Below are 72,089 nucleotides of genomic sequence, written 5' to 3'. Positions count from 1 at the left end.
ATATATGTGGCATGTGTTTGGCACAATGAAGAGACGGGCCTAGCTGGAACAGAGGACATGTAATAGGGCTTCATTGTTTGTTGTTGTTCATCCTTTATTCTGGAAGAGGACTGATGACATCAGGAGGGTGATGTCTTGACTTGCAAGTGAAATGGATTTAAGTGAGACCGTGTTGTGCAAAGCCATCAGCCTCACTCTCTCCTCCAGGGTCATCAGAGTCCAGTGACAAGGTGGATGACTAGAGATGGCTCTGGATGCAGTGGGAGACCATGGCCTTTTATTGTTTTGTTTTTTTTGTTTTTGTTTTTGTTTTTTTTTGAGGGGCAATGGAGGTTAAGTGACTTGCCCAGGGTCACACAGCTCGTAAGTGTCAAGTGTCTGAGGCTAGATTTGAACTCAGGTACTCCTGAATCCAGAGCCAGTGCTTTATCCACTGTGCTGCCTAGCTGCCCCCGACCATGGCCTTTTAAACTAAGGTTTTTCTCAGATCTCCATTTGTCTGAGACAACAACCATTTAGTGATTAAAGACTAAGCAAGAATTGAGGCAAAAGATGGCCTAGAGCCTCACAAAAAAATCAATCTGGGGGACAGCTAGGTGGCACAGTGGATAGAGCACTTGGCCCTGGAGTCAAGAGGACCTGAGTTCAAATCTAACCTCAGATACTTAACACTTACTGGCTGTGTGACCCTGGGCAAGTCACTTAACCCCAATTGCCTCACCAAAAAAAAAAAAAATCAATCTGGGAGAGGAAGACACTCAGAGTTTCTGACCAGAACAAAAGCAATTGCTATTTTCATTCATGAATCATAAAAAATAAGATTGGACAGACAGAATGGGTCCAAATTATGAAGGACTTTGAATGCTAGGCAGAGGAGTTTGGATTTGGTAAGGGGACAGTAGAGAACCATTGTAGCTTCTTGAGTAGGGGAGTGATGCAATGAAAAGGAACATGATGGGAATGATGTTAAGGGCTGGAAGAACTGGGGCAAAGACCCAAATAGGAGCATGACAAGATAGGATAGTTGCTAATAAAAACAACATCCTTTTCCAATAATTTTTTCCTTTAAGAATTTGATTGTTGGGGGGCAGCTAGGTGGTGCAGTGGATAAAGCACCAGCCCTGGATTCAGGAGGACCTGAGTTCAAATCTGACCTCAAACACTTAACACTTACTAGCTGTGTGACTCTGGGCAAGTCACTTAACCCCCATTGCCCGGCAAAAAAAAAAAAAAAATTTGATTGTTATACCATTCTGTGTGTGTATTATATATATATATATGTATATATGCATTATATATGTGTTTTATATGTGTTATACATGTGTATATATGTATTCTATATGTACATATATACTGTATTTAGTATTGCCATTGTTTCCTTATCTCTGCTGCCTTTAAGCATAATGTTGGTTCCTTGCTTATTTCTTTTAACTATGTCTATTTTTATTGTTGCCTTGCCTGAGATCATGATTACCACCCCTGCTTCTGTTTTAGGAAAACTAGCCAGCAGCGGTATGCAAGATGGATTGGAGGATGGAGAGCCTGGACTCAGGAAGGCGTATTTCTGGGTTTGAGTGGGCGTGGTGTCACAGAAGATCTCATCTGATGCTAGAAAAGATCCCAGGGGTCCATCTAGTCCCACCCATTCATTTTACAGATGACGAAACTGAGGGCCAGAGAGAGAAAACAATTTGCCCCAAGTCACACAGGGGCAGAGCTGAGATTTGAACTCAGATCTTCCAGCACTCCTTGAGGGCACTCCTTTATGTTCACGGGTGTAATCCTCATGTCTGTGTCCTCTGCCTATGATATATGATAGATGCCAACTCCCAGAGGACTAGCTCTAGGGCAGGGACTCCTGGAATCCCTACAGTCAAGCCCCCCCTTACCCCTCCCTCCCTCATCCTGCCCCTCCTCCCATTTCCCTGACAGCTTGCTCAGGCTCTGCAGACCATGTGCGTAGTGAAGAATAGCAGGAGGGCTTCCCCAGGGCCTCCCACTCTATGCAGTCTGAGCCTCAGTGAGGCTGGCTTGGAGGGAGAATGGAAGCATCTCAGGGGTATTTTCTGAGAGTCCCTACCATCTTTCTTCTTTGCCTCCTCCCAGAGCCTTAAGAATTAGTAATCCTGGGGCCTGGGAGCCAGAACAGTAGCCCAGGACAGTAGCTGAATCCTTCATGCTGCATGATCCTTCATGACCTCCCACCTCCACATTCTCACCATGCCCTAGTCCTGGTCCAGTCCTGGATAACAGATCTGAGCCTGGCTTGTTGAGGGAGGAGACTGATCTGGAGTCTGATTTTTTTTTTTTTTTAAGGCTTGCCAAACACTCAACAAGCATTATTTCATTTAATCCTCACAATTTAGGGAGGCAGGCGATTTTGTCACTCAATCATTTCAGTTGTATCTGACTCTTTTTTTTGGGGGGGTAGGGTAATTGGGGTTAAGTGACTTGCCCAGGGCCACACAGCTAGTAAGTGCCAAGTATCTGAGACTGGATTTGAACTCAGGTCCTCCTGAATCCAGGGCCGGTGCTTTATCTACTGCACCACTTAGCTGCCCCTTGTATTTGACTCTGTGACCCTATTTGGGATTTTCTTGGCAAAGGTACTGGAGTGGTTTGCCATTTCCTTCTCCAACTCATTTTTTACAGATGAGGAAACTGAAGCAAACAGGGTGAAGTGACTTGCCCAGGGTCACACAGCTAGTAAGTGTTTGAGACTGGATTTGAATTCTGGTTTTTCTGACTCCTTGCCCTGCACTCTTTCCATTGCACCACCTAGTTGCCCTAAGGTAAATACAATGGATATTAATTATTATACCTATTTTATATGTGAGGAACATGAAGTTATCTCTCCCTCTCCCCCTCCCTCACTCTTTTTCTCTCTCTCCCTCCCTCTTTTCTGTGTGTGTGTTTATGCAATATTCCATGCCCATAGAGAGGTACACTTTTCTCAGCTCTTCTCTGGGGCCAAGCTTGGTCATTATAACTCTCCAGAGAGGGTCTCAAAAGCATTAGTGTAGTCTTTAATAGCAGAAAACTGGACTAAGACTTTTGTGACACCCGGCACAAGGTTCCATTTTGTTTTATACCCCTCCAATTATATTCCAATCATCTCCTTTGTATAGATGAATAGACTGAGCACCAGAGAGATGAAGTCATAGATTTAGAGATGCCAAGAATCTTAAAAAACATTTCCTCCAAACCCCAGGTAAGGAACTGAGGTCCAGAGAGGCCCAGCAACTTGCTGAAAGCCACACAACTAATTAGTGGCTGAACTAGGATGAGAACCAGAATCCAAGGCTCCTAACTTCCAATTCTTCTCCCTGGCTGTCCTCCTGGGCTTGAGTCCGATGACAGACTAGGGCTGTACAAGATGAATTCCTGAAAGAATAAAACAACTACACTTCGTGTTGTGACAGAATGAATGAATGTGGGCTCGAGGAAGGCTCTCTCTCCCAGGCCCTGCCCTTCCTAGCCACAGGCACCAGGCTCCAGCCAGCTGCAACTCTGTCCAGGGACTGATCAAGCCCAGCAAGGTGTCCCTGGGTGGGGACAACCTCAGCTTAGGAGTTAAGCTAGAACAACCCAGCTGGTCCAGGGGAGGGGCACTGTGAGAGGGAGAAAAAATGTCCCAGAGATCTCTGGGCACCTCCCTCAGCATCACCAAGAAGGGCCAAGTTCAGGTCAGCATAGCTCTTCCGCCTGCCCCCACCTGCCCCTCCCAAACTGAGGTCATAGTTCTCTTGACTTCCATGACAACTCACTCTCTCAGTCTCTTCTCCCCTCCTCCCTGCTGAGCCCATGGCCTCCTGGCTGCCTGGCTGGGTTGGGGCATTGTTGTTCTACCCCCTCCCTTCCCTCCCCTCGGCTCAATGAGCTATTTGTTGGCATGTCCGGCTCGGGGCAGGCGAGGGGCCGGGCATGGCGGGGCCGCCCGCACACAATGGGGATTCCGTCCATTCTGAGCTGGCTGCGGGAACAGGTCTCACTTTGTCCGGCGGGGCCCAAGCCGGAGCCCGATTCCCACCATTTAACAGGGGCCGGAACACTAGGAGGAAGGCCCTGTCCTAAGGACAACAATGTCGTCACCCCCAGCCAAGGGGTGGGGGAGGGTACTCTGTTCTCAGCCTCCTCCTGACCCAGGGTCTCCCCCAAACCAGGAGGACCGCCTCTGAAACAGAGGTGTCAGGACAGGGGTGTCAGGCCCCTGGGGGAATGGGAGGGGAGGATTAGCACTGGGGCATTTAGCTGATCTGCTGAGAAAATACAAGAGGAAGCGGACCCTTGAGGGCATATAGTGGCTAGCAGCTCATCATTGTGTGGGACCAACTAAGCTACCCATGGAAGATTAGGCCCACTGGTGCTGCATTTATTTGAGTGGCTCAGGCCTGAAGCAGCCACCCTTTCATTCCAAAGCATGTCCTCTGGTATACCTCTTTGGGAGGGTAAATTGCTTGGTTCCTCATTACAAAAAGGAGAAACTGAGGCAGGAGTCAGCTGGAAAGGCTGGAAAGGGACCATATTTGGCACACTCCCAGACATACAGCAGGATTGTGCAGTGAGGCCAAGAAGAGCAAGACTCAGGTCAGGTGTAAAGAAAGGGACCAGTTTTGCCTCCAGTTACAAGGATCAAGCCTGGGGGACCATCCTGGTGTCTGGGCATTGCTGAGGAAAAGGCTTCTCTTCACCACTACCTTTCCCCTTGCCCACCCTGCCCTGCCCTGCACCCCCATCTGAAGGGGTGCTAGGTCCACTCAGACAAGTGTTTATTTTCCGGGGGACGTCATGGCGTTTCCTCCTGCTTGGAGCTGTAGTTGTTCTCACAGTCCGGGCACTGATGACATCACCAGCCCTTCCTCCCCAGCCCCTAGACAACCCCCCCCACTTCCCCAGAGACACCCCCCCCCAGCTGCCCTGGCAATATTGCAACATTCTGCAACTTTGGCTTCCGGATCGGGCACTTCTGAGCATGAGGCATTGGGGGGTGGGTGGGGGGAGGGAGGGTGGTATGATGGGGAACACAAGAGCTGCAGGGGAGGGGGTTAGGAAACTACTGGACCAGTGCCTCACACTCTGTCCCCACCTCTAAGACTTGAAAAGCCACCCCACTACCCACCTCCTTTCCCCTGAACTGATTCTTAACCCAGCATGCAACCCCAGTCTTCTCCCACCCCCATCATAAGCCCAATGGACCCAACTTCCCGCCTAGGCCATGCTCCTAGTGTGGTGCTGGCCCTTTAAGGGTCTCTGGAAGCCTGAACAACAGGAAATCCAAACGGCCTCATTAGGCTGCTAGGGGCTCAGCACAGTAATTAGTGCCCTGAAAACAAAACAAGGAAAAGCAGGTGGTGGCGGTCCCCCCCCAACCCCCTCCCCCAACACACAGCCGCCCCTGGCGAGGCCCATTAGTACCCACATCCAGGCTGCTAGGACTGGTACGCCCCTCTTTGCTCTTCCCCCACCCCCAGCTCACATTCACACAGGGGCCCCAGGGCTTACAAGGCTTCGGGGCCATTGCCCAGGACAAGGGTCAGGATCTGAGCCAGTCCAGAAGCCTGCACCCCGGGCGGGCGACTGAGCTCCAATCCCTGGAGGAGGAGAAATAACAAATAGTAGCCAGGGGCCCCAAGGAGTGAGGAATTGGGGGTTTATATGCCCCCCACAGCTCCAGATCAAGGGGAAGCAGGCAGGTTTTCCAGCATGGACCCTGCTTTCTAGCTGCGTGAAGGCCTCCCATCCTCCAGAGGGGAAAACCAGTTATTGGGGAAGGAACAATGAACAGGAAGTCTAGATTGGAGTAGCCTGGGAAGAGTTTCCAGGTCAGTGGAATAGAGAACATAGACCCTGACACCTGAAGACCCCATTTTGTGGAAAGAGAAACTGAGTCTCAAAGAAGGGAAAAGACTGGTCTATGTGTGTTGGCTTTCCGCTCTGTACTCATCCATCCACAGCAACCATGAATGACCCATACTAGTCCTTCAGGTTACTAGGGGTGCCCAGCTGTCTCTGACCCAGGCCTTGATGCCTGGTTCCCTAGTAGATTCATGGCCTTGGTCCCAGTCCTGATACCTCACTGCAAACCAGGGCTTCTCCTGGTAGGATAGAGAGTGAAGATCCTGTGTGATTGTCCCTGACTCCTTTGACCTAGGCCTGGGAAAGTAACCATGAACTACTGGGGGGGGGGGGGCGGGAATCTAGCACGAGATTTAGGCTGGACTCTGATAGGTGCTATTCTATTTCTTTGTCCAGTCAGCTGGAGCCTGGACCATCCTCTCCCTTCCCTTCCTCTTCTCTACTGGATTCCCCACCTTACCCCACCTTCTCTTGGTTTCCCTATAGTCAGCCCCCCTGACATGCTTTTCTTTTCTGGGGCAATGAAGATTAAGTGACTTGCCCAGGGTCACACAGCTAGTCAAGTGTCTGAGGCTGGATTTGAACTCAGGTCCTCCTGAATCCAGGGCCAGTGCTTTATCCACTGTGCCACCAAGCTGCCCCACACCCTGACATTCTTAGCCATACTCAATCTTGTTATGGCTGCCTTTCTTGGAAGCATTGGAGGTATTGGCATCCAATACCTGACTTGATCAATCATCAATAGAAAATATTAAGTGCCAATTTTGTGCCAGGGCCTGTGGTGGGAATTTAAGAGATTAGTGTTCAAATTTAGTAACGTGGGGCAGCTAGGTGTCACAGTGGATAGAGCACTGGCCTTGGAGTCCGGATCACCTGAGTTCAAATCCAGCCTCAGACACTTAACACTTACTAGCTGTGTGACCCTGGGCAAGTCACTTAACCCCAATTGCCTCACTAAAAAAAAAAAAAAAGAAGAAGCTATCAAGAATATTGCTGATGATATGGATTATGGGGTCACAGAATCATTAGGATCATAAATTTAGAACTGGCAGGGACCTTAGAGATAATCTAGTCTAAACCCAGTATACAGATGAGAAAACTGAAAGCCAGAAAAGGGATTAAGTAACCTGCCCGGGGTCACACAGGTAGTAACTTGGTTTCCTTTAATCATGATGCTTTTGGTTTCTTTGGTTTGAGGGAGTCACAGATGAGTGCATACTCCTCTTATTATTCATTCTTCTTTTAAAAATGTTTATGGGGGGCAGCTAGGTGGCGCAGTGGATAGAGCACCAGCCCTGGAGTCAGGAGTACCTGAGTTCAAATCCGGCCTCAGACACTTAACACTTACTAGCTGTGTGACCCTGGGCAAGTCACTTAACCCCAATTGCCTCACTAAAAACAAAACAAAACAAAAAAAAATGTTTATGGGATAAAGCACCAGCCCTGGATTCAGGAGGACCTGAGTTCAAATGTGACCTCAGACACTTGACACTTACTAGCTGTGTGACCCTGGGCAAGTCACTTAACCCCCATTGCCCTACAAAAACAAAACAAAACAAAAAAATGTTTATGTACCTTTATAGCATCGAAGGGTAATAGTAAAAAAAACCCCAAAACCCAAAAAACAAATCCAAAGACAAAGACAAATTTATTCAACCTTTCTGGACTCAATTCAATTCAACATATATATATATATTTTTTTTTTTGAGGGACAATGGGGGTTAAGTGACTTGCCCAGGGTCACATAGCTAGTAAGTGTCAAGTGTATGAGGCTGGATTTGAACTCAGGTCCTCCTGAATCCAGGGCCAGTGCTTTATCCACTGTGCCACCTAGCCACCCCCCAACATATATTTTTTAAGCCCTTACTGTAAAGTTGGAGACACAGAGACAAAAAAAAACCCAACATGTGGGCATCGTCTGAAAGCAAGGTGTCTCAAAGATCCTGGAAGGTGAGGAAGAAGGGATTTTGGGTTGGGAAGAAAAGGTCTTAGAGATGTAACTGGGGAGGGGAAGAGAAGAAAGAGCCCAGGGCAAGCCAAGAGGTTGAGATTGTTGTCTTATTTGGGAGCATCACAGGACCCACTCTCATCCATACACCACCACCAGGAACAATTTTACAGATGAAGAAACTGAGCTGGATAGGGCATTTTGCTCGAAGAACAGGGGGAAAAGGGTAATCAGGGAATTTCTGTGGGCAAAATCCAGTGGATGCTGACTCAGAGCTCAGGTGGATTTGAAGGGGGCAATTTTGACCTGAAGCTGAAAGGGGGTGGACCTAGGGTTAAGAAATAAAAGTACCTTGCTCCTCAATCAGGCTGAAAACCAAACCAAAAAAAAAATTTTTTTTTTCAGCCCTGGGAGGTGAATTTCTTCATTCTTTTTCTGGTCTAATCTTAGTCATGGACTACCAAGTGACTGAAGTATTGGATTTATTGTCAGGAAGACTGAGATTTGAATCTTGTTTCTGACACTAACTGTGTGATCCTCAGCAGATCAGTTCATCTCTTTAAGCCTCAGTTTCCTTATCTATAAAATGGGTATAATCACACTCTTTCCTCCTCATATTAAGAGGCAACATGATGTGGCAGATAGAGACCTTGTCTTGAAGTCAGAAAGACCTGGATTTCATACATACTAGCTGTGTAAACCAAGCAAGTCATTTAGCTTCTAAATGCCCTAGTCAATTCTCTAAAACTATAAGATGCAGAAAGAGCAAAAGCCCATATCAATAGAGAGGAGTATCTTTATCGGAGAGTTCCCTATATCAATGGAACTCCAGGTTTAATCCATATTTCCCCACAGGGTTGTTGCGAGGTGCATCAGTTTGCAAACTTTATAGTTCTAGACAAATGTCAGTTATTTTTTATTACTGTCCAGGGTCACACAGGTAGGAATTGGTAGACCAGTTACACAAGTCTTTCAGAAGATTTGTGATTTCATCAATGTGGGTATTCCTACAGACTACAACCTCTCCACACCTAAGTGTTAGAGTCTCAGGAGTTGTGGCCAAAACTATCATGACTTAGGGGCCAGTCATTTAGTGAACAGTCCCTCCCTTACACTAGAGGAAAAAATTGGAGGCAATTAATTAGACTCTAAGAGCTCTATGTACCTCAGTTTCTTCATCTGCAAGATGGAGATAATACTTAACACCACCGGTTTTGATGTCAGAGGACCTGGATCCAAATCCTGGCTCTGCCACCTCATGACCTGAGGCAAATCATTTAATTTCCATGGCCTTAGTTTCCTCAACTATAAAATAAGGAGATAATAGTAACTAACATTTATGTGGTGTTTACTATGTGTCAGGTGCTGGGCTAAGTGCCTGACAAATATTATCTCATTTAATCATCACAATAACCATGAGAAGGAGGTGCAATTATCATCCCCACTTTACAGATGAGGAAATGGAGGCAGAGTGAAGTCACTTGCCCAGGGTTACACAGCTATTTAAGTGTCCGAGGAAAGATTTGAACTCAGGTGACTGGAGTAGATGACCTCAAAGGTTTGCTCTACCTCTAAATCTGTGATTCTGTGACCTTTTTTCCCCCCCACAATGTTGGTGAGCATCAAAAATCTTGCATTTGTAAAGATAGAGATTTAATGAGATTTGAAGTTAGAAGATCTGGCGTGTGCCATTTATTATCTGGGTAAATTTGAACAAGTACTTTCACCTTTTGGGATATCAGTTGGTTTTTCTGGAAAATAAGGAAGTTAGACTAAATACCTTCTTCTTTTTTCCTTTTTCTTTTCTTTCTTCTTCTTCTTCTTTTTTTTTTTTTTTGGTGAGGCAATTGGGGTTAAGTGACTTGCCCAGGGTCACACAGCTAGTAATTGTTAAGTGTCTGAGGCCGGATTTGAAGACCAAATACCTTCTAAAGCTCTGAATTGGACAGTGGAATCCAACAAGGTTTCACTAAATGTCTCCTTACTGCCAGGCTCTGTTCTAAGTTGTGGGGATTGAAGACAAAAAAGGAAATAGCTCTCAACCTCAAGATGCTTACGTTCTCCTCCGAAATGCTGTTATCCTATATCAAGGGATATATAAAGGTGAGAGCTATTCTTATCAAGCTATTTTAAGAGCTCAGGAGCATTCTGCGATTGGACTTTGTCCCATTCTATCAACCTGGCCCAAGGGAGGACCGCTCCTTTAGGCACCTGAGGAGGAAGGCTGGACACAGGGACAGGGGGATGTGTTCCAGTCCTGAATCATTTCCCGGATGTACTTCAACAAACCAGGCCAGACTTCAAGGTTTGGGGGGGGGAGGAAAGGCCTTTTTACCCCCACCAAGTTCCTCGATCTGTCATCCTTCTCCCCCTCCCCCACTTCTCTAAGTCCTGCCGGATAGGATGAGTCTCCTCTTTGAGCTCTGCCTGGCTGAGGACTTCTCAGCTTTCCTCTCTGGACACTGTTTTCCACCTCAGGAAGTCTCTGATGCCCTGAACTGGATTTTGTTTTCCTTGTTATCGGGACAACTAATATTTTTTCCTGTGTGGAAAAAAAAAAAAAAAGAGGAAAAAAAAAAAGATTTTCCCAAGCAGATTACAGCTATTGGTATGGGGGTAGGGTGGGGGCGGGGGGGGGGGGATGGAGTATCCGAGGCTTGAGTTGTCCTCTTCTCCCCACCCCTCAAGCTTTAGGACCACTCCTTTTGAATGAAGGAGATGGCAAAAGCAGATTGCTTGAGGTCTTATCCCATGTGTGATACAGGATGTGATAACCAACATTTCAGGCAAGTGGGAGAAAGTGAGTCTGGGCTGATCAGAATCCATATAGATTCTGGGATTCCTGCTCCCTCCCCTTTGCTTAGCTTCCCAGGCTGGTCCTCCACCTTGTCCTAGCACAGTCTTTTGAAAAAGGGGGTAGAAGGAGCTAAGAAACATTTAGATCATTTCTAAACAGTTTCAGTATCGGTAATGTAAATGGGAGATCCTTGTCCAAAGCCCAAGAAATTGAAATCTTACTAAAGAAACTGAATCCTATCAGTGTAGACATTCTTGCTGTAAATGAAACAAGAAGACAGCTAAATGGAAAGGTAGCACACATCCAGAGAAAGAACTGAGAGACTATATAGATGGAAGAAGACTATTTTCACTTTGGGGGGGTTCTCATGGGTTTTTTTTTCTTTTTGTTCTGTTTCTTCTTTCGCAACATGACTACATGATTGCACACATGTAATCTATATCAATTTGCTTGCCATCTTGGGGAGGGGGAAGGGGAGACAGGGAGAAAAATTTTGAACTTAAAATCTTTCAAAATTAAATATTGAAAATTGGAATTGGAAAAGATTAAATACTGTTTAATTTTTTTTTTAAATGAAAGGGCAGCAGGAGCAGCTAGGTGGGGGGAAGGGAGGAAGCAGCTAGGTGGTACAGTGGATAAAGCACAGGCCCTGGATTCAGGAGGACCTGAATTCAAATCCAGCCTCAGACACTTGACACTTACTAGCTGTGTGACCCTGGGAAAGTCACTTAACCCTCATTGCCCCCCCCCCCAAAAAAAAAGAAAAAGAAAAAAGAAAGGGCAGTTCACTAGTGCTCCTTGGAGAGGCAAGTAAAAGAGTTGGTTTTATAAATTGCCCAAAGGCAAGAAGAAACATCATTCTGTAGGACACATGGACAAACGTTTTCAAAAAGACCAGGAAGATAATTTCAGTTTATTCACTGATCCCTGTTGTAGAAGACGAGAAGGTAGAGAAATTCTACAAAATAGTTCCAAATTATACTAACATTAATACTTAGCAATTTCAATCCGAAGGTAAGAATGAGGTAGAATGGGGGAAATATGATAGAAAATATCGTTTGTGATTAGAAGGGAAAAAAAAAGGAGGCCAAGGGCTTTAGATGACAAAAGCCTCATCCTGGCATAACAAGAATTCAATGACATCTTTATGAAGATAATTCCAGATCTCTTCCCTAAGTTACAGTAATGAATCCTGAGTTGGATGTTCCACAGACATCTTCAGCTTGATATCTGCCAAACAAAATTCATCTCTAATCCATCTTCCACTCTGCTTCCAAGGTGATTTTTTCCTTTTCTTTTTTCCTTTTTGTTTCTTTTCTTTTCTTTTTTTTCTGAGGCAATGAGGATTAAGTGACTTACCCAGGGTCACAGGTGATGTTTCTAAAGTCCAAGTCTGACCATGTCATTCTTCCTACTCCCATTTGATAAACTCCCCTGGCTCCCTATTAACTCTAGGATGAAATGAATACCTTTGTTTGACATTTAAAGCTCTTCATAACCTGGTCCTTTCCTACCTTTCTAGTCTTCTTTTTAAACTGTTTTATTTAACTTTTAATTTGTGGAATAAAACAAGCATTTCCATAACAATGTAATAAAAAAGAGGATTGCTCATGAAACTACAAATCTATTATGTACAATTTGCTATTTCTTTTAAATATAAAATAATCTTGTATTTTTCCCTTTTCCCCTTCCCCACCCTCGAGAAGGCTACCATTAGACACAAATATATATATGTGTGTGTGTGTGTGTGTGTGCGTGTATACATGTGTATATATGTATGTATACATACATACATCTTCTTGAATTTGATTCCCCAGGCACTCTATGATCCAGCAACATTGGTCTCCTTGCAGTTCCTCAAACAACACTCCATTTCCTGACTAGAACTGCCTTCTGCCCTAGTTGTTCCCCCATGCTTGGGATGTTCTGCACCCTCACATGTGCCTTCCTCGATTCCTCCAAGACTTAGCTCAAATTCCACTTTCTCCTGCAGCAGGGAGGGGAGGGGTGTTTTTCTATTCCCCCTCAACTGCCTTCCCTTTTCAGACCGCTTTCCATATATCTTGTATCTGTATATATCTTGCATGTACCTAGTTATTTACAGATTCTCTCCTCCATTATAATGTTAACCCCTTGACAACAGGAACTGTGCTTTTGCCTTTGTATCATCCCCAATGCTTAACACAGTGCCTTTCATTTCTCTAGAAACTCAGCAAACTTTCTCTTCTATGGTTCTGAACAGAGTACCTTCTGCCACCACCATTATCCTTTTAGCTCTCTTTTATGGGTTATTTTCCCTCATTAGATTGTTATCTCCCTGAGGGCAGGGACTGTCTTTCTCTCTACTACTTGTATTTGTATTCCCAGTGCATACATAGTGCCTTGCACATAGTAAACACTAAACAGTTACTGAATGCTTGTTGACTTCACTTGCCTTTGCCTTCTACATAGCGTTTAATAAATGTTGAATGAATGCTTTCTTCAAGAAGACAGTCATCGACATGTACTGGAAAAGGATGTGAGCAGTAAATAACATCACAAAATCCAAGTTGACTATATTCTGATAGTCAACTATCAGTAACGACTGTTTACTGATGTGGTAGTCATTTCCAAATTTGGTCTAAGGAGTTTTGTTTTGTTTTGTTTTGGGGGGCAGGGCAATGAGGGTTAAGAGACTTGCCCAGGGTCACACAGCCAGTAAGTGTCAAGTGTCTGAGTCCAGATTTGAACTCAGGTCCTCCTGAATCCAAGGCTAATGCTTTATCCACTGTGCCACCTAGCTGCCTCCGGGCCATTTACTTATTAAAAATAAAAATTCATGCAAAACTGATGAAAGCATGAAAATGAGAAGATAGAGCATGTAGTTATAACAAGTCTACCATGAAAATTTTAAACAAGCTATTGGAGAGAGAGAGAGAGAGAGAAAGAGAGAGAGTGGATAAAAGGTCAGACATTGACTAGCACTATTTCCTAAGGAAGTTTTTTGCTGTTGTTGTTGTTCAGTTGATTTTAGTCATATCTGACTCTTTGTGACTTCTTTTGGAGTTTTCTTAGCAAAAATACTGGAGTGCTTTGCATTTCCTTCTTCAGCTCATTTTACAGATGAGGAAATTGTGGCAAAAAGGGTTAAGTGACTCACTCAGGGTCACACAGCTAGTGTCTAAGACCAAATTTGAACTAATAAAGAAGAGTCTTCTTGATTCTAGGCCCTTCACTCTATCTACTGAATTACCTAGTTGCCCCAGGGAAGTTTAACTAAAGTAAATCAATTGCCACAATCAGCAGGCAAATGAGACTAGAAAACATGTCAGAAAACATGTCATTTCAAGCATACTTTTTTTTTTTTTTTTTAGAAACAGTATGGTTTAATCTGCATTCAGAATCCACAATTCTTTTTTCTGGATGTGGAGAACATTTTCTATCATGAGTTCTTTGGAATTGTCTTGGATCGTTGCACTGCTGAGAAGAGTCAAGTCTGTCACAGTTGACCACCACACAAAGTTGCTGTTACTGTGTACAGTGTTCTCCTAGTTCTGCTCATCTCACTTAGCATCAGTTCATGTAAGTCCTGCCAGGTTTCTCTGAAATCCTCCTGCTCATCGTTTCTTACAACACAATAGTAGTCCATTACATTCATATACCACAACTTGTTTGGCCATTCCCCAGTTGATGGACATTCCCTCAGTTTCCAATTCTTTGCCACCACAAAGAGAGCTGCTATGAATATTTTTGTACACGTGGGTCCTTTTCCCTTTTCTATGATCTCTTTGGGATACAGACCTAGTAGTGATATTACTGAGTCCAAGGGTATGCACAGTTTGGTTGCCCTTTCGGCATTGCTAAAATTGCTCTCCAGAATGGTTGGATTGGTTCACAGCTCCACAAACAATTCATTAGTGTTCCAGTTTTTCCACAGCTTCTCCAACATTTATTATTTTCCTTTTTTGTCATATTAGCTAATCTGATGGGTGTGAGGTGGTACCTCAGAGTTGTTTTTTTTTTTTTATGAGATATTTTATTTTTTCCGTTACATGTAAAGATAGTTCTCAACTTTTGTTTATACATGCTTTACAATTTCAGATTTTTCTCCCTCCCTCCCCTCCCTCCCCCCTCCCCTAGACAGCAGGTAATCTGATATAGGTTATATCTATATATCTCTATACATAAACATATATATATACACATATATATACACATAATAACATTAATCCTATTTCTGCATTAATCCTGTTACAAGAGAAAGAATCAGAGCAGTGATGCAAAACCTCAAAATAGAAAAAAAAAACAACAGCACCCAAAACAAAAGAAATAATATGGTTCAATCAGCATCTATACTCCACAGTTCTTTCTTTCTTTTTTTTTCTTGGATTTGGAGATCCTCTTCTATCATGAGTTCCCTGGAACTCTTCTGTACCATTGCATTGGTGAGAAGAATATAGTCCATCACAGTAGGTCAACACTCAATGTTGATGATACTGTGTACAATGTTCTTCTGGTTCTGCTCATCTCACTCATCATCAGCTCACGTAAGACCCTCCAGGTTTCTCTGAACTCTTCCTGCTCATCATTTCTTACAGCACAATAGTATTCCATTGTATTCATATACCACAACTTGTCCAGCCATTCCCCAATTGATGGGCACCCCCTCAACTTCCAATTCCTTGCTACCACGTAAAGAGCAGCTATAAATATTTTTGTACATGTGGGTCCCTTTCCATGATTCCCCTTCCATGATTTCTCAAGCATACTTTTTTACTTTATTATTATTGGTTTGGTGGAGGTTTTTCATCTTCATTTTCTTTTGCAACATAGCTAATGTGGAAATACTTTGTATGACTGCATATGTGTAATCTATATCAAATTGTTTGCCTTCTCAAGAAAGGGAGAGAGGTGGAAGGGAGAGAATTTGGAACTGAACATTTAAAAAACTGAATGTCAAGGTTTTTGTTTGCATGTAATTGATTTTAAAAAAAGATAAAACATTAAATGTAAAAAAAAAGCATGTCATTTCTTTGCCAAAGGGGAAATATAGAAGCCAAAGGCAAGACTGATTTAGAATATAAACTTACTTGTAAAATATAAACTTACTTGTAAAAATAATAGAGGAAGTAATACTGTATTACAAAACAGTAAGAAGTAGTGAAGGAAAAACCAAATTCATACATAGATAAGAGACCCCCTTAAGCCAAGTCATTATGAAAGTATTTTAAGGATGGAACTGAAAGCAGGATAACAAATGGATGCCTAATAGCAAAGATCTGTTAAGATTTCTATTAAAAAAAAACAACCCAAAAACCCAACAGTGGAACATCACATTTGAATTCTAACACCAAGGACCCTGATGTTCTATATGAGGAAATACAAATAACACCAATGAAAGCAAAGATGAAAAGAGAAACTGGATTGGACCAAGTATATATGCTAGAAACCATACATTTTTGAGGTAATTGAAGAATCAATTCCTGAGCTATCTGAAAGAAAGGATGCCAAACAACAAAATGTAGACTTCTTTACTTAACCCCACAAAAGGTGATGCAGATAAGGTGATTCAGTAACTTCTTCTTTTTTTTTTTTTTTTGGTGGGGCAATGGAGGTTAAGTGCCTTGTCCAGGGTCACACAGCTAGTAAGTGTCAAGTGTCTGAGGTTGGATTTGAACTCAGGTCCTCCTGAATCCTGGGCCGGGGCTTTATCTACTGCACCACCTAGCTGTCCCCATTCAGTAACTTCTGACTCATATAACTACTTTTCCATTTTCAATAAAATTATTTACACATCTTTTGAGGGTAGGTTTAATGTAAAGATGATAAAGGAATAAGTAGGTGTCTGTGAATTTCTTTATTTCTGATTAAAGCACCACCATCTTTCCAGCTATCCGATGTTTGAGAATTCGATGTTATCTTTCACCTCATGTATTCAATCAGATGCCAAATCTTATTGTTTCTACTTCCACTATATGTCATCTTGCATCTCTCTTCTCTTTACTCACAAAACTACCACCCTCATTCAGGCTCTTATCACCTCTTGCTTAGACAACTTCCATAGCTTCCTAATTGGCCTCCTTGACTCAAGTCTCTCCTCTCCAATCCATCCTCCTCACGATAGTCCTAGTGATTTTCCTGACCATTATTGACCTTTACTCAATAAACTCAAAAGTTCCTCTGTTTAGTTTGTAAAGCCTGACCTATCTTTCCAACTTTATTATACACTACTGCCCTTCTTAAAAACCTATAGTCCAGGGGCAGCTAGGTGGCGCAATGGATAAAGCACCGGCCCTGGATTCAGAAGTTCCTGAGTTCAAATCCGACCTCAGACACTTGACACTTACTAGCTGTGTGACCTTGGGCAAGTTACTTAAGCCCCATTGCCCTGCAAAACAACAACAACAACAACAACAACAACAACAAATCTATAGTCCAGGGGGCGGCTAGGTGGTGCCGTGGATAAAGCACCGGCCCTGGATTCAGGAGTACCTGAGTTCAAATCTGTCCTCAGACACTTGACACTTACCAGCTGTGTGACCCTGGGCAAGTCACTTAACCCCCATTGCCCCGCAAAAAAAAAAAAAAAAAATCTATAGTCCAGTCAAACTGGTCTTCCTGCAGTTCCTCACAACACCACATCTCCCAGCTTTGTGACTTTGCACTGGCTGTCCCTTATGCCCAGGGGTGTGCTGGAGCCACATCCAAATAGCTCCACCAATTGTTAAATTGACACAACCAGCAAACCTTTGAATTGGGGCTTGATTTGTTGTTTTGCTGAATGTCTATACTAAGAAAGTGTTAATAATGTTAATAAGTTTAATAAGATTAAACTTAAAAGCATGTTGTTAGTACATTTTTCCCCCCTTGGAGAGACAGTTGTTAAAGATTTACCAGCATAGCCTGCCTATGCCTGGAGGGCACTCCCACCTTACTTCTACTTCTTAAAATCCCTTGTTTCTTTCAAAATTATTTTCAAGTGCTACCTTCTAAATAAAGCCTTTCCTGATTATCCTTTCCCCCTCCCTCCCCCCCCTTCCTCCCCCCAGGCTCCTAGTCCCCTTCCCTCAAAAAACTTATCTGGTATTTATTTTGTAGATGTGAGTTACTATCCTTTTTTTTTTTCCACTTTTGTGGGGCAACAGGAGTTAAGTGACTTGCCCAGGGTCACACAGCTAATACATGTCAAGTGTCTGAGGCCGGATTTGAACTCAGGTACTTCTGAATCCAGGGCCAGTGCTTTATCCACTGCGCCACCTAGCCACCCCAAACTACTGTCCTTTTAAGGTACTTCCCTTTCTTATGAAAGCAGTTTGTTACTAAGTTAAGTTTGTTCATTGTTCTAAGAGAAACAGTTACTCTGACAGATTTCTGAGACAGCTGTTGCTTATTTTGAATGTGGCAAGCCATAGTATGCTGGAGAGAAGATGAAAAAGGGAAGGGAAAGGACAGACTTCAGAACTTCATCAGCTAAGCCACAAGCTGAAAGTGATAGATTCAACAGTTGCTGTCAAGGAGTGATTTCAATTGGTCAGAACAGTTTAGGAGAAGAGAATTAGAGGGATCACTCAAGTAATCCATTGGTTTGTCTGAGAAGTCATAACTCAGGTGTTAAGTGAAGCAAGATAAGAATCAACTTAGCCATAGGAGAATTTGTTCAAGCTATGTTTGTCAAGAAACTTGATAATTTTTAAATTTTTTAAATTAAATTTTCAACAGACAGTTCTTGAGGCATAAATAGGATACCAAAGTTTATAGCTGAAGAATTTTGAATTACCCCCAAGCACACTGATTTCCCTCAGGTGCTTCCTTGGCAAGTTTCTCTCTGTGAGTACTCTCCCCTCACAAATATTATCTAAACTGGAGAGTGTGACCCAAGTTTATATGTGGATTGTGATGTATTTACGATTTCTATATTTGTTTTACTATATAAGTAACTATGGTGTTATTATAATTTCTTTTGTCTTATTTTTAGGCAGCTAGGTGGCACAGTGGATAGTGTATTGGACCTAGAGTCAGGAAGCCCTGAGTTCAAATCCATTCTCAGACTAGCTTTCTGATCCTGGCCAATCACTCAACCTCTTAGGGTTGTTGTGAGGATCAAACAAAGATAATAACTGTAAAACACTTATAAAGTTCCTGGCACATAGTGAGTGCTACATAAATGTTAGCTATTATTAAGTAAATGTTTAAGATCTAAAAGTCATTATTGCGACATATAGATTTTGTGGAAGTGGAAACATATTGGTGGAGGCTGAGAATTAAAGTGCTAAATTGAGCATATTCCCCCCACACACACACAACAGGGCTGCCCCCTAGGATCCTAGGAAAATTCTAATGTGATTGCTTGGTGATGGGCCTTTTCTGAACTGAGGCTTTTCAGTATGAAGGTAATTTAGAGTGAGGGAGACAGCCTGACAAGCCAGTGTAACTAGGTGTTACAGAATTACCAGGCATGATCTAGTAATGTGATCACTCCCAGCCCCCAAGGCATCTGCTCCTTAACCAGTTTGGGCTGGGCCCCTCCCTAGGGGACGAATCTCCAGTCCTTGCTTTTCCTCATCAAAGTTAGAGGTGACTTGGTCTCCAAGGGAGAGGCTGGAGAGGGGGAGGGGGAACCCAGTTGAGATAGTTTGTGTTTTTCTAGCCAAGATTGCTAAAGGAACTGGGGCTTGTAAAGCAGCCCGCATTCCTTAAGTGTCAGAGAGAGTTGGGCATAATCAGCCACATCTGAAGGGAAGTCTACTTTCCCTAACTGCAAACTAATCCTATCACCTGAAGATTAGTCCTGCCTACCTGACACTCCTCCCACCCACACAGATGAAGTAATAGGGAGGAGCTGAGAACTCTTAATTCACCTCCTCATTAAAATGTCTACCAAACCTGATGGACTTTCCTTTGCCAGAGGAGGTCCAAATGTTGTTGTACTGCTCAGGCCAATCAGAAGGAACACACATCTAGGTTTAAAAGGTCCTGAGTTCAAATCCAGCCTCAGACTCTTACTGGCTATGTGACCCTGGGCAAGTCATTTAACCCTGTTTGCCTCAGTTTCCTCATCTGTAAAATGAACTAGAGAAGAAAATGCCAAACCATTCCAGTATCTTTGTCAAGAAAACCTCGAATAGAGTCATAGAGAGTCAGACAGGATTAAAAAACAACTGAATAACTAATAAAGATCGATTGGGCTTAGGTCTCTGGCTTATTGCTGAGGTACCAGTCTGATCTGTTTTTACTAACAGTATACACATCACTGTTATTAAAAAGGATATTTTGCATAGTGGATAAAGCACTGGCCCTGGATTCAGGAGGACCTGAGTTCAAGTCCAGCCTCAGACATTTGACACTTACTAGCTGTGTGACCCTGAGCAAGTCACTTAACCCTCATTGTCCCGCAAAATAAATAAATAAAAAGGATATTTTGCTCTTCAGATAACTGTACCTTAAGTTGTGGAAAAATTGGAACACTAATGCATTATTGGTGGAGTTGTGAACTGATCCAACCGTTCTGGAGAGCAATTTGGAACTATGCCCAAAGAAAGCATTATGGGACTGTGCATACCCTTTGACCCACTACTACTACTACTACTAGGTCTGTATCCTAAAGAGATCATAGAAAAGGGAAAAGGACCCACATGTACAAAAATATTTATAGCAGCTCTCTTTGTGGTGGCAAAGAATTGAAAATCAAAGGGAATGACCATCAATTGGGGAATGGCTGAACAAATTGTGGTATATGAATGTAATGGAATACTATTGTGCTGTAAAAAATGATGAGCAGGCAGATTTCAGAAAAACCTGGAAAGACTTAAGTGGATTGATGTTGAGTGAAGTGAGCAGAACCAGGAGAACATTGTACACAGTAACAGCAACATTGGACTTGGCTCTTCTCAGCAGTGCAATGACCCAAGACAATTCCAAAGAACTCATGATGGAAAATGTTCTCCACACCCAGAGAAAAGAACTGTGGATTCTGAATGCAGATTGAATCATACTACTACTTTTTTCTACTTTTTGGCTGTTTTTTTTTCTTTTTTGAAGTTTTTCCCTTGTGCTCTGATTCTTCTTTCACAATGTGACTAAACCAAAAATATATTTAATGTGATTGTACATGTATAACCTTTATCAGATTGCTTTCTGTCTGGGGAGAAGGGAGGGAGAGAGAAAAATTTGGAACTAAAAATCCTATGAAATAACTGTACTTTAGCATCATTTTTACTTACCACTCCACCCCACATACTTGTTTATACATACATATACTTAGTCATATACATATTATCTCCCATGATAGAATGAAAGCTCCTTGAGAGTAGAATTGTTTCATTTTAGTCTTTGTATTCCTAGTGCTTAGCACGGTGCCCTCTGAATAGTAGCACCTTAATAAAGGATTATTAATTGATTGACACTCTACAGCAGACCACAGCTCTACCTACAGCTTAAAAAATGACAGAAAGGGACAGAGAATATATTATTTTACTTGCTTATTTTTTGTATTTGACACTGTAGAACAAAAGGACACCTTAAAGCATTTTCTCATGAGGTCATAGGTTTGAAATTATGTTAAATTTCTTGAAAGAGATGATAACAGAAATAACTTTGTTTCACAGTCTTTTTTTTGGGGGGGGGTAATAGGGGTTAAGTGACTTGCCCAGGATCACACAACTAGTAAGTGTCAAGTGTCTGAGGTCGGATTTGAACTCTGGTAATTCTGAATCGAGCCGATGCTTTATCCACTGCGCCACCTAGCTGCCCCTGTTTTACAGTCTTTTGATAAACTCTCACACAGAAAGATGTATATTTGCTAAAGGTGTTTGGTACTGTCCTGGAAGACAAATGGAAGAGAAATCCACTACAGTTGGTGAGGTCCTCCAGATACACTTGTTTTCAGATGATTCTGTGCCAAATGTATCAACACTCAAATATTGCAAAGACTCCTCCCTCACTTTTCAAAAAAAAAAATTTATTTTGTTTTGAGACTGGGTCTTCTTATCTTGACCAGCATGGAAAGTACAGCAGGAACTCTGAGATTAATTCCACTACTGATCATCATGGGAGTTTTGATTTGTTTTGTTTCCAACCCAGACTGATTTGCCCTTTCTTGGGCAGCCTGGTGCACATTCCACCCTCCCCACTTTTCCTGCTCTTGGGGAATCACTTTATCGGTACCAGACTTAGTGTGGACATCCAATTGGCTTAGCCCACTGAAGCTCAGAACTCCTGAGCTCAAGAGAGCCACAAGGCTCAGCCTTCCTGGTAGTAGAAATTACAGATGTATGCCACCACCTCTAGCCAGAGCCTCCTAAATGAAATCCAAAATCACTCGTAAGACTTTGGTCTAACTATCAATATCAGAGAAACTAAATGATTGAACGCTTATTATCCAGAATGACACGAAATCAGCTAGATAGCATGTAGAATCTCTATCCATCCATTGACTTATGTCTATATCTATATATCTTGAATAGAGAGGGTGTCTGGATAATAAGTTGGGCCCAGAATTGTATAAAATTGGAAGAGAGTAGAATAGACTACATTTGGGAAACTATGTAGCATTTTAAATGATCTCAAGTTTCTTACTGAAAAAGAATTCCATATTTTCATATATCAACAGTACATGGGGGCAGCTAGGTGGTGCAGTGGATAAAGCACTGGCCTTGGATTCAGGAGGACCTGAGTTCAAATCCAGCCTCAGACACTTGACATTTAACTAGCTGTGTGACCCTGGGCACGTCACGTAACCCTCATTGCCCTACAAAAACAAAGGGGGAAAAAGAAACCCAAAACAGTACATGGGTTGGGGGGCAGCTAGTGGATAAAGCACCGGCCCTAGATTCAAGAGGACCTGAGTTCAAATTTCGGCCTCAGACACTTGACACTACCTGTGCAACCTCTGGGCAAGTCACTTAACCTTCATTGCCCTGCAAAAAAAAAAAATAGTACATGGCTGTAAATCATGGAGTATTCCAATCTCAAGGAATCAGAATTGTAGGTCACCCAAAGGACAACAGAGAAATGCATGGGGAGGGGGCAAGGAGAAAGTTGTTGAAATTATGAATCAGTGCAAAGATATTAACAAGATTAAGTATTAGTAATAAGAATAAAGTAAGGTAGTATTTCTCATTATACTTTGCTATTACCTTTTTTTTTTTTGTGGGGCAATGAAGGCCAAGTGACCTGCCCAGGGTCACACAACCAGCAAGTGTCAAGTGTTTGAGGTCGGATTTAAACTCAGGTCCTCCTGAATCCAGGGCCGGTGCCTCATCCACTGTGCCACCCAGCTGCTCCAGTATTACTTTTGTTTTTGTTTTTGTTTTTGTGCCCCAGTATTACTTTTATTTTCATTATATTAGCTTGACTAATCCTTCTGACTGACAATATGGGGCAGCTAGGTGGCCCAGTGGATAGAGCACAAGGCTTGGAGTCAGGAGGATCTGAGTTCGAATTTGTCCTCAGACACTTAGTAGCTCTGTGACCCTGGGCAAGTGATTTCACCCTGTTTGCCTCAGTGTCCTCATTTATAAAATGAGCTGGAGAAGGAAATGGCAAACCACTCCAGTATCTTTGCTAAGAAAACCCCCATGGAGTCACATAGAGTCGGAAATGACTGAAGTTACTCAACAACAACAAAAATGATACTATAACAGAATCACCAAATATCAGATTTGAAAGGGGTCCTAGAGTTCACCTAGTCAAAACAATGCAGAATCATGCATGCCAGGCATGGGTCAACTGTAGCATATGGCCAGTGAGGAGAAGTGACATGAGATATTTTCATAGATTAAATGCACAGTCAGGAAAGGAGGTGGACTGGTCATAGATCCAGAAAAAGGCAAAAGGGGGCAGCCAAGTGGCACAGAGAATAAAGCACTGGCCTCGGATCCAGGAGGACCTGAGTTCAAATCCAGCCTCAGACACCTGACACTAGCTGTGTGACCCTGGGCAAGTCCCTTAACCCTCATTGCCCTCCAAAAAAACCCCCAAAAACAAAAAACAGAAGAGGCATAACTGATAGTCTGTGTGCTTTATTCGGTCCCCATGCAATAAAAAGATCTCAAGGGTGGAGCCTACAGAGAACATCTGGGATAGGAATTGGACAAGAGCTGACCAGGATTAGAAGCTCTGGAAAGTTTGTGATCTGCCCATTGGATGAGATCAGGGATCCATCAAAGTACTTTTCAGTTGAGGAAACTGAGGTTCAATGACTTGCCCAAAGTCTGTCTGTCTGTCTCTATCTCATACACACACATACACACATACACACACACACAAGTGGCAAAGGCAAGATTTTAATCTAGTTCCTCTGACTCCAAATCCATCCAGTATTCTTTTTTCTTTCTTTCTTTTTTTTTTTTTTGGTGAGGCATTTGGGGTTAAGTGACTTGCCCAGGGTCACACAGCTAGTAAGGCTGGATTTGAACTCAGGTACTCCTGACTCCAGGGCCGGTGCTCTATCCACTGGGCCACCTAGCTGCCCCCTGACTCCAAATTCAGTGCTCTTTCTACTCTTCAAGTCATTTTTGATCACGTGTGACTCTTTGTGATCTCATTTGGGGTTTTCCTGGCAAAAATGCTGGAGTTGTTTGCCATTCCCTTCTCTAGCTCATTTTACAGATGAGGAAACTGAGGCAAATAGGGTGAAGTGACTTGTCTAGGGTCACACAGCTAGTAAGTGTCTAAGGACAGATTTGAACTCAGGAAGATGAGACTTCCTGACTTCAGGCCTGGTGTTCTATCCATTGGGCCACCCTGCTGTCCCTTACTACTAGACCAGAGTAATATTGGTGGTAGCGGCTGCAGCAACAATAGCAATAGCAGTAACATAACAGTAATAGCAGGACTAGCTGTAGTTGTAGAGGTTGTAGTGTGGATGTCTGAAAGGCAAGGGACCTCAACTCCCACTAGGGCTATCCCAATCCTTCTCAATAGAAGAAAAAAGGCTGACAAAGGCTGGGCACTTGGTTTCCTTTAATTTACCTTCAACATTTATCTGCAAATAAGCTCAACACACACACACACACACACACACACACACACACACACATACAAACACACAGTCACTCATGCATTCCTCCTAGGAATAGTTTCACTTTCTAAACTGGGGCACCTTGATTCGAGGAAAGGTCTGGGTGTGTCTCTTGGGGTGATCTATGAACCCTAGACTGGAAATAACCCTAACAATAACAACAACCAAAGCCACTAATATCGTGTCCTAACCTAGGACCTTTCTTCTGTCACATCCTCTGCTGACCAATCTAAATCTGGGGCTGAGGGATAGGAACCAAAAGAGGATGAACCAATGGAGGCTCTGTCTAGTTCCAGTTCAGTCCAAGGGTAGTGGAGTGAGCCAAGAATGGTCAGTTGGATACTCAGCTACTCAATCCTGTGAAGGTGACAAGTCTCCTAAAGCCACATTTTCCTCATCTGTTAGGTGGGGATAATCATCAAGCAGTGTGGGAAAGTGTGATCGAAAACATTAAGAAATTATCAAAATATGAGTTATCACCTCAGCCTGCTCGAAATTAGAAATACTTCCCCAAACCCTGGTTTCTGCTCAATTTTTTCCCTTCCCCACCAATTTCCCAGCCCTAAAAACCAAGCCAGTGTCGTCGTCATCATCACCGCCACCACCATCACTATTATCAGGAACGTAACTAACTATGTAACTAATAATTCACTAACATGAACATTTCAGTTTATTAAAAAACAAAAAAGGGGGTGGCTAGGTGGCGCAGTGGATAGAGCACCGGCCCTGGATTCAGGAGTTCCTGAGTTCAAATCTGGCCTCAGACACTTGACACTTACTAGCTGTGTGACCCTGGGAAGTCACTTAACCCCATTGCCCCATTAAAAACAAAAACAAAAACAAAACAAAAAAGTATGTATGAGACCATGAACTTGTTACAATTTTTATTATTTAAAAATAAGCCATAGAGAGTGACTAGATGGCACAGTGGATAAAGCACCAGCCTTGGATTCAGGAGGACCTGAGTTCAAATCTAGCCTCAGATACTTGACACTTACTAGCTGTGTGACCCTGGGCAAGTCACTTAACCCTCATTGCCCCACAAAAATAAAATAAAATAAAATACTACTAATACTAATCAAAAAGCATGATTATTTTTCAAAAATAATATAAAGATTAAAAAAAAATTTGGCCTCAGACACTTGACACTAGTTGTGTGACCCTGGGCAAGTCACTTAACCCTCATTGCCCCGCAAAAAAAAAAAAAAATAAGCTGTAACAAAAACAAAAAACAAACAAAAAAATAAGCTTCTTTGGTATAGTGGACAAAGAATTGGCCTTGTTATCAGAAAGACCTGGGTTCTGCTCCCTCTTCAGATGCATATTGTCTGCATGACCCTGAGTATTTTTTTTGTTTTTGTGGGGCAATGAGGGTTAAGTGACTTTTCCAGGGTCACACAGCTAGTAAGTGTCAAGTGTCTGAGGTCACATTTGAACTCAGATCCTCCTGAATCCAAGGCTGGTGTTTTATTTACTGCACCACCTAGCTGTCACAACCCTGAGTATATTTAACCATCCAGGGCTCTAGGCCCCTCTCAAACCATAAGGTACAGAGAAGGTCGAGAGTTCCCAGGATGAGTGAAATCACAAGTCCCATCCCTACACACACACACACACACACACACACACACACACACACACACACATGTATATATACACATATGTATGTCTACATAGGTATGTATATATGCATATATATACACATGTATGTATATATATAATAGTAATAAAACCACCCAGTTTGTGTCCCTTGTTAAATTTGTTTTCTTTTTCTGCATATTTGCATGTGTTTTACCGAAGCTTTTTTAATATTTGGGGGCCTTTCCTTCGCTACCCATTAACATGCCCCCCCATTAACATACCGCCCCCCCCAAAGCCCTCCCTCATAACAGATAAGTGCAGTCAAGTAAAACAAACAACCCATTGGCTGTGTCTCATAGATTTAATATTCAACTCTGTCCCTGAATGTGCATGCACTTGGGTAGGAAGATCTGAGAACTTTCTGAATGATTGATACCTTTCAGATACCTCATCCTGCCTCGTGCCTTCCCTCCAACTTCCCTATCCCCCAGTTGAAGGGAGGGGCTAAGGCTAGTGTCCTAGGAGGATTTCTCAGCATCAGGCTTCAAAGACTATATCACCCCAAGGAGAAAAGTCCCTGGCCAGTACAGGAGCCACAGTGCCGAGAGGCTGTTTCCTCAGGCATCCAAGGTAAGAAGTAGGGGATTTCCAATACAACTAATAGGAACTGATCTCAGTTTTTGGGAGAAAAAGTCTCCTTTGCTTCCTCATGCAGAAAGACACCCTGGAGCAGAGGGGGAATCCTTCATGATAAGGGATGGCTTCCCCTCTCACCTCGACTGCTTGGAAGGCGGAGGTCAGATTGGCATGCTCCAGAATGAACCTAGCCTAGTGTGGAGGACCTCAAGGAATGATGGCGACTTTTGAGTCTTCATCTGGGAATGAAGGATAGCCTTAAAGGTCATAAATGACGTCCCCTGCCCCAGGGTACATAGATGGAAATCCATGCTGCCCATTGATACAAAAAGAGAAATCCACCCCTCTCCAAACACACACACTTCATCTCCCTATCTTCTGCAGAGATACCTCTGATCCACCCCCAGAAGCAGTGTCACCCACAGTATGAGGTAGAAAAAGAACAATTTGAGATCTGTAACTAGCTAGCTGGGTGACCTTGGAGAAATGATTTAAGCCACTGTCTCATTTTCCTCATCTGCAAAATGGAGATAACAATATCTGCTCCGTCTGGCCACTAGGCTTCTTGTGAGTGTTTTGCAGAGGAAGCAACAGCACACAATTGCTAGGGTAGAGTTGAGGTGGGAGCCATGGGAAGGGAGGGAGACCAGACCAGAGAGGTGACCCTAGTGAGGAGTGGCAATAACTTAGTGAGTGGTAGCCAGGTTCCTTTTGGCTCTGAGAAGACACAAGATGGTCAGGGTCTTGGAATCCATCCTCCTCATCTGGGGTTATGTGTGTGCTTTTAGAACTCATGAGTCTCTGCCTGGCCTGAGGTCTGGCTTACTTCAGCCTTTCCCAGCTAAATCCAAGAAAAGATAAGAATCTTTCTTTCTTTTTAAAAAAATTTATTTTTTATTTTATTTTGGGGGGGGTTGCAGGGCAATAAGGGTTAAGTGACTTGCCCAGGGTCACACAGCTAGTTAAGTGACTGAGGCTGGATTTGAACTCAGGTCCTCCTGAATCCAGGGTCAGTGCTTTATCCACTGCGCCACCTAGCTGCCCCCAAGAATCTTTCTGACCTTAAAAGTTGGCCCTTCCCATGGGAATGTTGGGGTGGGAGGGCAAGTGGTGGCAGTCTTTATTACTGCCATTTCACAGACAGATAAACTGAGGCCAGAAATCAAAGACTCTCAACAAACCTGAGACAGGAAGCAGAGATACTGATAACGTTCCAGTAGCCTGTAGTTCCAGATTCCAATCTTAGAATTCATGGAATGTTACAACCAGAAGGAACCTTAGGGATCATCTATACAAGCCTTTCCTCTCACAGGTGCCGAAGTAGAGAGATGGCACTAGAACCCAGGTGGAGGATTCTGCCAGCCTCCTCAATCACCAACTGCCCTGTAGCTTCTTGTGCCTAGGACCCTGGCTGGTGCTGGGATACCCCCATCTGCTCCCCTTCCCAGGCTTGAAGGTTGCAGAGTCCAGGAAGCTGCATTTGGGCCAAGGCACAAGTCTGCTGGCCCTAACCAGGAGGGCCCAGGGGCCCAGGGGCCAGATTGGAACAGCTAGGCTTGATCTGGGGCAGATGTTTACAGTAAACAGAAAGCTCCCTCCAAGGGAGAGAGGGAGGAAGGAAGAAGAGGAGGGGCTGGGGTCGTCATGGAGACAGGGACCTAAGCACAGGGACCGCCCTCAGCAATGTTCAGCCGCACTGTTGTATATTCTTGCTCCATCAAAACCCAGTGGACTGAAAGAGGTCTGGGACCGGGAAGTACGGAATGGGCAAGGGAGAGACAATCTACTTTGATGAGGCAGGTAGAAGACAGATTTTCTCGTCATCACTTCAGGGGGCCAGTGCCCCATCTCACAGCCTTACCACTCTGAGGCAGGTGGGAGAACAAACCCTTTCTTGAGCGGCACCCAGAATTGGTCAATGTAGCCAATCCAGGCTTAACAGTAATGAGCAGGGGAACCAACTGGAGAAAGTGGGGAAACTGAGTCCTCCTGGTACTTAAGGGACTTGCCCAGGCCCCCAGGGTGAGTCAAGGGGTCAGCCTGGGGACAGAACCTATGAATCCCAACTCTAACCACTAGACCCACATGGCCTCTCCACAGCCTAAGTTGGGAAGGTCCCACAGAGAAAAACTCCCTTCTGAGATCCAGCCTAGGACCCGGGCCCTTCCCCAGTTAAAATAGTTGTTCCCCGCCCCCCACACCCCATCCCCCACATAGGGGCATAGGTGGGGGTGGGACTATAGGATGCTGGGGATTTTCTAGGCAGGATAGATGGCTGTCAGATATCAGAGTGCTAGAAGGAGGCCACTGAGGGCAGAAATGGGGGATGCCAGAGGACATATTTAGATTGATTGCTGAAAAACCCAAGAAACCATTAAGAAATACAAGCAAAAATTCCATCTGTATACCAAAGGGAATTATTGGGTTGTGAAACCAAGTGCCAGAGTGTAAAATAGTTGAGGATGAAATGTAGACTAAGGATTGCAAAATACGACTATGAAACAATCACAAAGCCAGAGGATATGAAAAGGCCTGTCATTCCTGGTACCCAACCGCCTAGGTTTTGGGGGGCTCTCTGAAGCGGAGAAATCTGAAAGCCCTCTGGCTCCTGGGGAATGAGCTGCGAAATCCAGGATGTACCAGGATGAGGGCTGTCCTGTAAAATCATTGCAGCCTCATCCCTAAGAGGGCCAGACCATGGTCTTTTCCAGTTTGGAACTGGGAAGCCACATCCAGCTCCAGCCCACCCTGAGCTCTGCCTCAGGCAGAGTTCTGGTCTGTTTGGGCCTGAAGAGAATGAATGGGGAAGGCTTTGGAGTGGGAAATCTCAGAGCCCCCAGGCCCAGCTCTGAAAGGGAAGTAGCCAGGAACAAATAGAAAGTGAAAAGGAGGCTTCAGGGCTCCTATCTGGAGACAGAGAGGTACGCTTCGCTTCCTGGAATACTGGATTGGTGCCTGATGGAGGGGTCAGGGATGGAGGGGAGACTGGGGGACTTCCTGTGACTCCCCAGAGAGTGCCAGCCTGGGTATTATGCAAGTTCTTGGTGGGGAGGGGCCGACTGACTAAGGAGCCATCCCTGAACTGGGGCTTGGGGCTGGGGCATCCAGAGTCTGCGGGATATCTTCACATGGCCCCCATCCCAGTAAACTGTATAACTTCTGCTTACTTCCTGTCACTGGGAGAACAGGGATCCCTAACACTCCTTTGTCAGACTCTTATTTAATCTTGGAGAGCACACATGGTCCATAATGCTCATGGTACTTTCCTATTCCTGAGTTTGCTAGCAGTCACAAAGCATTTCAGATATCACTAATGGGTGGAACTGGGGCTAATTGGCTGTGTGACCTTAGGTAAGTCACTTAACCTCTCCGTGGCTTGGTGTCCTCATCTAGAAAATGAGGGGGCTTATCCAGGTGATCCCTAAGGTTCCTTCCAACTCTGATAGTCTGTGTAAGAAAACTATGATCCAATGGGGTGAGACTCACTCTCCTTCCCACCTCTCCCAGTGCAATGAGGGTTAAGTGACTTGCCCAGGGTCACACAGCTAGTAAGTGTCAAGTGTCTGAGGCTGAATTTGAACTCAGGTCCTCCTGAATCCAGGGCCGGTGTTTACCCACTGCACCACCTAGCTGCCCACCCCCTTAATATTCTGCTCTCATTCATTTTGGAAACCTTAATGTTTGGGGAGCTTCTAGTTCTGTCTAGTTAGCAAATCACCCAACTTCCTCATTGATTCTCCTTTAATACATGTTATTAGCAATTCCAGGTACCCCATAGTTGTTTTTTATATGTCAGCATTTTCAAATGAACTTACTCCTTATAACCAGAAAGGCCTTATCCCAGGGAGGGTGGAACACTAGGATAGCCTTCTATTCCTCTCATCTTCAGAACCCAGAATGAACTGCCTGGTGGAAGCTGAACTTGCTTTCAACTTTTAAGCTTCATCCTCTGTAATCAGACCCTTGCTTCCCTGCAAGGCCCCAGAATCTGCCTTTGAGAGCTACTGCCTGGGGGGGTTCAGCTTGGTGACTCACTCAAGCTAAGGAGTTTTGAGCTGCAGTGAATTAAGGTGATTTGGTATCCGAGCTAAATCTGGTACCAATATGATGAGCCTCTGGGAGCAGGGAGTCACAAGGCTGTCTGAGGAGGGATGAACCAGCTCAGGTTGGAAAACAGTTGGTCAAAGTTCTTGTGCTGACCAGTAGTGGGGCTGTTGAACTTCTAGCCTGGGTGATAGGAAGGAACAGGTGGGGTGGTGGTAGAGAGGGAGGAGAAGATGGAGAGAGTGGGGTAGAGTGGAGAGGAAGAGAGAAAGGGAGAGGGGAAGGTAAAAAGGGAGAGGAAGAGAAGGAGAGGAAAGAGAGAGGGGGGAAGAGGGAGAGGAAGAGGAGAGTTGAGAGGGAGAGATGGAGAGGCAGAGGGAGGAGAGGGGGATGGAGAAGACAAGAGAGAGGGAGAGGAAGAGGGAGAGACAGAGAAAGACAGAGACAGACAGATGGTCCCAGGGGGATCTAATGTCCATAGGATTCCATCCATAGGGAATTGAGGTGTCTCTGGGTTACCTCAGAAGAGATTGCTTTTATAGTCCTGCCAGAGGCAGCTCCCAGGTTATTCAGCTTTGCTGAACATCTCTGATCTTCAACTCATCCTTTTGGATTAAGGCAAAGAGCAAAAAGCATGGTATGCTCTAGTGGAACAAGCTTTGGGCCGGGAGTCAGGATGCCTGGATTCTTAGGGCTAGGGTAAAGAGCCTTGGATTTGGAGGTAGAGGACCTTGGTGAGCTCAGGCAAGTGGCTTCAACTCTGTGGGACTATTTCCTCAGCTATAAAATGAGGGGGTTTGACCTTAGAGATCAATGAGTCCACCTCCCTCATTTCAGATGAGGAAACTGAGGCCCACAGAGGTGAAGCAACTCATCCAACTCTTTTTTTTAACATTTTTTTTAAGTGAGGCAATTGGGGTTAAGTGACTTGCCCAGGGTCACACAGCTAGTAAGTGTTAAGTGTCTGAGGCCGGATTTGAACTCAGGTACTCCTGACTCCAGGGCTGGTGCTCTATCCACTGCGCCACCTAGCTGCCCCCTCATCCAACTCTTAACATTCTGAGGTCTATGACCCGAGCGATTCTAAGTCCCCGTCCAAAGGAAGAAAGAGAGAGGAGAGATTAGGAGAGGAGGGTTAGCACAACAGAATGCTGGAATTTCTTGATCCCTGAATGGGGAAGGCTAGGAGCAAAAACCGTGGGAGCTATGCAGGAGGGAGAATCCATAGAAATATATGGCACCTGAGAAACACAAACAAACCTTTGGTCACAGCAGCCTGGGAAACACAGGCAGGACCCACCTCTCCCCAGCTCAGAGTGGCACCCCCCTCCCCATTCTGAGTGGTGCCAGCCTAGCCTTGTTCCCTGGAGACAAATTCTAGGGTCAGTCAAAACAACCCGGCAGTCAGGCCTGACTGTACCGAGGACACCCTGAGCCCTGCCCAGTTCCCTTCCCCCATTCCTAACTCAGCTCTCACAGAATTCTTCGACTTTCCCTCTGCCTGCCCATCCCTAACCCCAACTTCTCCAGGGAGCTTTGGAAAGCGAGCTCATAAGTTTGGTTTTTCTTGCTTTCTCAAAAGGGAGAGAGGAGGGAGGGAGAGAAAGCAGCTATTTTTTGAAAAAAAAATGTTTTTTTAATTAGATTTTTTTTTTTAAAAGAGCCCAAAGAGACTTAGGGTAGCTTTTGAGCAGATCAGTGGGGATAAAGGGAAGCATGCCAGCTGTGGAGATTTATTAGGACCAAGTACTGATCTCTCTCTGAGGAGACAACCCCATAGTCCCCTTGTGTGCCAGGCCTCCTGGGTTCTGTTCCCAAGTCACTATCTATGCCTACAGAATCATAAGATCATCGTTTTATAGTTGCCAGGGTCGTCCAAAATGCTGTGGTGTGCTGACCTTAATTTTCCCACCTGAAAACCAGGCACAGAGAGAGAGACTGTGGCCCTCTTCTAAGGGCACTGGACTGGGCAGTTTTCTGGCATCACCATTGTCTTTAAAAACTACTTAGGAAACATCTGATGGCTATTTGTGGTGGTCATACCTATCAGTCACTGAGTAAACATCTGTCCCATTGCCCATCTTTTCCATTGTGCCTGAACCTTATTCTGTGCAATCTCTCACGCTATACCCACTGCTGGGTTATGCCCACCATTCCCCTCCAATGGAAAGACAGCTGCCATCAGGGCCTTTTTGTGGGACTGGTCCCATGTGGCACTGGCTAGGGGGCCCCACCACGGGGCACCAGATGGACCCATGATCTCCACAGAACAATAGTGGGGGAGGGGCCCTGGCACCACCCGCCCCAAACAGGAAGCCCTGAATGAGCTTCAAAGGGCTGGCAAGGCCAAGGGGCTGAGGGGCCAGAGCCAGCTCCAAGTGATGCCCCAGGTCTGCAGAGGGAAGGCAGGGGAGGAGGTAGCTTCCAGGGCAGACAGTGAGCAGAGGCCATACACTTCCCTGTACTCCAGCACCAAGCTCCTAGTCTCTCTCTGGCCTTTTCCTGTTCCCCAGGGAAAGAATGTGCAGAACCTGGAGCCTAGACTTCTTCATTTTATTCCCATTTCTGACCCCACTTTATTCTCATGAGGGGCTTGTTTCTCTCCTTGTCCACCGGAGGGGAGAAGAGGCCCTGGGGACCTAGAGTCACTGGGAGATTGACCCAGGTGGTTCTGCCCCACCACGCAGGGTCACTGCCCCTGTAGCCAGGGAGTGTGTGGGGTGGGGTTGGCATAGAGCCTGGAGGGCCGCCCACTCCCTCCCTCCTGCTCCCAGCTGCTGTGGTCAGAGCCTTTTCCTCTGCACTTCCTGTTCACACAGTGGGGGGGGGCGGGAAGTGGAGGGAGGAAGTGGGGGGAGGCAAGTAGGGGGGGACTCATTGAATAAAAGGAATTAACCATTTCCCTCCTCTGACCTCTGGGAATTTCCGCCTGTGAAAGTGTCTCGAAGAATCTGAAAAACTGGGGATGGGGAGGAGGGAATCAGAAGGGGAGGCAGGAGGAGCAATCTCTCCAGTGCCTCCCTGTAGTGGCCAAATCTCTCACCTCCTCCGACCCTGTGGCACCAGGAGCTAATTCCCTTTGGGCCCCTAACTTTTTGTTCCCACAGCACCAAGGGGCAAGGCCGAGGGCAGCTCTAGAGACTGGCAACCTCTGAGCCAGCTCTCAGGCCTTTTGACAAAAATAACGAGGCTCAGGCATGACCTCACATTGGTCTTGACAGTCACAGCTTTAGAACTGACCCCTCAGAGTGCTTTCTTTGGTCTTGGCCAGTGGCAAGATCCCAAGATCAATGCCTTTTTTCCCCACCCCCACCCCATGAAACGTTGCTGCCCTGTGCCTCTCCTTAGGAAGAGGGGAAAGGAATATCAGTAGAAGAAAAACTGTTTTGGCCTTCCCTGGAGGTAGAGCAAGCAAGATCTTATATCCACAGGGTGGGCAGCTAGGTGCAGTATGGTTGAACAGAACCACCCTCTGCTGGCAGATTCAACTGAGCTGGCAGGGAGGAAGGTGCTCTCATGACGTAAGGGTACCCCAACGGAAGAACCCTCATTCTCCAACATCTGAGTTCTAAAAGGCAGTGGAGAGCACCCCCTGGTGGCCATAAGGCAGGCAGGGAGGCTCCAGGGTGGGTCAGTTCAGGAAGCACCTGCTCCCCCATGACAGGGCAGCCTCCTGCCCCCCCTCCCCCAGGTGGCTTCCTTGTTTACAACCCTCCCACCCCCATCCTGATCCCAGCACCAATGGCTATAGCCCCTCCTATTTCCAGTGACTGCTCCAGTTCATTGATCTTGGCCCTTCCGAGAGCAGCTGCTCCCCACACCCGCACAGATCCTCCCCTCCCCACAAACAGGCTCTTGGCCAGAGCCCTGAGGGCCTTCTCCCTTCCATTCCCAACCCTGCCTGGTTTCCAGGGATCTAAGAGCTGTGGTTTCCCGTTGCCCTGACTCACCGGAACACCATTCTGTCATTGCCAAGGAAGGCCCGGGGCCTTTTTCCAGGAAGGGGGAAGCTGCCTATGGCCAGATGGGCCAGCTTGGGAGACAGAGGACAGAAGGGCCAGAGAAGCCTGAATTCTCAGCCAAGCTCTCTGGGTCCTTTTTGGGTTGTGGAGGTGGGCAAAAATAGGTAAAAATAATGTAAATAGCCATTTGAGCTGCTTTGTTTTTATGAGAAAGACACCACTGGGGCCAAACCAAGGCTAGGTTTCTAAATTTCTATGGACAGGAAGCAATTGAGCCTCACAGGTAGTATGGCTGCCTTTGGATGGATAACATCAATGGTTTCCCTATCTCAGCAGTTCTAGGAGCCTGAGTGAATTGGCTGGGGGCTACAGAGAGGAGGGAACAGAAAATAGCAATGCTATCCCCACCAGGGAAAAGTTGCTATTAAAAGTTCTACAGGGACAGCTAGGTGGTGCAGTGGATAAAGCACCAGCCCGGAGTCAGGAAGACCTGAGTCCAAATCTGGTCTCAGACACTTGGCACTTACTAGCTGTGTGACCCTGGGCAAGTCACTTAACCCTCAGTGCCCTACCAAAAAAAAACACAACAAAAAATAGTTCTACAGGTGGAAGCAGCTAGGTGGCGCAGTGGATAGAGCACTGGCCCTGGATTCAGGAGGACCTAAGTTCAAATCTGGCCTCAAGACACTTGACACTTACTAGCTGTGTGACCCTGGGCAAGTCACTGGGCAATGGCTCCCCCCCCCCCCAAAAAAAGTAATGTGTAGGATTTATTTACTTTAAAAAACAAACAAACAAAACCCCCAAGTAGTATGAAATGGGGATTCAAAAGTTCTACAGGTGACACAAAGGTCCTAATTCCTGGTAAGAATATGAGGTACATAGATGGCAAAGGATACATACACACACTATGAACCAGGTACATGTCATGCCGTAATACAGCACTGCTTTGGAGAAGGGCTAAAAGACTAGAGATTTGTCAGTGCCTAATTTTTCTTTGGAGCTGTGGGGTAACCCACAGCCTGATGATTCTGTTCTAGTCACGATCTGACTTGAAAGATCTATGAGAAAGGCCCAGTGCCCCAGTCTCTGACTTCAGCAAAGTAGGGGCCATCCTGGGCAAGAAGCACAGACTGCAGAGATAAGGGGGGGATTGGAATGAAACCACACCCAGGGTGCGGTCACCAGGAACCTTTGGGGCAAAATGAGGCAGGAGAATAGAGTAGGACACTACATCTGTTCCATGGCAGCTGGAGGTGGGAGCAGAAGAGGAGAATCCCTTCAAGTTACTGCCTTGCTGGCTCTGGCTATAGGATACTCACTCCTAACTTCATGGTTTACTCTGACCACCTGACAGACCACACCTACAAGGTTGAGCAGAGCTGCTTGAAGCTACCTACTAGACCTGACCTGCGCCTTCTCCCCAGGACTTCACCTCCCAAGGAAGCAGAGCCTGAGTACTGCAGGGGACAGACAGGTAGGGCTCTACACACACAGCCAGCCACAGTGATGGGAGAGCAGCAGGCCTCCACAAGAGAACAGAGTCACGCTGTAGCAGCAGCAAAGGATCGGAGGCCCAGCCTAGCTGAGCCAGCAGGCCTCAGGAATGTGCTCCTGAGAGGAGGACATACACAGAACTTAGGTGGTTAGGAGGTGAGAACCATAGCAGGACTGAGCAGCAAGAACTTAAACGGCCTCCTCCCCCCAGAAGAGTGAAGGGCAGATAGAGGGCGCTTAAGGGTCACTCAAGCATGGATAGTTTAAGTCTAGCAAGCAGCAAGTGGTTTGGGCACCTGGTGTGGGGGAAGGGAAGTGGCAGCAAGGAGCCTTCCTGAGGAAACAGTGTCCCCTGGTGGCCAAAGGCAAGAAGAACATCAGACAGCCTACTGAGTGGAGTGCCACCTGCTGGTCAAAGGAAAGGATGAACGTCTCTTGTCCCCCAACCCAACAATGGATCCAGTTGAGAAGGTTCCAAAGCGATCCTCACCTTGGCTGCCTTCCTGACCCCTCCCACTCTTAGGGGAGGGAAGTAGGGGATGGGAACAAGATTAAATAAGGGATCTCCGGTGGGACTGGGGGTGGTGGTCAACTGATGGCCAGAGCCATCCTGGCAGCAGGGCCCAAAGAGGATACCAATGCAAACACCGGAACAAGCTAAACATGCTCCTCACAGCCCAAATTCACTCACTTTCAGACACTGTTCAGCCTTCCACTGTCACAAAGTAACCAGTGCTGGGGATAGCATCACAGACAGTTTAATGTCTTCTAAACACAAGGAGTGGTAACCCCACAGCCCTTCCCAAAGAGAAGCCCTTACGATGCCCTCCTAGGAACAGGGGCACAAATGCCCACCAGCTGAGTCCCCCTCCCAGTCAGAATGCAGAGTCCTTGCTCCTCATAGGAAGAGTCCTCCTCTGCAGATTTAGCTGTGTGTGCCAGAACCTGAGAGGTTATATGGTGAGGACAAGAGTCCAGCAGCTCTAGCAAGTGAACAGGATTTGCCTCCAGCCAGGGAAAGAGAGGCATGTAGATTGCAAGGCAGAAGGCAAAATTTCTAAAGAACAAATGCTCCTGAGACGAGAAGCATGGGGAGATGGGAAGATGTGGGGAGGCAGAACATGACACTGTCTCAAAGAGACAGCAGAAAAGCTAGCAGATCCAGCTCAGACAAACAAAGGGCTGAGGTGAGTCAGGCCCCACAGGGGCACTTATAATCCCGCCTGTCCCTTGCCTCAGTGGAAATGAGAATCACTAGATTTCTACAGGAGGAACAGGGACTTAGCAGATGGCATGTTTCCCCATCTTGTGGTAAGCAGTGGTGAGCCCTAAAGCCAGCTTTGGTGTTCTTCTTCATAACGTTGGGGGTCGATGAAAGGCCGGTCAATGGAACGGATCATCAGCTCCCCACAGTAGACACATTCAGCTGCCACCAGCTCGTCTAGGTCGGCTTTCAGTTGTTCCCGGCTGGGTGCCCCTGGAGTTCCTCCTTCTCCCTCTTTTGTGCGGGGTGTGCCTTTGGTGGGAGGTGGAGCAGCCCCTAGCTTTCGCTGCAGCTCCTCTAGACGGGCTTGTTTATAGGCAGGGAGGCCAGGCCTAACGGCCTGCAGGAGGCAGTCGGCGTGGAACATATGACTACAAAGAAAGACATAGAAAGGACGATTGAGCAGGGGGAAGTCGCAGGCTGAGCACTTGTCTTGAGGCTCCACGGTGCCGTATCGCCCACGAAGCTCCTGCAGATCTCGCCGAATTCGCTGGGCACTCGCAGTAGCCTCCTCCATCTCCCGCTGGAGCTCATCGATGTGCCGGTTGTAGGCCTGCAGGGAGCTGCAGATGGCCTCCTTGAAGTGGTCGATAGTGACAAAGTCAGGAAAGAAAGGCAGCACATCCTCTATTTTGAGGAGAGGACAGCTGGCCAGACAGGCCATGGCGGTCTTCACGTCTTCTTCCTCTTGGACCACGTGCCGGGCAATCTTCAGCCACAGTTTCTTACGCAGCTCCTCATCTTCTTCTGGCAGATCCGCACACTGTTTAGCCAGGTCCACATCCACCTGGAAGGAATACAAAATGTTACTGAGAGCACAATCTACTTGGTCAGGGAAAAGGAGTGGACACCGACCACCCCCCCCCCCCGGTCCCCATGCCAAACTCTGGAGCCAAAACCACCTAACAACTCATGCTCCCCACTTCTTCTGGGCAGCTGGAAGAGTGACGTGAATAAGAAACCCTCTTCCTTATTTCTAATCAACAGCCCGTGGTCCCAATAAGTTTCTAACATTATCCCAGGAACTAAATACTACTGATGCCCTAAGTCTAAGCCTCAAGGCTTACAGGGCATGTTCTTTAACTAACCAATGAACTCAAAGCTCTGCCAGGAAGAGTGAGAACTCTTCTCACCTCCAACTACCCCTTTGTTCTGCCTCCTCCATCCCCTCAGACCAACCACAGAAGTCACTGTCAATCCAGAAAGCACAAACTAGCCTCATCTTCTCTGCTCTCAAAGCAGCCAACCCCAAATAACAAGGAATCTCTCTTGGCCCCCCCACCTACCACCCTCACCCCCACAGAGATGTCTTTTCAGACTCTACTTCAGCACACACCAGGCTTCTGCAGCCCTCACCTGGAGAGCCAAGTCGACAGCCTCTTCATAAAGCTCCAGCACCTTGTAGACGTGAACACAGGCCCGATGATGGCCGTGCTCCGCACAGAGTCGCAGGGCATATTTTAGGTCATAGTGTACCCGGTGGGGACTGGTCCCTGCCTGCTCCAGGTAGGCCAGCAAAGAGGCAGCCTGACCTCGTGCATACAATGAGAGCAGGTAGTTGTGAATGGCTTGCTCAGTCTCCCCGAGCACATTGACACAGAATTCCATGTAGCGGATGGCCTGGCTCACTTGCTGGGCTTCCCCACCTTGGCTGTAGTTCACCAGGGCTGGGATGAGCTGCCGGGCATCCAGCCTGCTGCCCAGCTCAATCCAAGCATCCACCAGCTGTCGAGGAATATGACGAATGAGAATGGGTGAAAATTTATAAAAGAGCTGGGGATCATGGTGTCGGGAGAGCACAGCCAAAGCCTCCTCATAGGCCTCGTGCTGGCAGTGATATGCTACCACCCGCTCATAGTCCTGCATGATCACAGCAAAGTACACCATGTGTTCTGTGTCCCCATGGCTGGCCAGCAACTCATGGATGGAGGCTCGGCTGGCAAAGAGCCATTCTTTGTTGCGTGGGCTACTGAGAAAGTTGCGGAATCGCTCTCGGGTTTCCCGATAAAGAGGCAAAGAATCTGCATCCCCTTGTAGTGCTCCTAGCCGGCTCAAGTAGAGTTCTGTCAGCCAGGCAGTGAGTAGTGTGGCCTGGGTGCGCTCAGTTGGCTTGAGTCCTGCCAATTTCCGCTGCAAGAATTCTGCCAATGCTTCCTCCTGTCGAACTTCCAGGAACTTGAGGGCAATCTCTTCAAAGTAGCTCTGAGTCAGGGCATAGCATCGAGCACTCTCTACATAGCGGCGCTGGCGGAAGCAGAAATCGGCCTCACGGGCCAGAACTGCGTCTAGGCAGTCAGGCCGCTCACGGCAATATTCCTTGGCCAGGTCAAAACGATTCATATCAAGATAGGTGCGCCAAACATCCCGAGACTCACGCTGCACATGATAACGGAACACAGCTTGCTCAGTGTGAGCCCACAGGTGGCCCGTAGAGGAGTCTTTCACCATATGTCGTAGTGGCCCAAATTTTTCTAGAAAATGATCTCGTAACACCACCTGCCCTGTTAATGTACACACTGCTTCTACTCGGTCTGCTAGAAGCAGCAAGAAGTGGAACTGAGTCAAAACGATAGCCAGGGGTGGGCTGGCTCCAGGACCTACACCAGGTGGATAATCCCACACTCGTTCTTCACTCAGCAAAGAATCAGGACGCCCACAGTCCAGTGCTCCATACAATACACCATCTCCCATCATCCAGGCAAAAGCACGAGGTGCAGAGCGCAGCTTGGGGGTATAGAATGCCAACTCACTGTAACCCAGACTGCTGGGGAATTCTCGAAAAGGTGGTGGGTGGTCAGTATAGGTGGCAAAGAGCCCTGAAAAGCCCTGGACCTCAGCCCCCTCTGACACTCGGCCTGTGAACTGGAAGAGGCGCTGGCGAGTAGTGGCAATTACAAAACAACGTCCATCAGGGCTACGTTCTGCCTCTATGGAACACACAGGTGCTGGGCCTCCCTCTTCCATCAGTGTATAGAGTGGGCGGAAATAGAGGTCAGGTGCAGGACCAAAAAGGCCACCTTCACTGGCTGACAGTTCTGCTTCAAAGATCTGGCCCTGGGCTGTACCCACCAGGATGGGTCCAGTGTTGCTCTCTGTGCCTAGGGCCTTGTTCCAGCCCACACTCTCCACCAGCTGCCCCTTCCATCGTGCCAGTGGCCGAACCTTCTGTCCATTGCGGTTTATGTAGAGGACCTCGGTACTACTTAGGGCAATCAAGAGGTGTGAGCCTGGAGTAAAAGGGGACAGGAAGATGCCAGGAAACAGTCTGGCTACTATGAGATACCGCCCCTACCACCCACTACCCCGTTCTTGAAAACACCTCTCAAAACGTTTAACATTTTTGTTGGTAGTGACAAACCCCAGGCTGGTGCTGGAGCAGTTTTTCCAGATTCCTTATGACCAACCTTTTTCTTCCCCCTACCCATTCTTAACCCCTTCAGTACATTACCATCTCTTACCAGTGTGATCCAGAAACATCTTATGAACTTTGGCTTCATCTTTTCGTCCCAACTCCACGTGGTTGGGTTCATTTGCCTTTCCCAGATCAATACTGTGGGGAAGGAGAGCCACAACTTCACCCCTGAGAAATAATAACCTATGGAAACTACTCTATCCCGAGACGTAACTATACTGAAATCTCTCTCTTCTAGTTGACAGAGCAATATAACAAGGATACCTCAGAATTAAGGTGGATTAAAAGTTGTTTCCAAAAAATTCTAACTAAATTACTTCCTCTTCCTAGAATGGAGCAGTGGCTACAGTATTTTGAAGTAACTCTACAATTACTACCAACTTCTTCCCCACCCCCATGAGCTGCTTCCACTGTCTGGCTGTTTGGGCCCTGAGTTACCGGAGCAGGGTGTCCTTGCCCAGGCTCATGCAGAGTTGATTGCAGGAGACTACAAGGCTGGTGATACGGTCAGTGGGAGTAAAGTCAATTCGCTGCTTGGTAAAGATGGGTGCCTCCTTCTCCAGTGGAGCATTTACAAACCCTGTAATTAAGAAAGGAGAGGAAAGTGAACTCTAGAAAGTAAAAAAATAAAGCACAGTATTCCCTACTTATGCAACAATAGCTTCGTTCCTCTATTTTCTTGCTTTACTTCCCACTCAAGACCTTAGGCTGGGCTCTGAATAGGCACTTACTCAGCCTCTGGAGCCTTCTCACACATCTGAAAAGGGAATCCTTAACATTTCCAGCGAACCTCCTGGACTATTTCTCACCCTGCTACACCTGCTCCCATCCTTAAGGGTTGTGTTTACTCATCAATGTCTTTACCATTAACCTTATAGCCCTTAATCTTCTCACAGTCAGTAAGCCCAACTCAATAAAACTCAGTTACATTACATCAAGTCTATTTTCTCAGCCCCTGATCAACAGAGACAGCAACTTTCTGAGTGAACTGCCAGGACAGTGATAAAATTTCTAATACAGGAGTTAACTATTAACTGTTTCCTGGAAGGGGCATGGTGTCATACACGGAGAAGAATCCCTTCTTCCCCAACAATCATTCAAAATGCTTCAGCTTTTCAAACCTCTCACTCCCTTCCATTTTCTGCATCAACTTCAACTAAACTTCAGGGCACCTCCAAATTCTAACTCACGAATCTTTTGCTGTCTTTGTCATCTACCTAATCTACATAATAAGGGCAGCTAGATGGCAAAAGTGCATAGAACACTGGCCCTGGAGTCAGGAGGACCTAAGTTCAAATATGGCCTCAGACACCTACTAGCTGTGAGCCTGGGCAAGTCACTTCACCTTGTTTGCCTCAGTTTCCTCACCTGTAAAATGAGCTGGATAAGGGAAATGACAAACCACTCCAGGAGCTTTGCCAAGAAAACGACTGAAGTAACTCAACAACAAAAATCTACACAACGATCACAGTCATCACTCTTTTCAGAACCCCTGTCCAATTCCCTTCCTTTGAAATTCTGCCCTGATCTTTACCCCGAACAAAGGTTTCACTCCCTCAACCCCACCATTTATTCACTTTCAACGCATCTCAATGAGGGAACTGGTGCAATCCAAACTCTTAATATTTTCTAGATGACTATGGGCTACTTGCTGAATCTCAATGAGCCTTAGTTTCCTAATTTGCAAAATGAAGCTCCTAATACTCGCACAACTCATCTCCCAGGGTTGTTGGGAGGAAAATGCTCTGCAAACTTCAGGAACTATAAAAACCATTTGCTGTTGGTACCCTCAATTCAGTTCATTCATTCAAACATTTATTAAGCAGTTGCTATATTCAAGGCACCGTGCCGGGGGCTAAGAATACAAAGCTAACGAAAAGGTTCTTCCTGACCTCAAGGAGCTTACAAAAATGGGAAGTGACATGGAAAAAAAGGAAGGGACGCGCCCAAGGCGCCCAAATCACCTGACGGCTACAGCTACTTTAGACACCAATTATGCATCCAGGAGCAGCAGGGGCCCCGGCCCCCTCCCCAGAGAATGGGCGAAGGGTCTCTCGAGGCCAAGATGCAGACACACAGAGCGCATCGTCCACGGCTCTCGCTTACCCGAGTGGGGGATGCCCACGCTGGGACAGCCGGGCTGCAGGACGGTCGAGCGCGACAGAGAGTCTTCATACTCGTCCAGGATGGACGCCATGGCAGCCGGCCTCTCTGCTTCCCCAGCCGGGGCCCCGCGACGGAAGCGGCGACCCTCCTTGCCTCCGGAGGACCAACCGCTCCGTTCCTCTGGAACCGAGGACCGTCCCCCGAAGGCAGGAAGCCCTCACCGCCCTCTCCGCTCAGCGCGGCCCAGCTACAGCCCGATCCTAGCCCAGACAGCTCAGCTGACTCCGGCCCCGTGACGTAACGTAACATGACGATAGGCGTACGCGCCCGCCGTGACACTACTTCCTCTGCCCGAGGAGCATGCACTACGCATGCGCCTGACAATTTTCTTGCCAAGGAGGTGGAGCGATGTGACGGGGGTGGGGCGAGGGATACCTCTTTTCACCGTTTCCCTCTCTCCCTTACCTTTCCCTCCTTCTTCGCCTCCTCTTTCATCTTTCTTCCCTCCTCCCTTCCTCCTCTCCCTCCTCTTTCTTCCTCTCCCCTTCTCCTCAGTTCCTCTCCTTCCCTCCTCTCTTCCCTTTTTTCTGCCCCACCCTCCCCCTTCTCTCCCTTTTCCCCCCTCCTTCCGACCCTCTTCCCTCCTTTTACAGATGGGGAAGCTGAAGCACAGAGAGATTAAGTGATTTGTCCAGGATCACAAAGCTAGTGTCCTTGTTAGGATTAGTCTATCCTTTCTCATTAAAAAAAAAAAACTTTTTTCTTTTTTCTTTCTTTCTTTCTCTCTCTCTCTCTCTCTCTCTCTCTCTCTCTCTCTCTCTCTCTCTCTCTCCCTTTCTGCGGGACAATGAGGGTTAAGTGACTTGCCTAGGGTCACATAGCTACTAAGTGTCAAGTGTCTCAGGTGGAATTTGAACTCAGGTCCTCCTGAATTCAAGGCAGGTGCTTTATCCACTGCGCCACCTAACGGCCCCCAAAACTTAAAAAAACAAAACAAAACAAAAACCGGACTGCTAAGACTTAGAGCGTTTAAGTGATTCCCATACATTCAAAACTTAACTCTTTATCTCCCCCCCACCCTAACCAACCCTCCCTTCTTCTTAACTTCCTTGTTATGGTTACCACTGTCCTCCCAGTCACCCAGGCTCACAGCCTTGACTCTCTCTCCTCATATCCTATCTGTTGCTCAGTCTTGTCGATTTTACCTTCGGAACAGCTTTCAAATAGGCCACCTTCTTTCTGATACTGCCACCACTCCACTTAGTCCCTCATCACCTGCAACACCTTGGCTGTTGGTTTCCCTGCCTCAAGTATCTCCCCACTCCACTCCTTCCTCCACTCAGCTGGTCTTCCTAAAGCTTAGGTCTGACCACCTAGCTGGTACACTGGACACAGTAGTTGTCCTGGAATCAGTGTGTTGTTGTTGAGTCATTTCAGTCAAGTCCCCTTCAAACCCCCATTGGGTGTTTTCTTGGCAAAGATATTGGAATGCTTTGCCATTTCCAGATCATTTTACAGATGAGGAAACTGAGGCAAACAGGGTTAAGTGACTTACAACTAGTAGGTGTCTGAAGTGGGATTTGAACTCATGAAGTGGCATCTTCCTGATTCCAAGCCCAGTGCTCTATCTGCTGCACCACCTAGATGAGTTCAAATCCAGCCTCAGATACTTAATAGCTGTGTGACTTTGGGCAAGTCATTTAACTGCTATTTGCCTCAGCTTTTTCATCTGTCAAATAGGCATAATAATAGCATCTACCTCTCAGAGTTGTTATTAGATTAAAATGAGATAATATGTGCAAAGCGCTTAGCACAGTGCCAAGTACAAAGTAGGTGCTATATAAATTATTTATTATTACTACCACCACTACCACAATCACCACTACTACCACTACCACTACCATTACCACTACTACTACTACTACTGCTACTACTACTACTGCTGCTACTACTACTACTGCTGCTGCTGCTACTACTACTACTACTACTACTACTACTACTACTACTAGTACATAAACTCCAGTGGCCCTCTATAATCTCCAAGATCAGTTATCAAATCTTTTTGGCATTCAAAGCCCTTTAGAACTTGCCCCTCTTCAGTGTTCTTACTTCTTACTCTCTTCTCCCATATACTTTTTTTTTTTTTTTTTTTTTTTTAGGCAATGGGGGTTAAGTGACTTGCCCATGGTCACACAGCTAGTATGTGTTAAGTGTCTGAGGCCGGATTTGAACTCAGGTACTCCTGACTCCAGGGCCGGTGCTTTATCCACTTCGCCACCTAGCTGCCCCTCCCATATACTTTTGATCCAGTAACACCAATCTCCCTGCTTTTCCTCAAATAAGACACTCCAGCTGATTCTGAGCATTTTCGCTGATTTGTCCCCCATTTTTGGAATTCTTTCTCTCCTCATCTCTGCTTCTGAGTTTCCTTGGCTTCCTTCAAGTATCTGCTAAAGGTCTACCTTCTAAAAGAAACCTTTTTCAATCCTTAATTCTAGTGTCTTCCCTCTGTTGATTATTTCCAATTTATCCTACTGTGGATAGCTTGTTTGGACATAGTTGTTTGTACATTATCTTCCTCATTAGACTGTGAGATCCTTGAGAAAGGGGAGTCGTTTGCCTGACTTTGTAAACCCAACACTTTACACAGTGCCTGGCACTTAGGAGGAGGTACTTTATAAATATTGATTATAGCAGAGCATAAATTTGAACTCCAGGTTTCCTACCTATACATTCCCCAATCCATTGCTTATATCACCACACAATATTGCCTTTCTCGTCCCTTCCTCCAGCGCTAACTGCTTTCTTATAGGGACTGAGTGGCCCTGCCCAAAAAACAATTTCTCTGTGTGTCTAGCACCAGCCCAGTTTTGAGCTCCCAATCTGACCTCTGCAGCTTCCTCACCTACCTTGTCCCCTCCTTTCTTTCATCTGCTGGCTTCTTCCCTGGAACAGCCCCTTCACTTTTTCTATGCCTCTGCCACTCCTCTCCCCCTAAAAATGCCTGCCTCACCCTGCCCTTCCTTTTTTTCCTTAGCAAAACTTCCCACTTATCCTTTCTAATCCTGGTATCATAGGATTATAGATTCAAAGACTGCTGGGTTGTTTTCCCAAAACCAGATTCCAGTTGCCCAAGGTTTTAGGTTGACCCCTGGGCAGGGGATGGGCCTGCTGTTCCTTTCTCATGACCAGTTAGAAAGGGAGTTTAGCAAGCCCTCCTCTCTCCCACACAAACTAGGGCCCAAGAAAATGCAGAACAGGTTGCCCAGGTCAGTTGTAGGTCATCTTCATAACTATCATCCTGTCTTGCCCTAGAGCTCATCTCTTTGGAGTCAAACAAGGGTGGGGATGGGAAAGTTGTGATTTCAGAGAGGTAATAATAGCTGATATTTATATAGTAGTTTAAGGTTTGCAAAGTGCTTTACATATATTATTCCATTTGTTCCACAACAAACCAGTGAGAGGTATGGACCTAGCTGCGTATCCTTAAGCAAGTTACTTAATGTCTTAGAGACTCAGTTTCCTTACCTGTAAAATGGGGATAATGATGACACCTCTATTATAGGGACCTGAGGATTAAATGAGATAATAATATGTAAAGTGATTCACAAATCTTTTGTTTTGTTTTGTTTTTGGCAGGGCAATGAGGGTTAAGTGACTTGCCCAGGGCCACACAGCTAGTAAGTATCAAGTGTCTGAGCCCGGATTTGAACTCAGGTCCTCCTGAATCCAGGGCCAGTGCTTTATCCACTGGACCACTCAGCTGTCCCTGATTCACAAATTTTTTTTTTTTAAATAACCAACAAACATTTATTAGTTGTCTAATGTGTATCACACATTGTGGGGATACAATAGCAAAGAATGAAACAATCACCAATCTAAAGGTGACCATGTTCTACACATTTGTACTCTTCTCCTCACTGAACCCTCTCTTGTAACAAAGAAAAACAGTTTAGCAAAACCAACAGAACTACTAGATCTGGCAGCATAAGCAACATTCTGGTCAATCCAATTCAAGAAGTATTTATTAAGGACCTATTATATGTCAGAAACTGTACTAGATTCTGAGGCTTCAAAATTAACCTCAGTAAGTTTGCATTCTACTGGGGAGAAAAAGATAGATGCAGAAAAGGAAAGAAAAAAGCAGTTAAACTGGCCTAATCTTATATATGCTTTTACTCTGTGAATAGAGTAGATAGAGTACTGAGCCTGGACTCAGGAAGACTCATCTTTGTGATTCACAAATCTTAAAGGACCATTTATATGCTATTATCATTCCCATTTTATAAGTGGCTTAGACTCTTAAGTGTCCAGGAGCTGGGATTTGAACACAGGTCTTATTGATGTCAAGTCTAGTGTTCTATCGGTATACTCTGCTACACTGCCTTCCAAATTCTGATAGTATTGTGCTTCATTGGGGTTGGTAGGAACAAGAAATCAATCCAATCGACAAGAATCTATCAAGCACCTACTATTTATGTGCTAGGACAGTGCTAGGTGTTGAAAATACAAGTATAAAGAATGAAGTAGGGGGCACTTAGGTGGTGCAGTGGATAAAGCACTGGCCCTGGATTCAGGAGGACCTGAGTTCAAATCCGGGCTCAGACACTTGATACTTACTAGCTGGGTGGCCCTGGGCAAGTCATTTAACCCTCATTGCCCCACAAAAATAAAACAAAGTCAAGGGCAGCTAGGTGCCCAAGTGGATAAAGCACTGGCCCACAAAAATTTTTTTAAGATACTTGGAGTGGTTTTCCATTTTCTTCTCCAGCCCATTTTACAGATGAGGAAACTAAGGCAAATAGGGTTAAGTGACTTGCCCAGAGGCACATGGCTTAGTAGGTATCTGAGGCCAGATTTGAACTCAGGTCTCTTAGACAGCCTAGATTGCAATTATTATTTATTGATCTTTGTACCCTGGTGTATCCGTAACAGCAAGCCTTACATTTGGTAACTGCCTACTGAATGCTTGTTGAAATGAAGTGCTGGGGCTTCCAATCTCAACCTACCTAGTTAGATGGCTAAGCTAGATCTATTCTCTTCTAAACACACACAGTCCTTTGTTGTTGTCGTCGTTCTGGCTGACTATATGGCTAAAGTGGTTGGTTCCACCAATCATGTGGAATATAATTGAGGGAGTGACTTCATCGTCTTTCTCCCTAGACCCGCCCTGCCCAGACAGTCTCTATTTCAGTGAATAACACAACTATCCTCCCAGTCATCCAGGCTTCTACCTGGGAGTCATTTTTGCCTCTTCTCTCTATGTCATCTCACACATTCAGTCAGTCCCGTCCCTTCTATCTAAACAGGACAATATTTCTATGTCTAGTCTCTCCTCTATACTATCAGCCCCACTTCTCTGGTGATTATAACAAAATTCTAGCGGATTTTTCTGCATCTGGCTCTCCCATTTTCAATTCAGCCTCCCCACTGCTGCTAATGCGTTACTGTGCTCATACCACCCCTTGATTCAAAAGCTTCCTATTGGGGGCGGCTAGGTGGCGCAGTGGATAGAGCACCGGTCCTGGAGTCAGGAGGACGTGAGTTCAAATATGGCCTCAGACACTTAACACTTACTAGCTGTGTGACCCTGGGCAAGTCACTTAACTCCAATTGCCTCACCAAAACAACAACAACTACAAAAGCTTCCTATTGCCAACTTATGACTATAAAATTCTGCCTCTGACTTTTGGGATTTTCCCAAATCTGGTCTCTACATACCTATTCAACCTTATCTCATGCTACTCATCTTCCTATCTCCTATGTTCTAAACAAATTGGGCTACTCATCATTCCCCATTTTCAATTTGCCCTCTCAAATCAGTTAATGACCATAATTTATATTATATACCAGGCACTGGCAACACAAATATAAAAGTCAACCAGTCCCTGTCCCCAAGGATTTTACATTTTACTGAGGGAATGAGAGATGTTCACAGATAATTAAATACAAATAAATAAATAGATACTCATATATTATGCACAAACACACACACATTAAATACAAAGTGTTTGGGGGAGTAAACTAATAATTAGGGCAATTAGGAAAGGCCTTTTTTTGGGGGGGGCAGGGCAATAAGGGTTAAGTGACTTGCCCAGGGTCACACAGTTAGTGTCAAGTATCTGAGGTAGGATTTGAATTCAGGTCTTTCTGAATCCAGGGCTCATGCTTTATCCACTGTGCCACCTAGCTGCCCCCAGGAAAGGCCTCTTGAAGGGGGTATTACTTGATTTGACCTTTGAAGGGAGCCCATGGCTTTAAGAGCCTAGAGTGCAGAGAGAGAGCATTCTAGATATAGGGGACAGTAAGGGTGTTCAAGAAAATTTAGGGTGGGAGCAGCTAGGTGGCACAGTAGATAAAGCACTGGCCCTGGATTCAGGAGGACCTGAGTTCAAATTTGACCTCAAACACTTGACACTTACTAGCTGTATGACCCTGGGCAAGTCACTGAACCCTTATTGCCCCGCAAAAAGAAAAAGAAAAGAAAACTTAGGGGGAATTTCCAGTGTATGGCAAGGAAGGGAACCTGGAATAGGTTAGAAGGGTTTATTGATACAATGAGGTAGTTCTGGTAGAGATGGAGTCACATTATGGCCTCCCTTGCCTCCAACATGGGACAACATACTAAGTGACAATTAGGAAGAGTGGGATATGCTCTTGAAAGGTAAAGGCCCAGAATTCCCTGGGGCATGGGTTTACATAGTTTTCATTCTAAGGAAATGAACCTTGGCAACTGACACTCAGATCTATGATGGGGCAGTGGGGTCAGGGAGTATGGACCAGTAGTAAAAAAAGGTGGGCCAGATAGGGAGAGTTCTAAAAATTAACTAGAATGCCTATAGGTTTCCCAACTAAAAATTCCAATTTATATAGCTATGCAACATCAGCAAACCATTTCTAGCTAAGAACTGGGTTCTTTTTTTTTTTTAATAAAGTATTTTATTTATTTTTTTCCCATTACATGTAAAGATAGTTCTCAACATTTGTTCATACAAGCTTTCCAATTTCAGATTTTTCTCCCTCCCTCCCCTCCCTCCCCTCTCCCCTAGACAGCAGGTAATCTGATATGGGTTATATATATATATATATATATATATATATATATATATATACATATACATACATATATATATGTATATGTATATGTATATATATATATATACCCACACAGAGCTATATATATATAATAACATTAAACATATTTCTGCATTAGTCATGTTATAAGAGAAAAATCAGAGCAATGAGGAAAAACCTCAAAATAGCAAAACAACAACAACAACAGCGCCCAAAACAAAAGAAATAGTATGGTTCACTCAGCATCTATACTCCACAAGAACTGGGTTCTTTTTAACCTTAAAAGCTGTAACTCTAAGAGGTGAAAGACAGAATGTCATATACGGGGAAAAGCAAACAGACCAGTTTTCCTCAAGTGTAGAGTATTTAAGTTGTTTGTAATTATCCCAGAAAGATATGCTGGAGCCATGTTTCTTTTGTTTTTTTCCTTAATAGTATTTTTCCCCAATTACATGTAAAGATAGTTTTTTGGTTTTTTGGGGATGAGGCAATTGGGGTTAAGTGACTTGCCCAGGGTCACACAGCTAGTACGTGTCAAGTGTCTGAGGCTGGATTTGAACTCAGGTCTTCCTGACTCCAGGGCCAGTGCTCTATCCACTGCGCCACCTAGCTGCCCCTAAAGATAGTTTTTAATATTTGTGTAAGATTTTTGAGTTCCAAATTGTTCTCCCTCCCTCCCCTACCCCCTTCCTAAGGCAGTAAGTAATCCGATATAGGTTATATATTTACAAACTACGAAAAAAATAAAGTGAAAACAGTATGCTTTAATCTGCATTAAGACTCCATCAGTTCTTTCTCTGGATGTAGAGAGTATTTCCATCATGAGTCTTTTGGAATTGTACTAGATCTTTGTATCGGTGAGGAGAACTAAGTCAATCATAGTTGATCATCGCATAATGTTGCTGTTACTATGTACAATGTTCTCCTGGTTCTACTCAGTTCACTTGGCATCAGTTTGTGTAAGTCTTTCCAGATTTTTCTGAAATCCACCTCTGGGCTACATTTTAAAGAAAGAGAAGGAGGAAGTATGAAATTAGAGGGCAGTCAGTAAGTAGCTGAGTTGTACTGGCACAAGTATTCAGAGAGGAGCTTGAATTAGTGCAGGTAAGATAGGTTGGTACCAGGTTGTACCATGTAGAGGGTCTTGTATGTCAGGCTAAAAAGAATGTATTTTATTCAGGAGACAATAGGGAGCCTTTAGAGGGTTTTTTTTTTGGTCCGGAGAGTGCCTCTGCATTAGGAAGGTGATTTTGGCTTTGGTATAAAGGCTGGCCTGGAGGAAAGACCAGTTAGAAAGCTATTACAAGGGGGCAGCTAGGTGGCGAAGTGAATAAAGCACTGGCCTTGTACTCAGGAGAACCTGAGTTCAAATCCGACCTCAGACACTTGACACTTACTAGAGTGTGACCCTGGGCAAGTTACTTAACCCTCATTGCCCCGCAAAAAGAAAGAAAGAAAGAAAGCTATTACAATAATCCAAGCAGGAATTCAGAGACAATACCGCATTCACCCTGCAGGTGCTGCTACTCAGCCAGACATTGCTAGGAGAAATCACTAATAAGAAAGAAGGAGCTATCTGTGTATAAACATCCCTATCATAAAGTGGGAATTGGAGTTAATTGAAAGAAAGGAAGCACAGAAGACTTCTGGTAGGAGAGGCCTCCCTTTCGGCAGAGAGAGAGTAGGGATCCTTACAGAGATAATATCTAAGACTAAGGAGTGGAACCCTACCTCCAAACTCTATTTCCTTATTCTAAACTGAGAATCCAGAATGAGCAGGTGATCGTTCATTTGCATTCTGCCCTGAACTGATCACATCTACAATATTGTGTTAAGTTCTAAGCACCACATCTTAGAAAGGATATTGACAAGCTCCATTCAAGGGAGATCATATCAAACCATATAGGTATTATTTCAAGGAATTGGAGATATTCAGCCTGAGCTCCACAGTTAGCCTTTTTGCTAGGAAGCTCTTTATTTTTATTTTTGGGTGTTTTGTTTTGTTTTGTTTTGGTGAGGCGATTAGGATTAAGTGACTTACCCAGGGTCACACAGCTAGTAAGTGTTAAGTGTCTGAGGTCAGATTTGAACTCAGGTCCTCCTGAATCCAGGGCCGGCGCTTTATCCACTGTGCCACTGAGCTGCCCTAGGAAGCTCTTTAGAGGCAGCTAGGTGGTCAGGTGGTTAGAACACTGGGCATGGAGTCAGGAAACCCTGAGTTCAAATGCAGCCTCAGATACTTCTTAGCTGTATGACCCTGGCCAAGATGCCTCAATTTCTTTAACTGTAAAATGGAGATAATACCAGCACCTACCTTGCAAGATTATTGTGAGAACCAAATGAAATCATGTTTGTAAAGCACAGTGCCTGGCACACAGTAGGCACTATATAAATGCTTATTCCCTTTCCTCATGTAAAGGTCAATGGAGAAGAGCTGTTTCTGGGAAGAAGCTATGATGCTATAAGATATATAACCCTTTCTAAACAAACTACATCACCCTACTGGTGACTTGCTTCAGAGGCCCTGAAGGGAGTTACTGGTTGAATTTATGTAGATCCAGACAAAGTAAGTTATTTAGCAACTCTGAATGAGTAATGTTCAGGTGACACAGACTAGATCTAGTTGGCCTAGATCTTCATTAGCATTTGAGAGAAACTTTTGAATAGGCTATAAAGATGTTAAAGCAGTCCCTAATTACTTCCATTGAAATGTTCATTTTAACTATTATTAGCCCAAATCAAGTGACTTTGACTAAGGTCTCTAATGCTGTATGTACAGGGGCAGATAAGCTGTCCAGCCATCTCTTCTACCTAACTCTGGATAATCTTTCTATCTGCCTTTAACTTCTCTTTAAGTCAGTAACCTGTGATTTACTTAGTCTGGGAACCATAGTGTGAAAGCAGAGGTTTAGAGTGGGAAGGATCCTAGTCCAACCCTTCTATGTTGCAAATGAGGAAAATGAGGCTTGGACTTGTACCCATAGTCATACAGCTAGTAGGAGTCAAAGATATTATTTGATTTCTTTACTTATTTAAGTCATGTCCAATTCTTAGTGACCCTATTTGGGATTTTCTTGGCAAAAATCCTGGAGGGGTTTGCCATTTCCTTCTCCCGCTCATTTTACAGATGAGGAAACTGAGGCAAACAGGGTGAAGTGATTCATCTGGAGTCACACAGCTCTCAAGTGTCTGAAGCCAGATTTGAACCCAGGAAGATGAGGCTTCCTGACTCCAGGCATAGTACTCTATCTACTGCAACATCTAGCTAGCTTCCCAAGATTTGATAGAACACTTAAATAACCCTATCTTAGAAAAAGAAATGGAGCAAACTATAAATGACCTTCCTTAGAAAAAATCCCCAGGACTAGATGGATTTACAAGTGAGTTCCACCAAACACTTAAAGAACAAATAATTCCAATATGACATAAACTATTTGGAAAAACAAATAGGTAAAGGAGTCCTACCAAATGCCTTTTATGATACAAATAAGGCTTTGAAACCGAAACCATGGAGAGTAAAAACAGAAAGAAAACTATGGACCAATTTCCCTAATGGATATTGATGCAAAAATTTAAAATAAAATACTAGCAAGGAGATTACAGCAATATATCACAAAGATCATATGCTATAACCAAGTAGGATTTATACCAGGAATTCAGGGCTGGTTCAATATTAAGAAAACTATTAGCATAATTGACCATATCAATAATAAAACTAAGAAAAGTAATATGATTATTTCAATAGATGCAGAAAAAGCTTTTCATAAATTCAACACTCATTCCTATAAGAACACTAGAAAGGAAAGGAATAAATGGAGCCTTTCTTAAAATAAGTAGTATCTATCTAAAAGCAAGATCAAGGGGTGGCACAATGGATAAAATACTGACCCTGGATTCAGGAGGACCTGAGTTCAAATCCAGTCTCAGGCACTTGACACTTACTAGCTGTGTGACCCTGGGCAAGTCACTTAACCCCAATTATGTCACAACCCCCCCCCCAAAAAAACAACAACAACAACAACAAAAACCAAGATCAAGCATTATCTGTTAAAGGGGACAAACTAGAAGCCTTTCCCATATCAGGGGTGAAACAAGGATGTCTATTATCACCACTATTATTCAATATTGAATTAGAAATGCTAGCTATAGCAATAAGATAAGAAAAAGAAATTTAAAGACTAAAAATAGGCAATAGGGAAACAAAATTATCACTCCTTGCAGATGATATGATGGCATACTTAGAGAATCTTAGAGAATCAATTAAAAGACTAATTGAAACAATTAACTTCAGCAAAGTTGCAGGCTATAAAATAAATCCACAGAAATCTTCGGCACTTTTATATACTACCAATAAAATTTCAGCAGGAAGAGATAAAAAGAGAAATTCCATTTAAAATGACTACAGATGGGGGCAGCTAGATGGCGCAGTGGATAGAGCACCCACCCTGGAGTCAGGAGTACCTGAGTTCAAATCCGGCCTCAGACACTTAACACTTACTAGCTGTGTGACCCTGGGCAAGTCACTTAACCCCATTTGCCTCACTTAAAAAAAAATGACTACAGATAATATAAAATACTTGGAAGTCACCAGCCAAGACATACCCAGAAACTATATGAACACAATTATAAAACACTTTTCATACAAATAAAGACATCTATACAACTGGAGAAATATTAATTGGTTATGGATAGGTCAAATCGATAGAATAAAAATGACAATTCTACCTAAGTTAATGTACTTATTCCATGTCATACCAATCAAATTATCAAAGAATTATTTTATAGAGCTAGAAAAAAAATAATAAAATTCATCTGGAAGAAGAAAAGGTCAAGAGTATCAAGGGAATCAATGGGAAAAAATGCTAAGGAAGGTAGCTTAGTAGTCCCAGATTTCAAACCATGTTACAAAATCCTTATCATGAAAACAATCTGATAGTGGCTAAAAAATAGAGTGGTGGACCTGAATTCAAATCCAGCCTCAGACACTTGACACTAGCTGTGTGACCCTGGGCAAGTCACTTATCCCCCATTGCCCCACAAAAACAAAACAAAACCAAAAATAGAGTGGTGGACCAGTGAAATAGATTAGGTACATAATTTACAGTAGTAAATGACCATAGTAATCTAATATTTGATAAACTCAAAGATCCAAGTTGTGGGGGCAAGAATTCACACCATTTGACATAAATTGCTTAGAAAAATTGGAAAGGAGTTTGGCAGAAACTAGGCATGGATCAACATCTCACACTGTATGCCAAAATAAGGTCAAAATGGAGAAATGATTTAGACATAAAAGGCAACACCATTAGTAAATTAAGGGAACATGGGAAAGTATACCCGTCATGAATAAGGGAAGAGTTTATAATCAAACAAGAGATAGGATCACAGGAAGTAAAGTGTGTAATTTTGATTACATGAAATTAAAAAGCTTTTGCACAAACAAAACTAATGCAGCCAAAATTATAAAGAAAACAGAAAATAGGGGAAATTTTTTTACATCCAGTTTCTATGATAAAGACGTCATTTCTAAATTATAAAGGGAACTGAGCCAAATTTATCAAAAAAAAGGCATTCCCCAATTGATAATCAAAGCATATGAATAGGGAGTTTTCAGAAGAAATCAAAACTATAAATAGTCACATAAAAATGCTCTAAATCACTATTGATTAGAGAAATGCAAATTAAAACAACTCTGAAATACCACCTCAAAACTATCAGATTGGCTAACATGACAGAAAATGAAAATGACAAATGCTGAAGGGGATGTGGAAAAATAAGAACACTAATGTACTGTTGGTGGAGTTGTAAACTTGCCCTTAACCCCAATTGCCTTAAACATCTGGGCCATCTCCAGTTGTCCTGATGTATATCTTGCCACTGAACCCAGATGGCTCTGGAGGAGTGGGTGAGGTTGGTGACCTTGCATAGCCCCCCCTCACTTAAATCCAATCCACTGCAAGTCATGAAATCACCTCTCAGGAGAACAAAGGACAAGCAAATGACAACAACCAATCATTCTGGAGAACAATTTGGAAGTACATTACTACCAAAAGGCTATAAAGCTGTGCATACAGTTATACTCAGCAATTCCCCTATTAGGTCTGTATCCCAAAGAAGTCAAAGAAAAAGGGAAAGAGCCTATTTGTACAAGAATATTTATAACAGTTCTTTTTGTGGTGGCAAAGAATTGGAAACTGAGGGGATGTCCATTAATTGGGGAATTGCTGAACAAGTTGTGGGATATGATTGTGATGGAATACTAATGTGCTATAAGAAATGGCAAGGGGAATGGTTTCAGAAAAAAATGGAAATACATCTGAATTAATGCAAAGTGAAGTGAGTAGAACCAAGAGAACATTTTACATAGTAACAGCAATATTGTAATGATGATCAACTGTGAAAGACTTAGCTACTTTAATCAAGACAATTACGAAGGGTTCATGTTAAAAAAAAAATTCCAGAGAGAAAACTAATGAATACTCAGTGCAGATTAAATCATACTTTTTAACTTTCTTTCTTTCTTTTTTAAACTTTTCTTGCTTTCTTTTGTGTGTTGTTGTTTTGTTGTGTTTTTGTTTTTGTTTTTTTTTGCAACATGGGGCAGCTGGGTGGCAAGTGGAGACCTTGCATAGCCCTTCCTCACTTAAATCCAATTTATTGCAAGTCATGACTTCCAGATGTCATGGTCCTCTTCGAGAAAGGACAAACAACAATATAGAAATGTTTTGCATGAATTGATATCATATTTCTTGCCTTTTCAAAGGGTGGAGAAAGGGCAGGAGGGAGGGAGAGAATTTGGAACCAGAAATTTAAAAAAAATGAATAATGTCATTGGGAAATACTGAATGAAATAAATAAAATATGTATTTTTAAAAGGTAGGATTTGAACCCAAATCTTCCTGACTTCAAGGCCAGTCTTGACTCTTATCAATTATGCTATACTTGGTTTCTATTGAGGTCTTCTAATCTAACTCCCTCACCAGAGATTGCCCCACCTTTACATATCAGCTAAAAACCAAGATCAACAATCATAATTGAAGGAGGCTCAGTGGACAAGTATCTAGTCAAACCTGTAGCCAGAAGAAAAATCTCAGCACATCCCAGTATGGCCTAGCTAGCTCAAGACTGCATGCTCTAATCTGGAACTATGCCCAAAGGGCTATAAAGCTGTGCATACCCTTTGACCCAGCAATACCACTGTTGGGTCTTTTCCCCAAGGAGATCATAGAAAAGGGAAAAGGACCCACATGTTCAAAAATATTTATAGCTGCTCTTTTTGTGGTGACAAGGAATTGGAAATTGAGGGGTTGCCCATCAGTTGGGGAATGGCTGAACAAGTTGTGGTATATGAATGTAATGGAATTCTACTGTGCTGGGAGAAAAGATGAGCAGGAGAAGTTCAGAGAAACCTGGAAGGACTTGCATGAACTGATGATGAGTGAGATGAGCAGAACCAGAAGAACATTATACACAGTATCATCAACATTGTGTGTTGATCAACTGTGATAGACTGGATTCTTCTCACCAATACAGTGGTACAAGAGAGTTCCATGGGACTCATGATGGAAAAGGCTCTCCAAATCCAGAAAAAAAAAAAAGAACTGTGGAATATGGATGCTGATTGAATGATACTATTTCTTTTGTTATTGGTACTGTTGTTTTCCTATTTTGAGGTTTTTCCTTATTGCTCTGATTCTTTTCTTATAGCATGACTGATGCAGAAATATGTTTAATGTTGTTATGTATGTGTATGTGTGTGTGTGTGTGTGTGTGTGTAACCTATAATGGCCTGCTGGGAGGGAGAAAAATTTGAAATTTGAAATCTTATGTAAACAAATGCTGAAAGCTATCTCTAACTGGAAAATAATAAAATACTTTTATTTTAAAAAAGAAGAAGAAATAGAGCTGTAGAACCTGGGCCAAAGGCAATCAATCGCCCATAGTAATGGGCTTTATGAGAGCTTTACTCAAAAGAGTTGTGCCAAGGACCCAAGGTTCAAAAGCAAGAATTCAGCCAGAAACTGAAGTATGGAAGAGGAAATGAGATATTGTGAGATCAATAACATGGGAATTTAGTCAGAGGTATCCACCTTCTTGGCACTATGAGTCACGGGGACTGTATAAGTCACTATAGTAGGGAGAAATCCTTAAGAGAGGGTTTGTTTGTTTGAATTTTTAAATTTTTACTCTTTATAAGTTTATATTCAAATCCTTTCTGTGTTCTTTATTGTGCAAAACCTAAATCTGAAACCTCGTAAGCCAACTGTTTTTAAAGAGGATTGGTGCTCCTCTTACAGAGAATGACAGAGACTAAGATTTTAAATTTCTGTCTGGGTGAGGGCAATGAGCTAGATAAATGATTACACCTCCAAAAAATCACTCAAATAATTGTTTTTGTCTGTAGGTGGCTAGGTGTGGAAGTAGATAGAGCACTGAGCCTGGAGTCAGGAAAATCACAGTTCAAATCTAGTCTGATTTTTAAAACTAGCTGTGTAGGGGCAGCTAGGTGGTGCAGTGGATAGAGCACCCGCCCTGGATTCAGGAGGACCTGAGTTCAAATTCGGCCTCAGACACTTAACACTTACTAGCTGTGTGACCCTGGGCAAGTCACTTAACCCCAATTGCCTCACCCCCCCAAAAAAAAAAAAGATTAAGTTAAAACTAGCTGTGTGACCTGGGGCAAGTTACTTAACCTCCTCGCCAGCTGCCTCCATTTCCTTATCTGTAAAATGAGAATAAAAATAGCACCCACTGGGCAGCTAGGTGGCAAAGTGGATAAAGCACTGGCCCTGAATTCAGGAGGAACTGAGTTTAAATCTGGCCTCAGACACTTGACACTTACTACCTGGGTGACCCTGGGCAAGTCACTTAACCCTCATTGCCCCAGAAAAAAAAAGTCAAATCACAAAAATAAAGTTCCTTGGAACAATAGCACCCATCTCTCAGGGTTGTTGTGAGGATCGAATGAGATCATATGTGTAAAGTGCTTTGCAAAGCTTAAAGTGCTTTATAAATGCTAGCTATTATAATGTCAGGAGGGAGACTGACACAAAGGGTATGTATCTTTTTTTTTTTTTTTTTGCAGGGCAATGGGGGTTAAGTGACTTGCCCAGGGTCACACAGCTAGTAAGTGTCAAGTGTCTGAGGCCGGATTTGAACTCAGGTACTCCTGAATCCAGGGCCGGTGCTTTATCCACTGCGCCACCTAGCTGCCCAAGGGTATGTATCTTAATGATATATATGGCTGTTCTTTCTAAAAGAGCTGATCCCCACTCCTCATCTTGTATATTTGCTCATTCTAGGTGTTTTTAATCTGGGGCCTGTGAGCTTGGTTTTAAAAAATATAGATAGATAGATAACTATTATTTCAGTATAATTGCTTTCCTTTGTTAACCCCCCATATTTTATTTTCCTCACAAGCATGATTTGGAGAAGGGGGTCTGTAGGCTTTTGGCTTCTCCAGATTGCCCAAGGGGTCCATGATTTACAAAAGGCTATGAATCTTTGACATAGAAGATCTACTATTGTGGTGGAAAACCTTCCTTTTGGTCTTTCCATGGGTCCCAGTATAGTGCTCAGGCTGTGTTTTTCAGTTGCATCCAACTCTCCATGACCCCATTTGGGGTTTTCCTGGCAAAGATACTGGAATGATTTGCCATTTTCTTTCCAGGCTGCCCATCTGTTATTCCTTGCTCTTGTTACCTGACTAGCCTCACTCCCTTTTCCAATCATACAATTTATCATATGATTTCTTTTATGTCACTTTTTAGACTGAAGTTATCACTGGCAATATGTCACAGCCTATCTCTGCTCACCAAGTTATCTCCTCATTACCGTTTGGGTCATTCATTTGACATCTTGATTCTTTGGATATTGTGATGTTCCATGATTCTCAACCTAATAGCACCATAAGAATAGGGATACAGACTAGACCTGCTGTCTCATTGAATAGGTAACTCCCAGGTGAGGAAATTGCCTTTGCCAAAACAGGTCAGCATTTTCTCTGCCATTTGTTTGTCCTAGAGATCTTAGAACAGTGGTATCAAACTCAAATCCACTAAGCCACTAAGCTGCCCATAAGATCCTAGGGAGCTGAAAATTGACTTAATCTTTGTTCTATTGCATTTTTATTTTGTTAAACATTTTCTAATTACCTTTTTTTTTTTTTTTTGGTGGGGCAATGGTGAGGGTTAAGTGATTTGCCCAGGATCACTCAGCTAGTAATTTGACAAGTATCTGAGGCTGGATTTGAACTCAGGTCCTCCTGAATCCAGGGCCAGTGCTTTATCCACTGAGCCACCTAGCTGTCCCCTTCCAATTACATTTTTTTTTGTGGGGCAATAGGGGCTAAGTGACTTGCCCAGAGTCACACAGCTAGCAGGTGTCAAGTGTCTGAGGCCGGATTTGAACTCAGGTACTCCTGAATCCAAGGCCGGTGCTTTATCCTCTGTGACACCTAGTTGCCCCTCCAATTACATTTTTTTTTTTAGTGAGGCAATTGGGGTTAAGTGACTTGCCCAGGGTCACACAGCTAGTAAGTGTTAAGTGTCTGAGGTCGGATTTGAACTCAGGTACTCCTGACTCCAGGGCCGGTGCTCTATCCACTGCGCCATCTAGCTGCCCCTCCAATTACATTTTAATCTGGTTGGGGCTCCACTGGAGTGTTGCTCCTAATATGCATGCACATGTAGGCATCACATTAGACATCACTGACTTAGAGCTCTAAGAAGTGATGTGGTCAGGGTCACACAGCTGGTATGCATCAGAAAATTGGGGCAGCTACGTGGCACAGTGGATAGAGCTCCATGCCTGGAGTCAGGAGTCAGTTCTAGTCTGGCCTCAGACACTTATTTAGCTGTGTGACCCTGGGCAAGTCACTTGACCTCTGTCTGCTTAGGTTTCCTCAACTGTAAAAATGGAGACTATAATAGCATCTACTTCCCAGGGTTGTTGTTGCCTGGCAAAAATAATTAAATAGTGTGTGTACATATACTGGGTAACTAGGTGGAGCAATGGATAGTGTTGGGACTGGAGTCAGGAAAATTCATCTTTCTGAGTTCAAATCTAGCCTCAGACACTTATTAGATGGGTGACCCTGGACAAATCACTTAACCCTGTTTGCCTCCATTTCCTCATGTGTCAGATGAGTTGTAGAAGGAAATGGCAAACCATCCCAGTATCTTTGCCAAGAAAGAAAACCTAAATGTGGGGGGGGCGGGAATTTAAGTGTTGGATATAACTGAACAACAACATGCATCAGAGATGCAACCTGAGCTCAGGTCTTCCTATGTGTCTGTTTCTTCACAATAGCACGCTGCCTTTCACAAGATGAATATTGATTTTAAAAAGATGATGGCAGAAAGATCCCTCCATGTCTCTGTGGTGGTTTAAGTACCATGAGCTCCATCGGGACTGAGTATGATCTGTCAGCCTCAACTTTCTCTCCTGATGGAAAAGTTTTTCAAGTTGAATATGCTATGAAAGCAATGGAAAGCAGTAGTACAGCTATTGGAATCAGATGTAAAGATGGTATCATCTTTGGTGTAGAGAAATTAGTTCTTTCTAAATTGTATGAAGAAGGTTCTAACAAATGCCTCTCTCTCTTTTTTTTTTTTTTTTTGGTGAGGCAATTGGGGTTAAGTGAGTTGCCTAAGGTCACACAGCTAGTAAGTGTTAAGTGTCTGAGGCTGGATTTGAACTCAGGTCCTCTTGAATCCAGGACCGGTGCTTTATTCACTGTGCCACCTAGCTGCCCCACAAACACCTCTTTAATGTCAATTAACATATTGGAATGGCAGTAGCAGGTCTGATAGCAGATGCTTGTTCTTTAGCAGACATAGCTAGAGAAGAAGACTCCAACTTCAGGTCTAACTATGGCATAATATTCCACTAAAGCACCTTGTAGAAAGAGTACCATGTATGTACATGCTTACACACTCTACAATGCTGTCAGACCTTTTGGTTGCAGTTTCATGTTAGGGTCCTACGGTGCAAATGATGGAGCACAACTTTATATGATTGACCCATCAGGTGTTTCATATGGTTATTGGGGATGTGCCGTTGGTAAAGCCAGACAAGCAGCAAAAACAGAGATAGAGAAACTCCAGATGAAAGAAATGACTTGTCATGATGTTGTTAAAGAAGTTGCAAAAATAATCTATATAGTATGTGATGAAGTTAAGGACAAAGCTTTTGAACTAGAGCTCAGTTGGGTTGGAGAAGTGACCAAAGGAAGGCACGAAATTGTTCCAAAAGATATAAGAGAAGAAGCAGAGAAATATGCCAAGGAATCTTTGAAAGAAGATGATGAATCAGATGATAATGTAACAATGAGTGCTGCAATACTTTTAAAAAAAAATGTTTTACATGTAAACTATGTAGAAGTAGCATCCTGTGGATTATTACCCCAGTGACAAATTACCAATTTATTCTTTTTTTTTTTAATTAGGCAATTGGGGTTAAGTGACTTGCTCAGAGTCACACAGCTAGTAAGTGTTAAGTGTCTGAGGCCAGATTTGAACTCAGGTACTCCTGACTCCAGGACTGGTGTTCTATCCACTGCGCCACCTAGCTGCCCCTAAATTACCAATTTATTAAAAATTTATCTTGCAAAAAAAAAAAAGATGGTGGCTGGGGGGGGGTGTATTTCTGTATTTCAAGGAGCATTTTGGCATTGTTAGAGTACTGAACAATATCCCAAATGCAATGCACTTTTTTACTTGCTTTTAGACTTGGCTCATTGTCCTTCTACAGTGAACTTTGAACCATGAAACAGAATTAATTCTAAAACTTCTTAAAAATTCAATATCTTATTGCCTTATGAAAAAAATGCTTTAAATCACTATTGATTATAGAAATGCACATTAAAGCTACTCTGAGGGCACCACTTCACACCTATCAGATTGGCTAATATAACAAAAAAAGAAAATAATAAATGTTGGAGAAGCTGTGGAAAAATTGGAACACTAATGCATTGTTAGTGGAGTTGTGAACTGATCCAACCATTCTGGAAAGCAATTTGGAACTATACTCAAAGGGCTATAAAACTGCATATCCTTTGACACAGTAATACCACTACTAGGTCTGTATCCCAAAGAGATCACAAAAAAAGGAAAAGGACCCACATACACAAAAATATTTACAGCAGCTCTCTTTGTGGTAGCAAAGAATTGGAAATCATGGGGATGCCCATCAATTTGGGAATGGCTGAACAAGTTGTGGTATATGAATGTAATGTATACTATTGTGCTATAAGAAATGATGGACAGGCAGATTTCAGAAAAACTTTGAAAGACTTAAGTGGATTGATGTTGAGTAAAGTGAGCAGAACCAAGAGAATATTGTACATAGTAACAGCAACATTGTGTGATAATCAACTGTAATAGACTTAGCTCTTCTCAGCAGTGCAATGATCCAAGACAATTCCAAAGGACTCATGATGGAAAATGCTCTCTGCATCCAGAAAAAAGAACTGTGGAATCTGAATGCAGACTGAACCATACTGTTTCTACTTTTTTTGTTTTTTGTTTTTCTTTTTTGAGGTTTTTCCCTTTTGTTCTGATTCTTCTTTCACGATGTGACTAATACAGAAAATTTTTAAAATGTAATATCTTTTTGTTGCCTCTACTTCCTTCCATCTCCAGATTTTTTGGATGTCCAGTGATCAGCAGAGTAATCTGCCCCTTTTGTATATTTTTTCTGGGTAGTAGGAAATAATGGAGAGCAGCTAGGTGGCACAGTGGATAGAGTACAGGGCATAAAGTCAGGAAGACTCATCTTCCTGAGTTCAAATCTGGCCTCAGACACTTACTAGCTATGTGACCCTGGGTGAGTCACTTAACCCTGTTTGCCTCAGTTTCCTCTTCTGTAAAATGAGCTGGAGGAAGAAATGGCAAACCGCTCCAGTATCTTTGCCAAGAAAACCCATATGGAGTCATGGAGGGTCAGACATAAGTGGAAAATGACTGAACAACAAGAAGTAACAGTGACTTGAGACCCCTGGAAACTTAAATGATTTGGTAATATGGATTTGCTTAGTTTGCTATATGGAAATCATTTACTCATACAAGGATTCCCTCTCATCTAGTTTCTTGTAAACTAGTTGTAAATCTAGTTCCTTCCTCTAGTCTAAAAAACCCCTTATAGGTATAAAAACAGTTGAAGGTAGGGCAGCATGCAGAAGCCCTTGGGAAGTGGGGTTGGTGTGGAGAGGTGAGAAAAGGGTGAAATCCTGCTGGGAGAGATGGAGGCAGGGAGTAATTACAAGCACAGAGTGGCACAGGCCATTGGAGTGACACCTGGTAAAGTGTAGGGACTTTAGTATCGCTGCCCTGGGGCAGGTGATAAACAAACAAACCTATTCACTCCATGCTAATTATAGTTCTGATCATTGACATGCCTTATAAACCAGCAAAGTTTCAATCAAACTGTCTATAATCAATATTTCTGTTTCTTAGCTCTCTCTTTAGGTTCTGTGGTACTGTCCTAGCCTCAGTTTTTATTTTTTCCATTCCCAGGCCCCTTCTCTCTCTCTCTCTCCCCCTGCCCCCCAAAGTTCTACCCTGGGTTCAGATCTCATCTGTCTCTGAATGATTCATAGAAGTAACTCTCTAGCCCTAACCTGTCTTTCCTGTCCAGTCTCAGTCTACAGACTATTTTCAAGTGGAGGTCCAACTACCACTTGAAATTAAACATGATAAACATGATATCTTCCCTTCTGATCATTTTGTTCTTCCCAACTCTCAGAGAATAAAGTGATTCTATCTATCCATGCCAACACCTCCACGGCGACTGCATTCTCCCAAATAGAAAGAGGGTTATATGGGCTAAAGCACTGGAGTAACCAAGATAGACCTGCTCAAGAACCTAACCAGAATCAAGAATATAAGTCCAGAAAAACAGTTGCTGGCTTAAAGGTAGCTGGGAAAACTGTTCTTCAATGATACCATGGAAAGCATCAACTCTGGCTTGTTAGATACATGGCAATAGTACTGAGTACTGGTAATCTGGGACTATCATATGCTGTACTTGGTGAAGGGAAAGTTGCAATGAATGCAAAGAACCATCTATTTCTCAGATTGTCTACAAACGTTAATTTAACTGTTGTTATTCTTAATGTTTGTTCTTTGTCCATTGACAAACAAATTGACAAACCAAATAGGGGAAATGAACTATATCAGTGTTGACATTCTTGCTGTAAATGAAAACAGAAGCTATAAACAGAAGCTAAATGGAAAAATTGTTCAAAAGTCCTCCCCAAAGAGGTAGACAAAAGAATTTAATGGAGTTGGTTTCATCACATGCCCAACGGCATTAAGAAATTTTATTTCATGAGATACTTGGTTGCTTTGCAAAACACATGAAGCAGAGCACCATGAAAGTAATTACATCTTATGTGCCAACCTTCAATATGGAGGAGGAAGTTCAGATATTCTAGTAAGAACTTGATGAGATTGTCCAAATTAAGTCAACACAGAATTTGATACTTGGTAATACAAAAGTGAGTATGGAAAGAATGGTGAAAATGAAGTTGAAAATCAAGATCAGCTTCAAGAAATGAAGGACTGCCCATCAATTGGGGAATGGCTGAACAAGTTGTGGTATATGAATGTACTAGAATACTATTGTGCTGTAAGAAATGATGAGTAGGTAGATTTCTGAAAAACCTGGAAAGACTTACATGAATTGATGCTGAGTGAAGTGAGCAGAACCAAGAGAGCATTGTACACAGTATCAACATTGTGTGAGAATCAACTGTGATAGACTTAGCTATTCTCAGAATACAATGATGTAAGATAATGCCAAAAGACTCATCATGGAAAATGCTCTCCACATCCAGAAAAAGAACTATGGAATCTGAATGTAGATTAAAGCATACTATTTTCACTTATGTTGTTATTTTTTTTAGTTGTTTCTTCTTTCTTGTGTTTTTTCCCTTTTATTCTAATTCTCTCACAACATGACTAATGTGGAAATATTTTTAACTTGAATGTAATGTATAACCTACATCAGATTGCTTGCTGGCTTCAGGAAGGGAGAAGGGAAGGAGGGTCGGAGAAAAATTCAGAACTCAAAATGAATGTTGAAAACTAGCATCACATATAATTAGAAAAAATGAACTAAAATACTAAGAGAAGGGGCAGCTAGGTGGCGCAGTGGATAGAGCACTGGCCCTGGAGTCAGGAGGACCTGAGTTCAAATCTGACCTCAGACACTTGACACTTACTAGCTGTGTGACCCTGGGCAAGTCACTTAACCCTAATTGCCCCACCAAAAAAAAAAAAAAGAAAAAGAAAAAAAAGAAATGAAAGACTAATAGCTTCTGGCCCAGTCAATTCTCATGACTGGATATCATGAATCCTTTTTTTTTTTTTTGTACTTTAAAAAGTTTTATTGACATCTTTCATTTTTACATCAAATTAATTTCTGAATAGATCCCTCCTGTCTCTTTCACTCAAAGAACCTTCTCTTGAACAAAGATTATAACCAAAGCTGTACAAGAGCAAAAACACCACAAAAATTGACCATATCTGATAGAATGTACAGTATTCTGTCCCCACAGTCTCCTACCTTTCTAACAAAAAAAGGGAGAGTATATTTTATTATCTCATCTCAGTATTGTCTTATTTTTCTTTTAGCCTGATTGTTGTAGTCCTTGTAAATGTCATTTTCCTGGTTCTGCTTATTTCACTCTGTATCAGTTAATAAAAGTCTTGCCCTGAGTCTCTGAATAATATTTGTTATTTCTTATGTTGTAATAATGTTCAGTTTGATTCACATCACAAATTGTGATATTTTATGATGTTCTTGACACATAATAGGCACTTTAATAATTGTGTTCTTTCTTCCCTCTTCCCCTGATCAATTTTGTTTTCAGTTCTTTGCCACCACAGAAAGAGCTGCTATGAATATCTTCTTTCTATCTTTCAGAAGAGCTGGGACAGCATACTTGTGTGTACTAAGCAAGGTTTGAACAGCTTTTCTCCTATATGTAATCACCCATGAGAAATTTTAAGACTTTGCTATAACAAACTTAACTTGATTTGCCACAAAATAAGTACCTATATGGCGTGGAGAGCATTTCTGGCATTTAAAATATGTCTCTTTAGGAAAAGTAGTATTTAAAGAGCAGTACTATACAGTGGATAGATATTCAGGCTCAGAGTAAGAAAGGTATGGGTTCAAGTCCCATTTCTGACATTTTGTGCTTGTGTCACCCTGGGCAAGTTACCTTTTAGTGACCCTCCAGGTATCTCTCTAAGACTATACTTTTCAGAACAGTTGCTGATCTGCACTGGTAGAAGGAATTTCCTCATGCAGTTTCCTACACCAATTACATCACAGATTCAGACTGATTTTTTTTTTTTGTGGGGCAATGAGGGTTAAGTGACTTACCCGGGGTCACACAGCTACTGTCAAGTGTCTGAGGCCGGATTTGAACTCAGGTCCTCCTGAATCCAGGGCTGGTGCTTTATCCACTGGGCCACCTAGGTGCCTCCAGACTGATTTTTTAAAAAGTATCCTTGGTTTCATTTCTTTGTGTGTTGTACCCTAGGTAGCTGTCTACCCTTAGCCTGAGCATTACTTAGGGAGAGAGTGTAGATAAGAAAAGGAAAGAAGGGGGCCAGGACAGAGCCACTGAGGATACTCACATGAAAAAGAAAAACTAATGAATGAGACCAAGAAGCAGGGGTCAGATATTTAGGAAGAAGCCAGAAGTAACCTAGAAAGGAGGGTATATCAAGGAGTGTGGTCAACAGCAACAAAAGTCGTAGCAATACTAAGGAGTATGAAGATTAAGGGCATCATAAAATCTGCCAATTATAAGATCAATTGTGATCTTCAACAGTAGTTTCGATACAGTGATGGGAATAGAAGCCAAATGAACAAGGCGCTAAGGAGTGAGTAAATGATGAGGAAATGGACTCAAGGAGTACAGAATACTCTTCTACAAGGTTAGCAGTGAATGGGAGGAAAAAAAAAGAAGGTGGGTAGAAGAGGTAGCAGGATCAAGTGAAGGGTTTGGTATTTTTTAGACTGGGGGAAATGTGAGCATGTTTAAAGGTAGAGGGAAGAAGCCAATAAAGAGGAAGATATTGAACATATGTGAGAGAATTGCTGATTAAATAGTACCAGGTCCTGAAGAAAGCAAAGATGGGTGGGATCAAGAATACAGGTTGAGGGATGAGCCTCAGAAAGGTGGGTCAGTCTTCTCCTTTAACAAGAAGAAAGGAGGAAAGAATGAAAGAAGATATAGAGAGATTTTAAGGTGTAGTAGAGGGGAGATGAGAGAGCTCTCTTAGAAGATCTTAGACAAGTGGAAGGCAAGATCATCTACTGAGAGAAAGGAGCATCAGGGGCTTGAGGAAAGAGAAAGTTCAGGAGGGCACCTGAAAGAATTGCTAGAGAGTCAATAAAAGAAACATAAAAACATTTTTTTCAAATAAAAATAAAGAAGTAGTCTGGGGGCAGGTGGCACAGTGGATAAAGCACTGGCCCTGGATTCAGGAGTACCTGAGTTCAAATCCAACCTCAGACACTTGACACTTACTAGCTGTGTGACCCTGGGCAAGTCACTTAACTCCCATTGCCCTGCAAAAAAAAAAAGTAGTCTGAATCCAGAAGAAATGAAGGTGAAGGAAGAGGTAGAAGGACAGGAAATTGTGGTTAGAAAGGGGAATTTCAAAGATAGGTTTCTAAGAGGCAGGACAGATGGTGAGATTTCCACCCTAGGGGACAACTGATATGGAGGAGAGATAGAAGTCATGAGTATAAGGGAAGATTGAAGAAATGCCACTGTGTCACCTCCCCCATTGGCTAAGAACCTAAAGAATAATTATGGAAATTAGGGTTAGGAATACTATGTTCTGGTTGGTTAGTTTTTACTTGGAAATTATAACCCTTGAGTAATTGGACCAATGATGAAAAAGGGGAGGGTCCATTTACATTAGGGACTAGGGTTTAAAATGGGGCCTTCGAGGAGCCCCCATTCTTTGCACCCACCAGCTGCACACTGTGTTGCCCATTCTCGAGAGAATGACAATAAATGAGCCACTGACACATCATCTCTGCTGAGTTTCAGAGAATTATTGAGCAGGAGTCATTTTCCTCACACACACTAATAGATTATTAGTTTGTAAGGTCTTTGAGAAATGAGCCTGTGCCTTTTCTTTAATATTCACATAAGATCTGGGCTGGGTATCAAAGTCACCAGTACACACTTCAACTTATCCGTAACTTAGTAGATAAGTCTGAGGCTAAGAGAGAATAAGTAATTTATCCATAATCTCACAGCTAGTAAGTGTCATAGGCAAAATGGAAAGGTCTTCCATTCCAAGTACAATTCTCCATTCTCTCTGCCACACTACTCTCCATATGTTGTTCTGTCATTTTTAGACTAGACCTGCAATTCCATCTAGGTAGGGAGCTCCCAATGTCAGCCAATGTGTGTCAGAGACAGGATTTGAACCATTTTTCCTAACTCTCCCCTTTCCCCCAGCCCATGCTCTTTCTTGTTTAATGTGGGCTTCTTAAATGCCAGCTACTCTATCTAGGATACCTCAGGAATGAATGACTATTTGTTTGTTTCTTTCTTTTGTGGGGCAATGAGGGTTAAGTGACTTGCCCAAGGTCACGCAGCTAGCAAGTGTCAAGTGTCTGAGGCTGGATTTGAACTCAGGTCCTCCTGAATCCAGGGCTGGTGCTTTATACACTGCACCACCTAGCTGCCCCCATGAATGACTATTTGTGAAGGAGGTTTTGCAGTATTGCCAAACTGAAAGTTTCCTAAGCCATTAGAGGCTCAACTACCAGCTTCTAGATACCGGCTGTCCCTGAGTGTAGTCATACAAAATTGATTGAATGAATAGACCTGTTCAGAAAGGAGGGGGTATGTCGTGGAAAGAACCTTGCACTTGGAGTCAGAGTTTGATTCTTGCCTCTGACCCTGAGAAAACCACATGAAAACAAATTAAATAGATCCTGCCCTGCCCTAGTTTACAGCCTAAGACAACCTCTCACCCAGAGGAAGGTCACCAAAAGTGAAGGAGAGTTCATTATAATAACTAATGTTTACAGAGCACTTGAAGGTTCACAAAGCCCTTTACATACATTTATTTCATTTTCCCTTCACAACAACTCAGTAATGTGCTATTACAAATGAAAGAAACTTTGGCCCTGAAATTTTGACTTAGGGGCACACAGGTAAGTGAGAGAGTCAGGGTTTGAACCCCAGTGCCTCTGATGCCAAGAGGGTTCATCACCATCACCACCACCAGCATCATCATCATAATTTACAGTTTACATGATGTTTTCCTCACAACAACCTTGCCGATGAGTGCAAATATTTAAAGTAGTAAAAAAAAAATATATATATATATATATATTACTGCCCGCTTTGTAAATGAGAAAACCGAGACTTAGAGATTTAAATGATTTCCTCAAGATTGTATAGCCAGTTAGTGACAGAATTGAGGATCCCAGTCTCCTGCCTTTTGGTCCCAAAGCACCATCCTTCTCTGTGCTCTTGGTAAAATGTCTTAGATTAAAAACTCCTCTCAGGACAAGGGCAATGTCTATTTCATTTGCTTTGTTCTATTCCCAGAACAGATTGCTTTGCCGCTTTGATAGATCCATGATCTCATCCTCATCCCTCCACGAAGGCAGATTGCAACTCCTCCCAGCCTTTCTATTCTGATGCAATTCTTGCCCCTATCTTTTTCGAAAGAGCCATGAAGGATCTACCCAGAATACTGGAGACCTTAATGGAGTGCCTTATTTGGGCTTCTTAATCAATCTACATACATTTATTAAGTTCCTATTATATATCCGCCAGGAACCGTGTTGGGCACTAGGGGGATACAAGGAAAAAACTAAATAATCCCTGCTTGTTAACTCCTTTTCTGGTGACCCACGGTCTCTCCAGGAAATGAGAAGAGAAAGAAGCTTGTGGTGGAGTGTCAAGAGCAGGATAAAGCTAGATTATAGGGGAAGAACTTTCCATTCTAAATCCTGTGATTCTATGAATTGGCAGAGAGGACAGATTGTGGCTTTCCCTTTTCTGTGTTCAGCATTTCTGTATGAAGGTGGTCCCTTTCTTTGCCTCTGTGAGTGTCGGTTCTGTTCATTAAAAAAAATATCGGGGGCTCCTGGGGTGTCTCTCAGTTTCTTTGTTTATGCTTGTCTCTTTGTCTGCTTACTGGGTGTTTCTTTGCCTGGATAACGTAAAATTTTCCCAGTCCGATCTTTTTTCCGTTTGTGTCTTTCTTGGATTCTTTCCAGTAGGGAAATCAGTAAGGGGTGGGAAGGAGGTAGAGCGGTGGGCAGGGCCAGCGTCCGGCCAGGTAGAATATGCAAAGGAGGCGGGCGGACCTATGCTAATGAAGCCAGGGTAGGGAGGCCCGGCTCAGCTCGGCTCTTTCAGAGAGAGAGAGAGCTCAGAGCTGTGAGGCGGTCCAGCAGCGGAGCCTGTCTGAAAGGAGAGGGCTCAAAGCTAGCGGACTGAGGCCCCCGATCCAGAGCCGGCGCCCCTGCCATCCCGGGGAGCCGGCCATGCCTCCGCGGGAGCTGGCTGAGCCGGAGCCGCCGCCGGTCAGGGCCCCGACTCCTCCCCCGCGGCGGGGCAGCGCGCCTCCGGAGCTGGGCATCAAGTGCGTGCTGGTGGGCGACGGGGCGGTGGGCAAGAGCAGCCTCATCGTCAGTTACACCTGCAATGGGTACCCCGCCTGCTATCGGCCCACGGCGCTGGACACCTTCTCCGGTACTGTTAGGTCCGGCCGTGGTGGGGTGGGGCTGGACTGGATCCGATCAAGCGAGGGGCCCAGGAGCATTTACTGGCTGCATAGGCTCCTCTCTTCGCACTGAATGCGGGTGGCTGGGAGGGAGAGGAATCACCCACAGTGCCAAGGAAATAGAT

At 43.9% G+C, this 72,089-nt stretch overlaps 2 protein-coding genes and 1 pseudogene across 2 annotated transcripts in view; 2 read left to right on the top strand and 1 right to left on the bottom strand.

The window, feature by feature from the left end:
• Positions 1 to 37,062: 37,062 nt before the first annotated feature.
• On the bottom strand, positions 37,063 to 43,408 carry VPS18 (VPS18 core subunit of CORVET and HOPS complexes). Its single transcript, XM_043986690.1, has 5 exons — positions 43,103 to 43,408; positions 41,435 to 41,576; positions 41,043 to 41,134; positions 38,941 to 40,811; positions 37,063 to 38,371 (listed from the first exon to the last, which is right to left on the bottom strand). The coding sequence occupies exons 1-5, from the start codon at positions 43,191 to 43,193 to the stop codon at positions 37,649 to 37,651; spliced, it is 2,919 nt and encodes a 972-aa protein (XP_043842625.1). The 5' UTR covers positions 43,194 to 43,408; the 3' UTR covers positions 37,063 to 37,648.
• Positions 43,409 to 61,572: 18,164 nt separating this feature from the next.
• LOC122738550 lies at positions 61,573 to 67,748 on the top strand (annotated as a pseudogene).
• Positions 67,749 to 71,570: 3,822 nt separating this feature from the next.
• RHOV (ras homolog family member V) overlaps positions 71,571 to 72,089 on the top strand; it is a 2,870-nt gene continuing 2,351 nt past the window's right edge. The window contains exon 1 of the mRNA XM_043986150.1: positions 71,571 to 71,933. Within this exon, the coding sequence (XP_043842085.1) occupies positions 71,726 to 71,933 (208 nt within the window). The 5' untranslated portion in view covers positions 71,571 to 71,725. The remainder of the gene's footprint in view (positions 71,934 to 72,089) is intronic.

Source organism: Dromiciops gliroides, chromosome 2 (genome assembly GCF_019393635.1).
Source record: "Dromiciops gliroides isolate mDroGli1 chromosome 2, mDroGli1.pri, whole genome shotgun sequence".
Classification (NCBI taxonomy): domain Eukaryota; kingdom Metazoa; phylum Chordata; class Mammalia; order Microbiotheria; family Microbiotheriidae; genus Dromiciops; species Dromiciops gliroides.
This window is presented reverse-complemented; position numbering and strand designations above follow the sequence as displayed.

Bases quoted from the DNA above. Each gene is read 5' to 3' on its own strand.
- VPS18 (XM_043986690.1), bottom strand. From the start codon at position 43,193: ATGGCGTCCATCCTGGACGAGTATGAAGACTCTCTGTCGCGCTCGACC. The intron at 40,812-41,042 runs GTAAGAGATGGT...CTTTTACTCCAG, and splicing joins GATGTTTCTGGATCACACTG to GCTCACACCTCTTGATTGCC. The intron at 38,372-38,940 runs GTGAGGGCTGCA...TATTCCTTCCAG, and splicing joins CTGTCGACTTGGCTCTCCAG to GTGGATGTGGACCTGGCTAA.